Source organism: Microplitis mediator, chromosome 11 (genome assembly GCF_029852145.1).
Source record: "Microplitis mediator isolate UGA2020A chromosome 11, iyMicMedi2.1, whole genome shotgun sequence".
Lineage (NCBI taxonomy): Eukaryota > Metazoa > Arthropoda > Insecta > Hymenoptera > Braconidae > Microplitis > Microplitis mediator.
Window position 1 is genome coordinate 10,184,103 of NC_079979.1, and position 54,905 is coordinate 10,239,007.

Consider the following 54,905-nt stretch of genomic DNA (forward strand, 5'->3'; position numbering starts at 1 on the left):
CGTAATTGTCAACTTTCGGGGCCCTCAGGGGCACAAGTCGGAAGTTGGGTTCTTATCATATATTGCGATATTAACTTCCGTCGTATGATTGTGGGACTTTTGACTGTCTGACAACAATCTCAGGAACCGTCCAGACCCTAAAAAAAAATTTAATTTCTTAATTGTCAACCTTCGAGGCATTTAAAAGCGTCCGTTTAAAGTAGGGTCTTTATTGCTCGTTGTAATAATAATTTTTGTCCTATGAACGTGGGACTTTTGACTGTCTGACAAATATCTTAGGAACTGTCGGAACCAAAAGAATTGAATTTCTTAATTGTCAACCTTTAAGGCATTCAGGAGCGAAAGTTAAAAGAAGAACCCTCAAGATTTCTTGTAATAATAATTCCCGTCGTATGATTGTGGGACTTTTGACTGTCTGATAACAATCGTAGGAACTGTCTGGACCCTAAAAAGTTAAATTCCTTAATTGTCAACCTTTGAGGCATTCAGGAGCGAAAGTTAAAAAAAGAACCCTTAAGATTTCTTGTAACAATAATTCTCGTCGTATGATTGTGGGACTTTTGACTGTCTGATAACAATCTTAGGAACTGTCCGGACCCAAAAAAATTTAATTCCGTAATTGTCAACCTACGAGGCATTCAGGAGCGAACGTTAAAAGTAGGATCTTTATCACTCGTTGTAATAATGATTTCAATCGTATGATTCTAGGACTTTTGACTGTCTGACAACTATCTAAGGAACCGTCCGGACCCAGAAAAAAAATTTCTCAATTGTCAACCTCCGAGGCATTCAGGAGCGAAAGTTAAAAGAAGAACCCTCAATATTTCTTGTAATAATAATTTTCGTCGTACGATTGTGGGACTTTCGACTATCTGACAACAATCATCGGGACCGTCCAGACCTAGAAAAAAATAATTCCTTAATTGTCAACCTTCGAGGCATTCAAGAGCGAAAGTTAAAAGTAGGGTCTTCATGATTTATTGTAACGAAAATTTCCGTCGTATGATTGTGGGACTTTTAACTGTCTTTCAACAATCTTAGGAACTGTCCGGACCCAAAAAAAATAATTCCCGAATTGTCAACCTTCGAGGCTTTCAGGAAAGAACGTTAAAAGTAGGATCTTTATCACTCGTTGTAATAATAATTTCCGTCGTATGATTATAGGACTTTTGACTGACTAACAACAATCGAAGAAACTCTCCAAACCCAGAAAAAAATAATTTTGTAATTGTCAACCTTCGAGGCCCTCAGGAGCACGAGTCGAAAGTAGGGTCCTTATAATATATTGCAATATTAATTTCCGTCATATAAACGTGGGACTTTTGACTGTCTGACAACAATCTCAGAAACTGTCCGGGCCCAAAAAAAAATAATTTTTTAATTGTCAACCGTCGAGGCATTCAGGAGCGAAAGTTAAAAAAAGAACCCTCAAGATTTCTTGTAATAATAATTTTTGTCCTATGAACGTGGGACTTTTGACTGTCTGACAAATATCTTAGGAACTGTCGGAACCAAAAGAATTGAATTTCTTAATTGTCAACCTTTAAGGCATTCAGGAGCGAAAGTTAAAAGAAGAACCCTCAAGATTTCTTGTAATAATAATTCCCGCCGTATGATTGTGGGACTTTTGACTGTCTGACAACAATCTTAGAAACTGTCCGGACCCAGAAAAATTTAATTTCTTAATTGTCAACCTTCGAAGCATCCAGGGGCGAAAGTTAAAAAAAGAACCCTCCAGATTTCTTGTAATAATAATTCTCGTCGTATGATTGAGGGATATTTGACTGTCTGATAACAATGTTAGGAACTGTCCGGACCCAGAAAAATTTGATTCCTTAATTGTCAACCTTCGAGGCATTCAGGAGCGAACGTTAAATGTAGGATCTTTATCACTTCTTGTATTAATAATTTCCGTCGTATAAACGTGGGACTTCTAACTGTCTAACAACAATCTTAGGAACTGTCCGTACAAAAAAAAATTTAATTTCTTAATTGTCAACCTTCAAGGCATTCAAGAGCGTACGTCAAAAGTCCCGCAAAAGTACGCTGAAGTCCCAAGTGCTCTAGTTGTCATGGACGTCCAAGATGGACAGGCCAGGATTTTTTTGCTTGATAAAAAAAATTATTCTGTAGAAAAAAATTATTGCTGCTGTATCAGCCTCAGCTGAAGTCCCAAGTGCTCTAGCTGTCATGGACGTCCAAGATGGACAGGCCAGGATTTTTTCGCGTTATAAAAAAATTTTTTCGGTAACAAAAATTTTTGCTGCTGTCTTGTGAGTCTCAGCTGAAGTCTCAAGTGCTCTAGCTGTCATCGACGTCCAAGATGGACAGGCCAGGATTTTTTTTGCGTGATAAAAAAAATTATTCTGTAGAAAAAAATTATTGCTGCTGTCTTTTGAGCCTCAGCTGAAGTCCCAAGTGCTCTAGCTGTCATGGACGTCCAAGATGGACCGGACAGGAATTTTTTGCGTGATAAAAAAATTTATTTTGTAGAAAAAAATTATTGCTGTTGTCTTATGAGTCTCAGCTGAAGTCCCAAGTGCTCTAGCGATCATGGATGTTCAAGATGGACAGGCCAGGAATTTTTCGCGTGAGAAAAAAATTTATTTTGTACACAAAAAATTATTGCTTCTGTCTTATGAGTCTCAGCTGAAGTCCCAAGTGCTCTAGCTGTCATGGACGTCCAAGATGGACAGGTCTGGAATATTTCGCGTGATGGAATTTTCAAAAAATACTCCACGGTAGTTGACTGTCGATGATTTTTCTCTTTCTAATTTTTTATTACGCCAAAGTAACTTCGCGATGCCTTTCCTTGCGTTCGTCATATTCAATTCATTGAATGGACAGTAAGAACTCGTTACAATGCAGTACCCCCACGTAATGACATGTACTCCACAATTGTCCCACAATTACCCTGGATTTACATTTTGCAACGGAATATCTTTCTTCCATTTTACTGTCAGCAACTTCTTTTTTTAATTTTTCATTATCTTTTTCAACATCACAAGACAACCTCTTAAATTTTTTTTGCGTAAAATACGTCCCACCCTTATTGCGATCCCACCCTTCACTTTCAAAAAACTAATCATTTTCATAGTCATCACAATCATCTTCTGTCATCAGTCTTTTCTTTTTCTTCTCACTGTTCTGTCGTTGTCTTTCTGTCAGTAGTGTATGTTGTCTTTCAGTCAGTTTACCCTCGATCACCTCTCCCATTTTTTCAATAAATCTAGGTAACAAAATTTTTTTTTCTTTATTAAAAATATTATTTTTGATATCGTTAAAAAGAGTTTCTGACGTGGCATTACTGTATCTTACGAAATTTACATTTTTATGTGTCAGTAAGCTCAAGATTGCTCCTGACCAGAGAGAAAAAAATGGCAGCAAATGTTCCATGGCGTATTCAACCAGAAATTCGTTGGAATAGTGAGGATTTTTTAAAGATCCTTCAGACATAACATCTGATTTTTTAACTGTGCTCCAAATCGAATGAACTATCATGAAGAACGGCGATCCATGGCGTAATTTTGTTTCTGCTTCTTTACTTATCTCCTCTTCTATCGTTTCACCTTCTTCTTTATCTTTATCTTCGTTCTCTATAGTTTCATCTTCTCTATCTGATAATTCATTTTTTTCACTTTCTTCATTGTCATCATCAAAATCATCAAGTTTTTCCTCTTTTGCAGCTCCATAAACTGGTAAAATTTTCTGCACATACGTATCAAGATGTTCGTCAGACCACTCAGTTCCAAACACTACACAGCCATCGTTGAAAATCGTTTTCGCTTCTTCAATAGATGTGCAGTGTACTAATCGCGAGATCCAATGTAACGCAAGTTTTTTAGTGGTTTGTGTCATCGAACACTGTTTCAATTTTCTTTTTACAGTGTTAAGTAAATGTGTTGAGCATATGTGAACTACTGTAAAAGAGATATCTTCAACTTTACCATTTACTGCGATGTCGTGAGTAATTTGGAGATATCTTTTGAAACGAGGTCCACCCCCTTTAATAGTGGGTGAATCAACCGTCCGTTACCTATTTCTGACTTTCGTAAGAAATAGGCCCGTGTCTCTTTTAGCAAGCGGGCTAATTATTTGGTAACTGATCCTGGTGTTACCCGGTTCGTAAGGACCAGACGACCGGTTGGCCTTGAATTTATATACGCTAAATGCATATAAAGGATCGGAAGTCGTGGGGCAATATAAATTATATGAAAAGAAATTAGATAACAGGTATTTGCGTAGCAAGCCAAAGAGTGATAAGCACAAGAGGTTAAAAAAGTTATAATAATAATAGAATTGTTATACTTACCTATAAATAGCTGGTTCAATGATGCAGGTAGAGAAAAATAGCAGGTAATAATTAAAAGAGACAATTGTGACCTAAGCGTCACAATTGTTGATTAAAAACCACACAAAAAGGTGGATTACGGGGTTGCCGTCTTCTATAGGGAATGCTATAGGCTATGGTGTACGATCAAGGTCGTATTTTTAGAATATTATCGAAAGAATGAGTCCAACCCTTGTTCAAACGAATGGTACCATTCCAATACTCCTCCCAAAAAGATGCAGGAATTAAAACCGTCTCAAAACCCGGAGATTCATGACAAAAATCATCAGGCTTAAAAACTAACAATTTGTTAGAATGTTCCTCTTCATCGTCATCGTTATTGAGTATGGGTAAGTCATTGTTCTCGACAGGATCATTAGGAATCAAGACATCGCTTATAAATGTTGAAGTATGAGATTCGATAGCATCATCATCGGAATCATTAGGATCGATTAGAAAGTCATCATTCGGCGCAATATCATCAGAAAATGATAAATCAGTTATAGATGATAAATTATTAGTTTCGATAGTGTCAGTGAAAATAAACGAATTCGAATGAATATACCCATCATCAAATTGAATATCTAATTCACATATATTGATATCTTTCAAAATATCGAAATCCAAATTGTCCACGATGGTTTCCTCATTGCCTGAATCCCCATTAGATGAAGACAAATGTTCAATAGAATCACTAGTAGCACTAAAATGAGATTCTTGATTAGATTCGGGAATGACAGTTTGTTCGAATTCTGGTTCTACAGAAGGATAATCGAATTAGAAAGAATCAAGATCTTGAGAAATATCAGGGGTGACTGAAAATTGATAGATATGATAATGATATTTATAAAATATCAATGTCGGCCAAAAAAATTAATAAATTTTATAAAGTGTGTAACATGAGGAAAATTCGACATCGACCCGTGGTTTGAAAATTATTTGAATTAATAAATAATTATCCGGTGAGCAAATTTTAGTGACCTCTAGCATCGAAAATTCCGACTGTGACCGAGCAAACGATCCAACGCATTGATTGTCACGAGAGATCCGGGATAGACGTCGTACTAAACGGCCACGTTTGTTTTATTTTTGAACAATTCGACTCTGAACAATTTCCGATTTCGGCGTACGAACAATTTGAATTACGACTGAAGATCAATCCGAGTTTGATCAAGAAACAATAAATCGCGACAATTAATTTCGACCCTTAATAACCGAGTTCTTGAACAAGTGAACAAGCCGAAGCTCGGCCCGAATCTGAACAAAGTGTACGAGTGCAATAATTAATAAATAAGTGCCGTGCGTACGTAATAATAATTAATTAAATAATTAATTACGCGTAAAAATTATATGATCGTGCAATTAAACGTGTCACCGAAATAAAATATTATTTTATATTTTATTTTATTTCTATCGAGCAATTCTGAGAATTACGGATTATCCGTGTCTCAGTCGTACCGCAGTCGAGTCTTACGTGTACAATACTCTGACGTCATTCGTCAAGTATTTTGTGTGAAAAATAAAATAAGTTTTATTTTACTTTCGTCAACCGACTGTGTATTTTTTGAGCAATGAACTGATTTGTTTTCCGATCAACTACGATCAACTTGTTTTGTTTATATCGAGTCAAGCCGACAACGGCATTTATAATTTTTTTTTGTAACCGATAATTTTAATTGTGATACCGATCAATTTATTATTTTGTGTTTAATATACGACTAATTATTTTGTTTAATTCTGATCAATTATTTATCGTAATCTTAAGTGCCTGACCTTTCCCCGATCCGCCACCCTGACTTGACATTTTTGATAATTGTTTATTTGGTGATTATAAAATCACCTGGCGCCCAACTTTAATAATATTGAACAAGGTTGCCAAAAATCGTAAGTGTATTCGGATTTCACTCCGGTAGATCCCCGGTGGTGAAAAACCCGTTACATATTTTGGCGCCCAACGTGGGGCACAGAAGGTCAGAAGGCACGGATCTACGTAAGATTACGACCGCGATTTCGAATAAACCGTCTACGACTCGACCGACCGAATTATTTCGATCAACTTAGTGAAGATGTTCCGTTCACCGCCAGCGACTCGACCGACCAATATGAACACGACATCGATGAACAACCGATCTGTGGACCAAATACTGATACCGACCAATTTGGACACCACATGGCAGAACACTCGATTCATGGAACAAATATCCACACTGACCGACCAGGTCAACCGAACAATCGAACAACGACTGATACCGACCAATCAGAACAATCGAACAACCGAAGAACGACCGATATCGATCACACCACCGCTGATTTTCCGAACCGGAACGACGCCACTTGTTTCACCGACACCGTCTAATCGAGAAAGATCGATTAGTACTTGCTTTGAGGCTATGCAAGAACATGCTAGCCTATCCGCTGAGCGAAGACGCCTAGAAGCCATTGAACGAGAGATGGCCCGACAAATCGAAGCCCTCCGTTCCCAGGAGGAAGCTGTCGCTGCTGCACGGCGCAAGCTGACAGCTCAAACACCGAGTTCGGTAGGATACGAATCCGGTTACGAATGGATTAACGACTTAGAATCGAAGCAGATACGCGAATTCCTGCTTACACTAAATGCTAGCGTTTCAGGAACCGAAGAAGCCCGACGTGACCGACTATATCGTGCGCTACGAAGAAAGCGACACCCCGACATATCCTGGAGCAACGAAGATCAAAGAACAACCGCCGATTCATCGATCAATGATGAACAACGACCGCGAACTGACCAATATATAGAGAACAACGACCAAACAGCAGCGATTACGACCGTGAACAGTTGTGAACAACGTTCACTGAACAAATCGATAAAAGAAGACACTGATTCGAGCAGTGGTTACGCATCGGATGGTTCAACCCGATCAACGACCCCGACACCGAGTATATCCCCGAAATCGACGCCGACAATATCGCCGATAGCAACACCGATATCGTCAAACCCGACACCGATAAAAGTGCCGAAACCAATACCAATAACATCGCCGATAACGACACCGACATCGAGTATTTCGTCGACACCGAGTATATCGCCGAAATCGACACCGACAATATCGCCGATATCAACACCGATATCGTCAAGTCCGACACCGATCAAATTGCCGAAACCGAAATCAAGTATATTGCCGATACCGACACCGATGACATCGCCGAGGACGACACCGAAATCAGAAATACTACCGGAAACGACACCGATTACGACATTACCGCCGAAAGCGACACCGTTAAAACCGCTGAAAGAGACACCGATTACACCGCTGAAATCGACATCGAAAATGTCACCGAAAACGACACCGACATTAAAATTATCGCCGACGACGACACCGACATTGGAAATACCACCGAAATCGACACCGATAAATTCGCTGAAACCACCACCAACATCGAAATCGATTATATCGCCGAAACCGACCCCGAGAAGCCAACGAGCCGATTTGAGACCAACAATCGAATTGAAGCTGCGTGGTAAGTGCTTCAACTGTCGACAAGCAGGTCATGGCCATCATGACTGCCCGAAACCGCGCCGATCTGGATATTGCTGGTCCTGTGGTGCCGAAAACGGCCCAAACCCGACTTGCTGGACTTGCAACCGATACTGGTCAAGATCGAGGAATGACCAGGCCGAACAACGAACGTCGACCAACCGATTACCGCCGAACAATAGACCAAACAACGACCGCCGATCAATCGACAAACGCCAAACAACGAACCGAACCGATCAAACGACCAACCGAACAAGTAAATCAGGTTACGAGGTTCAACCTGACGATCAAACCGAAAAACGACCACGAAGAACAACCGCCGATCAACGCGAACAAATCGACCAAACACCTCGAAACCCCGTGTCAATGTCTGGGGGGAGGTTTTGTAACATGAGGAAAATTCGACATCGACCCGTGGTTTGAAAATTATTTGAATTAATAAATAATTATCCGGTGAGCAAATTTTAGTGACCTCTAGCATCGAAAATTCTGACTGTGACCGAGCAAACGATCCAACGCATTGATTGTCACGAGAGATCCGGGATAGACGTCGTACTGAACGGCCACGTTTGTTTTATTTTTGAACAATTCGACTCTGAACAATTTCCGATTTCGGCGTACGAACAATTTGAATTACGACTGAAGATCAATCCGAGTTTGATCAAGAAACAATAAATCGCGACAATTAATTTCGACCCTTAATAACCGAGTTCTTGAACAAGTGAACAAGCCGAAGCTCGGCCCGAATCTGAACAAAGTGTACGAGTGCAATAATTAATAAATAAGTGCCGTGCGTACGTAATAATAATTAATTAAATAATTAATTACGCGTAAAAATTATATGATCGTGCAATTAAACGTGTCACCGAAATAAAATATTATTTTATATTTTATTTTATTTCTATCGAGCAATTCTGAGAATTACGGATTATCCGTGTCTCAGTCGTACCGCAGTCGAGTCTTACGTGTACAATACTCTGACGTCATTCGTCAAGTATTTTGTGTGAAAAATAAAATAAGTTTTATTTTACTTTCGTCAACCGACTGTGTATTTTTTGAGCAATGAACTGATTTGTTTTCCGATCAACTACGATCAACTTGTTTTGTTTATATCGAGTCAAGCCGACAACGGCATTTATAATTTTTTTTTGTAACCGATAATTTTAATTGTGATACCGATCAATTTATTATTTTGTGTTTAATATACGACTAATTATTTTGTTTAATTCTGATCAATTATTTATCGTAATCTTAAGTGCCTGACCTTTCCCCGATCCGCCACCCTGACTTGACATTTTTGATAATTGTTTATTTGGTGATTATAAAATCACCTGGCGCCCAACTTTAATAATATTGAACAAGGTTGCCAAAAATCGTAAGTGTATTCGGATTTCACTCCGGTAGATCCCCGGTGGTGAAAAACCCGTTACAAGTGATATCGCGTTTTCAATATTGTATACTAACCAGAGACGAGATTTGAATCGTGAATTGATCGTACTAGTCTCCAAAATAAATTTTTGTAGACGATGAGAATTTTTAATTTTTGTCATAGTGCTGCTAAGTAGTCAGTCAGACCCAAGGGAACCCGAAAAAGTAGCTGTCAGTTCAGTTTTCTGGTCCAAGACTCCAAAATAAATTTTTGTAGACGATAAGAATTTTTATTTTTTGTCTCAGAGCTGCTAAGTAGTCAGTCAGACCCAAGAGAACCTGAGAAACTGGCTGGCAGTTCAGTTTTCTGGTCCAAGACTCCAAAATAAAATTTTGTAGACGATAAGAATTTTTAATTTTTGTCTCAGAGCTGCTAAGTAGTCAGTCAGACCCAAGGGAACCCGAGAGAGTAGCTGTCAGTTCAGTTTTCTGGTCCATGACTCCAAAATAAATTTTTGTAGACGCTGAGAATTTTTAATTTTTGTCATAGTGCTGCTAAGTAGTCAGTCAGACCCAAGAGAACCCGTAAAAGTGGCTGTCAGTTCAGTTTTCTGGTCCAAGTCTCCAAAATGTTCCTGAAGTAACCAGACAATTAACAATTTTTTGACTTTTTTTTTTAACAAATCAATTACAAAGAAATTCAAAATAAAAATATGCACATTTAGAAAATTTTAAAAATTACAAGTGAAATTATTTCAAATATTTTTTTTTTCATGGTTTATCGTTTAAAAAAAGATCTAAAAACTATTAGATGTCGGTTAACTTTAGTCTCATCACTCTGAGTGGTTGGAACTGATGAAATATGACAATCAAGTATTAGGCTAGACTATTATGAATTTTTTTTTCTACGGGGATGAAATTCGTTGACAATTTTTAGTCGCAACTTCACCTACATTTTTAGCAGATGCAAGTTATATATGCTAAAATACTAAAAAATGCTTTACACAATGGATATATAGCTAAATTTCGTAAATATTAATTATATTTTTCCAAAAAATTGGACTTTATGAACATTGAACTAAATTTTTAAGAATATTATTTTTTTTTAAGTATTATTGAAAGATTCTAATGTGAAGAATGAATAATAATAAGTTACTAACATTACACTGTAAAAAATCGTGATTGAATCCAGAGTGAATACGGATTTTTTTTCGCCAATTATGCAGAAATTTAATTGTGACAGTTCAAAATTAAATAATTTTTCACTAATATACTTGTCAGAAAAATTAAGAAATATTAAAAAACCACAAATTATTAAGTGATTTTCAACAAAAAAAAGCAAATTGTAGCTTCAAATGCTCCGAAGAATAGAAGAGCTCCATCGCAAAAAAAATTTTTTTAATTTTTGCTCGTCTTGAAAACTGTTTACTACCTTCAATAACTTATTTCAATAATTACGATTGATTTTTTATTACTCGAGAAGTGTGACAATCGATCAATTTTATTGGCCACAATAAATATATTAAAAATTAATTCCATACCTGCAATAGAATTTAAAACTAATTTTGTAATTATTTCTTTATTATTTCGCAATCGAGACCAGAATTTGTTAACATGCGCTTGGACTATTCGGTCATTTGAGGATGGAAGTAAAATTTTTTTGCAGGCCGTAAATAATGGTGAAGATTTAAACCATCGAGACGATTGAAAGTAGTTCGTCAATTTCACACCTAATATTACAGCCAAAATAAATTTAACTGATTGCATCTGCAATCATTTAATTTGTGAAAATCATCGTCGAAATTAAAAACATATTAATTAACTGATAAATAGACTGAGATATATTAATGGATTAACAGAGAGAAAAATTAACTCAATGAAAAAATTCTAATCTGTTTATTCATAACACCATAGAAACCGAACAGATGAGGACAGTAATATTTAATAAAAATAATAGTAAAAAGATTTAAATAGTAATTTAAAAAAACAAAAGACTTCCCGATGTCAATAAGTTGGTAGTTTACTTTTTTATTTATTTATGTCGATGTGAGGTGTAGACAATACACTCTCAAAATAATTTTTTTTTTTTTTTTGATTAAACGTATGTCAAAAGTTTCTTCAATATAAAAAAAAAAAAAAATCTCCTAAAGTTTGAGCTCAATATCTTAAAAAATGAGCTGTCGCAAAGGGGGTTCTCCTTTCCCATTTAAATAACATTGTAAAATTTTTTAATTTTTAAAATAACTACTCGAAGAAAATTTTTTTTTTTAGTTTAACACTCGACTATCTTATAGGAAATTTAATTCTCTACGAAATTGTGCATGTTCAATTTTATTTTAAACTCATCAGAACCGAAGTTATAAAGGGCCGAATGGGAGGAAAAAAATCATTAATTAATTAATAACAGAAAAAAATTTATTATTTTAACTTATCAATCAATTAACTCAATACACTTCATTGTTCATGAATAATTTTTGAATTCAACATTATTTCGAATTACTAACAAAACAGAATTTACAATAAAACAGAATTAATTATATTTATAATTAAAGCAAAAAATTATTTGTAATTAATTTCGGTTTCATTGTAAATTTTGTTTTGATATTAATTCGAAATAATGTTGAATTCAAAAATTATTTATGAACAATGAAGTGTATTGAGTAAATTGATTGATAAGTTAAAATCATAAACTTTTTTCTGTTATGAATTCATTAATTATTTTGTTCTTCTCATTCGGCCCTCTGTAACTTCGTTTCTGTTGAGTTGAGAATAAAAATGGACATGCACAATTTTTTAGAGAATTAAATTTCCGATAAGATAGCCGAGAGCAAAATTTAAAAAAAAGATTTCTTGGTGTATTTATTTTAAAAATTAAAAATTTTACAATGTTATTTAAATGGGAAAGGAGACCCCCTTTGCGACAGCTTAATTTTTAAGATATTCTCACTAAAAATGAGCTCTTAATTTTAATTCTAAGTACTCGCTAAATGAATTGAAAACTTTTGCTTTTCATTAACCCGTAAATTTCAATTTTTTGTTTTTCGATTATCTATAGCTTCGCGGCATTTCGAGATATTTAATCGGCCATAGGTGGAAATCACAGCGGAATCATTTCTCTGTGAAAGCGCTTGTAAATAATTTATGTTTTGTAACCGAACTAACCGATAAAAAATCTTGAGCCCATTTTTTCTCGAATTTCATGTTTTTTTTTTTAATTAATTCGCAATTTACTAACTTTACAATATAAGTGTACAAGACTTTTTTTGTAGGAAATTTTATTTTCTACGAAAAAAAAAACATGTGAGCCATTACCGCAGAGCTAGTAGTTTTCGAGATAATTCTAATATTATTTATAAAATTAAGGCCAGATAAATATACAATATATCCTAGTTAATATATCATCAAAAATATGTTATTCAATTTCGAACTGTCTCCTATTATACTTCCTTCGTCTTTTCTTAACTTAACCCAAATGCCTTTGTTTGACTATCGGACGCTTTTTTAAAGACTACCTCACTTAGTGAAACAATAATTGTTTCATTCTTTTTATACTTGCATATGAATGTGTAATATGTATTTTTATATTTTATTCTTATACATTATAGATGTTTTTAGCAACGATTTCATTGAACAAAACTAAAATCTTGGATAAAACATTGATTTTAAAAATTTTAAGATGTTTAATTGAATTTTTCTCGGAAACTACTAGTTCTGCGGTCATAGCTTACATGACTTTTTTTGTGGAAAATAGAATTCCCTACAAAAAAAAACATGTATAATATCATCGTAAAGTTAGTAAATTGTGAGTAAAATACGAAAAGCCATAAAATTCGAGAAAGAATTGGCTTCGAGAATTTTCAACGGTTAGGTCGGTTACGAAAGATGAATTAGCTACAAGCGCTTTGAGAGAGGAAATTTTCCTCTGTGATTTCCACCTATGTCCGATTGAATGTCTTAAAATGCCGTGAAACTATAGATGATTATAAAATAAAATTGAAGATTATCCCGACTAGAATTTCTTCCTGATTTGCCTGAAGTACCATAAGAACCTTATCAGGTTAATATAAGGTTTGCCTTATTAGGGCAAACCTGACAAGTTTCTTGTCAGGACCTCATCAGGACATCCCTATTCGAAAAAAAGTTATTTGCCATCGGGTCAACCTGACGAGTTCCTGATCAGGACCTCGTCAGGATATCCTTATTCAAAAAAAAGTTATCCCATCCCTTTAAATATTCTATTTACAGGCTACAAATTAAACAAAGTACGAAAGAATATTATATAAAAATCACGTCAATCATTGGAGCACAGATTTTTTACTTCTTCATCAGTTATTCTTTGACATCATAATGAATATTATATTAACACTTTCAAGATCACATGTGTATGTCAGCGCAGTGGATAGCATCGAAGACTTTGAATCTGAAGGACGCAGGTTCGAGCCCAGCGGTCATAGGGATTTTTTCATCAATAAAAAATATGTTTACTTCCTCTAATTAATGCTCTCAACACAATAGATAACATTCTTGATCGAATTAAAATTTTCTTATTTTTTTTTTTTGCAATTTAATATTTTCTTAAAAATAATTACTAATAAGGTAAACCTAATAAAGATTTGATGAGGATATCCTGATAAGGACCTCATGGGTCTTAAGCGTTACATCCATATCAGGATCCTCGTCAGGATATCCTGATCGGGACCTTATTTGAAATGAGGTTAACCCGATAAGAAATTCGTCAGGTCCTTCTGAAAAATTCTAGTCGAGTACGTGTTAATTAAATGGAAAAATTTGAAATTCATATGACAAGTACTTGAAATTAGAATTAAGAGATCATCTTTAGTAAGAATTATTTTTTCAATGTGTACAATGATGTTTTCACACAAGACAAAAAAAATAGTCATCTTAAACGAAGCGCCCTAATACATATACTTATGCTACATTTGCGTGCATCAACTAAAATCACGCTCTAAATTTATTTTATGTTGATTGATAATGGTGGAAAAACTAACATTTTAACAAATGTCAGCTTTCGAAGTCAGAACTAATTTTTAGCTCTAACAATTAAAATTTGTGGTTGAATTTTTAAAAAAGCATGAAATGGTCGTTTTTATGCCAGAAGTGAACTGTTAGAATTTGGACGCAATTCCTTCATTATTTTTCGCTCCTCAGGACCTCAAAAGCAAACAGAGAAAAAAAATTTTTTTTTTGGGTCCGGAAAGCTTCTAAGATTGTTGTAAGACAATGAAAAGTCCCACAATCGTGAAAGTAAAATTAATATTTTAATAAATCATACGAGTTCTACGTTTAACCTTCGCTCCTAAGGGCCTCGAAGGTTGACAATAAAGAAATTATTTTTTTTTTGGGTCCGGACCGTCCCTAAGATTGTTTTCCGACAGTCCAAACCCCCATAATCATACGACGGAAATTATTATTGCAATAAATCATAAAGACCCTACTTTTTGCTTTCGTTCCTGAATGCCTCGAAGGTTGACAACTAAAACATTTTTTTTTTCTGGGTCTGGACGGTCCCAAAGAGATTGTCAGACAGTCAAAAGTCTCACAATCTTACGACGAGAAGTAGTATTGTAAGAAATCCTAAGGGTTTTACTTTTAACTTTTGCTCCTGAATGCCTCGAAAGTTGACAATTGAGAAATTATTTTGTTCTCGGTCTGGACGGTCCCAAAGATTGTTGTCAGACAGTCAAAAGTCCCACAATCTTACGACAGAAATTATCATTTCACTATATCCTAAAGACCATACATTAAACGTTCGCTCTTAAATGCCTCGAAGGTTGACAATTAAAGAATTATTTTTTTCTGGGTCCAGACGGTTCCTAAGATTGGTGTCATACAGTCAAAAGTCCCACAATCATACGACGAGAATTATTATTACAAGAAATCCTAAGGGTTCTACTTTTAACTTTCGCTCCTGAATTCCTCGACGGTTGACAATTAAGAAATTTAATTTTTCTGGGTCCAGACGGTTCCTTAGATTGTAGTCAGACTGTCAAAAGTCCCACAATCATACGACGGGAATTATCGTTACAATAAATCATAGAGACCCTACTTCTACCGTACGCTCTTGAATGCCTCAAAGGTTGACAATTAAGAAATTAAATTTTTTTTTGTACGGACAGTTCCTAAGATTGGTGTTAGACAGTTCAGAGTCCCACGTTTGTACGACGGAAATTAATATTGCGATTTATTAAGAAGATCCTACTTTCAACGTTCGCTCCTGAATGCCTCGAAGGTTGACAATTAAGAAATTTTTTTTTTTTTTTTGGGTCCAGACGGTTTCTAAGATTGTTGTCAGACAGTCAAAAGTCCCACGTTTATACGACCGACATTAATATTGCAATACATTGTAAGGACCATACTTTCGACTCGTGCTCCTGAGGGCCTCGAAGGTTGACAATTACGAAATTATTTTTATCTAGGTTCGGACAGTTTCTAAGATTGTTGTCAGACAGTCAGAAGTCCTATAAACATACGACGGAAATTATCATTGCAATAAATCATAAAGACCCTACTTTTCACGTTCGCTTTTGAATGCCTCAAGGGTTGACAATTCGGGAATTATTTTTTTTTGGGTCCGGACAGTTCCTCAGATAGTTGTCAAACAGTTCCTCAGATAGTTGTCAAACAGTCAAAAGTCCCAAAATCATACGACGGAAGTTCATATCGCAATATATCATAAGAAACCTACTTCCGACTTGTGCTCCTGAGGGCCTCAAAGGTTGACAATTAAAAAATCAGTCTTTTCTGGGTCCAGACGGTTCCTAAAATTGTTGTCAGACAGTCAAAAGTCCCAGAATCATACGATGGAAATTATTATTACAACGAGTGATGAAGATTCTACTTTTAACGTTTACTCCTGAATGCCTCGAAGGTTGACAATAAAGAAATTATTTTTTTTTGGTCCGGACAGTCCCTGAGATTGTCGTCAGACAGTCAAATTTCCCAGAATCATACACAGAAACAACAGTTAACTTGGTTCAAGAAAATTATTGTCTTCCGAATTTTCTATCTTGATTTAATAAAAGTAGAACACTTGATTCAATAACTTTTTTTTAATTCAAGACAGTAAATTCTCTTGCTCCAAAAAAATTTATTTTTGAAGCGAAATTGAATATTTCTTGGTTTAAGAAAAAAAATTCTTGGCTACAGAAAATAATTCATCTCTTGCCAAAAAATCAACGTTTTGAACGAAAAAAAGTTTAACTTCGGCCAAAAAACTTTTTCTTGCCCCAAGAAAAAAAATTTCTTACTCCAAAAAATCAAAGTTTCAAACGAAAAAAAGTTAACTTGGGCTAAGAAAAAATTTCTTGGCCCAAGAAAAAAATTCTCTTGCTCCGAAAAAGAAATTGCTTGAGTGAAAATAAAAGTTGCTTGGGCCAAGAAAAAAAAATTTCTTGCTCCAAAAGTTTGCTTCTTCAATAAAGACTTAAATTTTTATTAGTCAAAAATGTATTCTCTCTCCGAAAGGTTGACATGTTAATTCTATTTTTTTTTTTAAATCTGAAACGTAATTTTTTTTTTTTTTTTTTTTCCGAGCAAAATTATTCAAGACTTGAATTTCAAGTAAACTTTAATATTAAATATTAAAGTCATGATGTATTAAAGGATATACTATAGCACAATTCAAAAGGATACTTGTAGTTTTGTCAAATGACAGAAAAGTACTCGAACAAAATCGTAATGAATTTTGGAATATAACACTTCTAAAATAAATGTCTTACCAGGGACACTACATGTCGTAGGCGCGATCTCGTGGCGAGCACCGAACTACTCCCGCTGCTGCTGTCTAGCACCAGTGACTTTCCCCTTCACCATATCGATCTTTTCTCCCAAGAAATTTTTTTTTTTGGCTTAAGCAACTTTTGTTTTCTTGGTCGGAGAATACAAAAATACTTGCGTAAAAAGAATAATACTTGTTCCGAGAAATTTTATTTTCTTTAACCAAAAAAATGCAATATTGCTACAAAAAAATAATGTATCTTGCTCCAAAAAAAATAGCTCTCCTTTTAAGAAATCTAAACTCTTGAAACAAGTGAAAATTTTTTGATTTAAACGTAAAAATATGTTGACGTGAGAAAAAAAATTTTGATTCAAGATAAAAATTTGAAGATAATTGTTTACTTGGGGCAAGTACATTTTTATTTTCCGAATAGATCAAAAAAAATTTCTTGAATCAAGAATATTTTCCTTGATTCAAGTTAACTGTTTTTTCTGTGTACGATGGAAATTATTATTACAATGAGTGATAAAGATCCTACTTTTAACGTTCGCTCCTGAATGCCTCGAAGGTTGACAATTCGGGAATTATTTTTTTTTTGGTTCCAGACAGTTCCTAAGATTGTTGTCAGGCAGTCAAAAGTCCCACAATCATACGACGGAAGTTAATATCGCAATATATCATAAGAACCCTACTTCCGACTTGTGCTCCTGAGGGCCTCAAAGGTTGACAATTAAAAAATCATTCTTTTCTGGGTCCGGACAGTTTCTAAGATTGTTGTCAGACAGTCAAAAGTCCCAGAATCATACGATGGAAGTAATTATTACAATAAATACCAAAGACCCTACTTTTTACTTTTGTTTCTGATTGTTTCGAAGGTTGACAATAAAGAAATTATTTTTTTTGGATCCGGACAGTCTCTAAGATTGGTGTAAGGCAGTAAAAAGTCTTACAATCATACGAGGGAAATTTTTATTCTAATAAATTATACGCTTCCTACGTTTAACTCGCGCTCTTGATTGCCTCGATGGATGCCAATTCATTAATTTTTTTTTGGTCTATGACAGATTCTACATTGGGATATCAAACCAATATGGGTCCTAATGTATGTCACTGGAATAATTTGTGTTGAAAACGTGGACATTTTTATCTTAAAAACATTTTTTTCCTTCCAACTACGTTGGCGATATTCTGAAATCTTTGTCGTGGAACCGTAAGACTCTCAAGTCCGGTAGGGCCCACAATTATCGGCTAATTAAGCATCTTCCGAATGTTTGCACATACTCTTTATTTTTTTCGAATCAGGGGTTCCAATCAGCTTCAAGTCAGCCATCATCTTTATATCCGCTGAAAATGCTGGCGGCTAGTTTCAGTTGCATTCACTGATAACCTCCCCGGGACTTGTTGGTATTCGCGACGCAAAATTCACGTGCGTGTATCACACACCCGTGAATAATTTGGTTAATTTCGTATTGCGTTTCCCCCTGAATGATTTATTCACACATATAAAAAGAATTGGGTATAATAAAATAATATAATAAAATCAAGTAAAATAAAATAGAAGAAAAATTCCTGAACAATAATAATAATTATAAAATAAAATTATTATTATTTATTTTATTATTCGTAATCGTTTTTATTATTATTTGGATAATTACCAAAAATATTATTATTTATTTTGCTTTTCAGTGTATTATTTACCCCACCGGTCAAGTAATTTATATTACATGTTTGTGACTATAAATGATTATTGAAAGAGTGACAATTATTTATTTTAAAATAATTTTGGAAATTTGGTGAATAAGAGTGAGGGTGAACGTATCTTTCTCCCCCTATACATTGTAAAGGGGCAATCCGGATAAGTATTGTGATTATTCTATTTTTATTTATTAATTTTGGTGACTTGTTTATCCTATTTAAAGGGAATTATTATAATATATTGAATATTATTATTGAAAATTAAATTTGAACTTTTGGGCTTATATAGATTCTGCCCTCAGGAGTTTTTAATAATTATAATTTAAATTTAGAACTAAACTATTGTATCAAAGATTTATTTGGTATTTATATTATTAATTTAATCCAACTGTTGCGTAATCACAACTACATTCAAATTTGAATGTAGTTGCACTTCCGGCAAATAGTGGCAGCACCTACTGGGGCCTAGTGTCTAGCAATTTAAACTTGACTAGCGCAGTGCGACGCATGTGCATCGATTTTTTCTGCCTCGTGTTGAGAAGACCGACGCCATTATTTATCTTCGTTTATATAATTTCAAGTGACACCACGTGTTTTTATATAATCTATTCTTTTTGCACTCATCACGAGTAATTAAATAAAAGTAATTAATCAAAAGCAATAAGTGATAAGTAAGCTTTATAAAAATATAATTATTTTTATAATTGCTAACATCAGAACTCAGTTATGAATTAATAAAGGACTCAACTAAATCAGTGATTATCGGACACAAGGTTATTTCATTGAGAAAGCAACAGGTGCATTTTTTATTAAATTTTTTACTTGCTATCAGTGCTCAAATAATTAAAAGACTCAGTTTTATCATTTATTTAATTATCAATATGCTCAATTTCTTAATTAATTTAAAAGTTATTTTTTCGCTCAGTAGCCTCTGCAATCATGCTACCACGTGTTCAACAAATAAATTAGAATCAGTGTAATTTATAATGAGCTCATTAAATTCAATTCAATTAAGTGATCATTATTATTAAAACTCAATAACTAAATTATTTATGTATTCAGTGCTATTAAAAATAGTAATTTACGTGTTCAATAATTTACTTCGCTCAGTAACCTCTGACATCATGTTACTTATTATCATGACATTTTTACAATCAAATAGGTGTTCAACCAAACTCAGATTAATTACTCCAATTATTTAAATTAATTACTCGCGGTCAATTTTACAATTTGCATTCATTTAATTACGTATTCATGGGCTCAGACAATTAACAGTATTGACAAATCAAATCAACGATTTAATTTTGTAACCCAGTGATATTTTGTGCTGTGACAAATGAAAATATTGTTATATTTTTAAATATGCGTATTTTTCCAACATCCTAACCACCAACCAGTCCTGGCATGCATTTATTTAATTATTATTACAACACCAACATATTTCGGGGAAATACTCAGTATTTATTTTCCTGGGTCTCTTTCCTGCTGTATTTAATTTGTTTCATTATTTCATATATATTTAACTGCGCTTATTATTTTCTGATTATTTCTTTTTCTAATTTAATTCGATTGTTATCCGCTTCGAACAAGCTACTCGCTCGAATCAATCCTCGCAAATTTCCTCTTGATAAATTATTTTTGTCCGTTTTGTATAAACGGTCTGGCGACTACGTGCACTAATCCAGACTGAGGAGCTGGTCCAGGCACACCCTTATTTTATTTATTTGTAATTTAATAACATTTTTATTGAATTTAAAATTTAATATTTTAATTGAGGTCATATTTATCATCATTTTTATTATCCGGACTTTAAATTTATGATTTTTCTTTTACACACGTGGGTGGCCGCAAACGGTACTGGGGTTGTTCGCGTCTCCGTCGCAGATTTTAAAACAGTATTCGTTATAGGGGATTCGTCAACTCCTTGTCATATGGACCTGGTACTTGAACTGGCCCAGGTTCGAAACCTACGGCGTCGTCAAAATCGATAAGAGATATTTCTAAGATCTAAAGTAATTGACTGAAAAATCCAAACGGGTTATAATTCCCTCCAGCCATGAGTATAAGCAATTGGCATCAGGAAAAAAAAATTTTTCCTGTGGAAAGCGTACTTCAATATCGGGAAACGCAAGGAATAATTAACAAACACACTTTCAGTAATGACAACGTTGGTATATCGCTTTTATCAAAACGAATTAATTTATTTTCAACAACAAACGCTTTCAAAATTTCTCCATGGTCCTCAAACCAAAATCTCTCTACACCATAACATAAATTGAAAATTTGTTTTACGACGAAAATTTTCTTAACTAATGATTTTGGAATAATACTAAAATTTAAGGTTTCACTTAATTATTACACTGATTAAAATTATTTAATAACGAGATTTAATTTGGTTGGAACCACTCATGTCTCTGTTCCAGCGCCATTAAAACGGTGCAACTTATTTCGCACGTGGAGATGATGAGAGACAAGGTGCACGTTCACAAATTTATTTCTTACATTAAATCTGCACAAAATTAACTCGGATAGTTTGAATAATAAATATTTACCAATAATGACAAACGACTCGTCACAATAGTGACCATCACAACCAATCATAGCGATCATCATAACCAGGATTATGGTGACCTTCATGACCATGATCACGCTGATCATCATGATTATGATCATGGTCACCATCATGACCATGATCATGGTGACCATCTTGACGATGATCATGGTGATCATCATGACCATCAGGACCATGTTCATGGGGACCATAATGACCATCATGACCCTGATCGTGGTGACCATCATGACCATGGTCATGGTGATCATCATGACCATGATGACCATGATCATGGTCACCATCATGACCATCATGACCACGATCATGGTTACCATCATGACCATGATTATAATGACCATCATGATCATGATCATGGTGACCATCATGACCACGATCATGGTGATGATAGTGACCATCACGACCATGATAAAGGTGACCACCATGACTATCATGACCATGATCATCGTGACCATCATGACCATCAAGACCATGATCATAGTGGCCATCATGACCATCATAACCATGATAATATTGACCATCATAACCATGATCATGGTGATAATCATGACCATTACCATCGTGACCATCAAGACCATGATCATGGTCTCCATAATGATCTCAATCATGTTGACCATCATAACCGTCATGACAATGATCACGGTGATCATTGTGACCATGATCATAGCGACTATCATGACCATCATGACCACGATCATGGTGATCATCATGACCATCATGACCATGATCATGAGGACCATCATGACCATTATCATGGTGATCATCATGACCATCATGACCATGATCATGGGGACCATCATGACCATGATCATGGTGATCATGGGGACCATCATGACCATGATGATGGTGATCATCATGACCATGATCATGCACTGTTAAAAAGTTTTGTAAAATTACAATAGTTTTACCAAGTAATTGTATGGTAAAAATACAAACCAATGTATGCCAATACAAAATTACAACACAATTTGAGTGATCTTGCATGATGTATTAGGAAAACTACTAATATAAGTTGTGATTTTACCATCTCTGTGTATAAATCGTACTCGAGTTGTAATTTTACAAAAGAGTACATTGATTTTGAATAACAAGCGATGAAAGTTTACAAAAAATTTTTGTGATTCAATTTGCAGTAATTCTTAGTAAAATTATAAATAAATATTGTAATTTATATTGCAGTGAAATCATTCAAATTTTACAAACCTTCATTATTTTTTTACAAATTCTATTGTAGAATTACAGAGTGTATTGTAATTTCGCTATGAATTTTTACTTATTACATATGAGCTGTAATTTTACAAAACAGTACGTTGATGTTAAATAGAAATCGTTCAAAATTTACCAGTCATGCTGGTAATTTAACTCACTAAAATCCTTAGTAAAATTAAAAAAAAGTATTGTAATTGATATTACAATGAAGTCATTGGAATTTTACAAGCCTCAATTTTTTTCTTACCAATTCTATTGTAGAATTACAGAGCGTATTGTAATTTTACCATACATTTTTATTTATTATACCCGATTTGTAATTTTACAAAACAATACGTTGATTTTAGATGACAATCGTTTAAAGTTTACACAAGATGTTTGTAAGTCTATTTGCTACAATTTCTAGTAAAATTAAAAAAAATGTATTGTAATTAATATTACAATGAAGTCATTAAAATTTCACAAACTTTAGTTTTTTTTTCACGAATTTGATCATAGAATTGCAAACTGTATTGTAATTTTACCATCAGTTTTTATGTATTATACATGAATTGTAATTTCACAAAGCAGTACGTTGATTTTAAATAAAAAGCGATAAAAGTTTACAAAATATGTTAATAATTCAATTTGCTATAATTCTTAGTAAAATAATAAAAAAATATTTTAAATAAAATTAAAAAGAATTACAGAGTGTATTATAATTTTACCCAAAAATTTTTAATTATTTTACAGGAGTCGTAGTTTTACAAAACAGTATGTTGACTTTAGAGAAAACGCGTTCAAAGCTTACAACTGATGTATGCACTGATAGAAAATTTATATTGACTCAAGAAATATTTTCTTCAGCCAATAACTTATTTCTGTAGATAGCCAATTATCTTGCTTCAAGAAATTTTGTCTTAATTTAGATTATCTTCGCTCTAAGGATTTTATATCTTCGATGTCCTGAGTTATTGACTGTCAAAGTCAAAATGGACTTATTCGCTTTGATCAATGATGAATTCGCGCCAAATCGTCGTAGGGACTTTTTAAGGGCGGCAAATTAAATTAACCAAACGAGTTTCAAGGAGAGATTATAAAAAACAATTTATTGAAGCTCATAGACCTTTTTTAAGACGAGCAAAAATTTAGAAATTTTTTTTTTGCCGTGGTTTTTTTTTATTACTCTTTTTTTATTACGATAAAAATTTTTCAAGACCAAGATACTCAATTTTTTAAAAATATATAATATATATTCAGCAGTAGTAATTTTTTTTTCCCTTCATCATCGTCAAAATGATTGGACAAGAAATTTAAAAAAAACCTTTTTTTTTTCAATGTTTGTAAAATTACAATACTATATTGTAAAATTACTTCAAAGAAAGCCATTATATGTGTTGTAAAACTCAAGTGAGATATTGTAACTTTCCAAAACCTACTGATTGAAAATTGTTTGTAAAATTACTAAACTGTGTGATAATATAACTAATCTAACAGAGCTTCATATGTTTTGAAAATTACAAAACTTACGGTGTAAAATAATTGACTAACTCTCAAAAATGTTTTGTATTATTACTATAACTACTTTTTAATATTCCAAGGAAAATACAGTGGAAAATGTTTTGTAAAATTACGATAGAAATTTTTAACAGTAGGTATTGCAATTTTAAAACACGTATGATCTCTTGAAAGTATCGTATTAGAACAGTTTCACATTGTGATTTAACAAATAATTTCCAATTGAAATGTTTTCGAAAATTGCAACATTCGTTGTGTAAAATTTACAAACCTTTTTTTATTATCTGTTTAGTTAGATTAGTACTTTTGTATTGCAATTTTCCAAAACAGAAATTGTAAAAAATGTGTGGTAAAATTACAACACTGGTTTTATTAAATCACAAAACTGCATTGGCAATTGACTTCCAACACATTTCTTGTAAAATTACCATAGAAATTTTTAACTGTGTAGGGTTCCTCATAACCGAGATCATGGTGATCATCATGTCCATCATAACCATGATCATGGGGTTCATCATAAACAAGATCATAGTGACCATCATGACCATTATGACCATGATCATAGTGAATATCATGACAATGATCATGATGATTATCATGACCATGAACATAGTGACTATCATGACCATCATGACCATGTTTATAATATCCATCATGACCATTATGACCATGATCATGGTGATTATCATGACAATGATCATGGTAATCATCATGACCGTGATCATGGTGACCATCAAGACCATTACGACCATAATCATGGTGAATATCATGACAACGATCATGGTAATTAGCATAACCATGATCAAAGTGACTATCATGACCATCATAAACACGATCACGGTGATCATCGTGACCATCATGACCATGATCATGGTGATCATCATGACCGTGATCATGGTAATCATCATGACCATAATCATAGTAATCAGCATGACCATTACGACCATGTTCATGGTGATAATCATAACAAATATCATAATGATTATCATAACCATGATCGTAGTGACTATCATGACCATTATGACCACGATCATGGTCATGATGATCACCATGATCATGAGGACCATCATGACCATAATCATAGTGATCATCATGACGATGATCATGGTAATCATCATGACCATCATGACCATGATCATGGTGACCATAATAACCATGATCATGTTGAGCATCATGACTACGCCGACCAAGATCATGGTGAGCATCATGACCATGACGACCATAATCATGGTGATTATCATAACAAAGATAATGGTGATTATCGCGACCATGATCATAGTGACCATCATGACCATCATGACGAAGATCATGGGGACCATCATGACCATGATCATGGAGACCATCAGGACCATTATGACTATGATTATGGAGAATATCATGACAATGATCATGGTGATTATCATGACCATGATCATAGTGACTATCATGACCATCATGACCATGATCATGGTGATTATCATGACAATGATCATGGTGATTATTATGACCATGATCATAGTGACTATCATAAACGTCATGACCACGATCATTGTGATGATCGTGACCATGATCATGATGTCGATCATGACCATGATCATGGTGAACATCATGAGAGTGATCATGGTCATCATCACAACCATGATCATGGTGACCATCGATACCATTACGACCATGATCATGGTGATTATCATGACAATGATCATGGTGATTATCATGACAATAATCATGGTGATTATCATGGCCATGATCATAGTGACTATCATGACCATCATGACCATGATCACGGTGATCATCATGACAATCATGACCATGATCATGGTGTATATCATAACAAAGATCATGGTGATTATTATGACCATGATCATAGCGACTATCATAACCATTATGACCAAGATCATGGTAATCATCATGACCATCATGACCATGGTCATAGGGACCATCGAGACCACGATCATGGGGACCATCGAGACTATGATCATAGGGACCATCATGACCATGATCATAAGGACCATCATGACCATGATCATAAGGACCATTATGACCATGATCATAGTAATCCTACCAAAAACAGATTCTCTGTATAAAATCGCGCCAAGTACATGTTTAAAATTTTTTATAATTAAGAAAAGATTCTTTTTACAAAAAAATGAATCAAATCGAAAAAATACCAAGTACTTAATATAATTCGAAATCATGGAAAACATTTTCATAGAATTGAACAAAAAATTGAAAAAAAAAATTTCAATGTACTTGGTGTGCGTTACTAAATTTATTCAAGCAAAATTAATTTCTAGAATTTATTTCGCATATAAATTATTTTCTAATAAAATTGAATGATATTTTTTTTTTCCAGTTTATAAGCACACCAAGTACATTGAAATTTTTTTTTTCAATTTTTTGTTCAATTCTATGAAAATGTTTTCCATGATTTCGAATTATATTAGGTACTTGGTATTTTTTCGATTTGATTCATTTTTTCGTAAAAAGAATCTTTTCTTAATTATAAAAAATTTTAAACATGTACTTGGCGCGATTTTATACAGAGAATCTGTTTTTGGTAGGATTTGTCTTTTTTTTGTTGTGTTGATTGAGATTGATTTTAATCTACACTATTAGAAATCGAGTTATAATTTGAGACACGTGAGCATATATTGATTATAGTATTATTTTCTAGAAACAATAAAATTGTTTGTTAACAATTATAGAAATAATTTTGTACTGCTAAATATTATAATCTGATTAATCAATTTTTATAAAACAAAGAGCTGCAGTTATTTAAGGACAGTTCCCTTTAAAGTTAACTTCAAATATATACGTCAACGTCGGACTTTTTCCCTAGTAGCACAGTAAGCTTGAGCAAAAGCTTACTGTACAAAAGTTTCGTTGAATTTTTCGTAAATTTTCAGGCAAATTTTTGCATCAATTTATTGTTAATTTTACTTAAAAAATTGTAAAGTAATTTATTACCGTAAAATTGTAGACAATTTTATGTATAAATTTGCTTACCTTCTGAAGTGGTATGAATGAACATTACCGACTTTTTCGTGTAGTCAAAATTTACCTCTAAATTGAGGAAAAATTAACCGCAAATTTTTCTTTCCAACTTTTGCTGTCAAATTGTCGGCAAATTTGGACAGCAAATTTCAGGCAATTTCAATGTCAAATTACAGTCAATTTCAAGCTAAAGTGGCTATTAGAGTTACTGTCAGGGGGTGGACATCAATAACCCATAATCCAATTGCCCAGATCTAACATTGGACATAATCCTTTTACCCAGAATTCGTTTACCCAGATTTTTAAAATACAGCATGTCTTTTACTCAGACATCCACTCATACAGAGTTTCTTTGACCTAGACATCCGTTAGCGCAGAGTATCTTTTGCACATGCATCCATTCACACACGATTCTTTTGCCCAGATTCTTTATTTTTGTCTTGGTAGTTCAATATAAATATAATAGGTGGCAGCAATATAAGGAACTATTGATGTATTCGAAAAAAAGTTAATTACCAATAAAAAAAAGTGTATAAATTATCAAGTGTGATTAATTAATTAATAAGTATTGACTAATGATAGTGGGAGGACGACTTTTTCGCCGGGATTCCTACAATGAAATATAATATTGAGCCGTTAAATGAATAATTCTCATTAATTGCTACTGTTATTCACCTAACCTGAATCAGCATCTCCTCCCATGTGTGATGGTTAATTTCATATTCTAAATACTTTTTATCTCTTTGTATTGTGATGTAGTGATAATAAATAAATATAAACAATAAAAAATACAAAATAAATTAGTTATTATAAAACGTCGATAGTAGCAGCGTGTAATATTAAAGCTGCTGGCTGTTGTGTAGAGTGCTGGGTGCTAGCTAGCATATGGAGCCATCATTGTCAGGCTGTTTGTTTGAAGTAAGTTACGACAGTGTCAATGAGTCTTTTCACTCAAAAAATAGTAGACAAAATTTATAATTTTTATTTTTATATTTAATAAATCAAGAACATTTTTAATTTAACGATAAAATCAAATTTTCAAATAATGATGCTGAAAAGTAAAATATATTTGAACCATTTTTAAAAAATATTTTGTAACAATAACACCAGAAACATTATTTTTTATAAATTTTTAACCAGGAATAATTAGTATAACAATAGTAGTTAAGTATATAATGTAAAGAATTTAATCATATTTTTTTACGTTAATTTTTGTATGTGAATGTCATTATTCTCAAGTTCTACATGGTACCCTGTTGTGTCCATTGGAACATCTGTATTAATTTCAAAATTTAATTTTACTTTTTCAGTAACCGGTGTTTGCTCTTCCTTCTCCCTTCTTTTTTTATGGTCACTGAGTGACTTATAGAAATTGAAGCAGTAACTGAAAGGCCACTCAGACGCCAATTGATCTTGAACCGACATTTCTGTGTAGTACTGTAAATAATTAACAAATAATTATTACTTTAAACTAAAATTACTATACAAGATATAAAAATTGATGATCTCCGTCACACTGTACCTCATAATCAGCTAAAAGCTTCAAGAAACGTCGGAAGGTTGATGCGATCGTTTTACGGCGTCTTTTCAACATGGGCTGTGAGGCGATTCGCCTGTAAGAAGATAATTATTAATAAATATTTGACATTGTTGAATAGGAGTGCGCTAGTCCATGAAGAAAGTTTTAAGGAATGAGGCATAATATTGAAACAAAAACTTTTGGAGTAAGTCTTTAATATATATAAAAATAATACTTACTTCCACATTTGATGATCGTAATTTTTCAAACTGTCCCAATTGAAATCTCGGTCATAGGTCATAAGTCGCAAATTCACAATTTTTTCATCTTCGGCAAATGTCCCTTCAAGAAAAAAAAATTTTGAAAATCTAAAAGTGCACCCGTCATAACGCTCATTTCATTTTCAAGAAAAAAATAAAAAAAAAATTTAATAAACAACTCGCCAGTAAATAATCCTAAATATGCTTGCTAGTAAATAATAATTATGAAAAAATATTTAAATTAATGAAATAATTTAAATTAATTAACTAATTTAAAATTATTCAAAGAAATTTTTTTTCATCATAAATAAAATAATTGTCTTTTTTTGAATCATTAAATACATAAAAATTAGTTTCTGTTTTGATGTATGTTTATTATTATTGGATTATAAGTGCAATGTAAAAGTAATAGATGCATTTTAAATTTGGTAAATTACTTGACTGGCATATTGGGAGTAAATCACTACCTTCGCGTTATGAGTCGTGCAATAAGTATTCATATAAAACGAAAAAAAATTATAAATTAATTCAAATGAACTTACATCGGCGTTTTATCCTGTACCACATGTATTCTTCTGGGTAGTACATTTTAATAATTTGTTTTTTTAGACTTATTTACTTATTATTTTAATTAAATAAATATTTTTTATAAACTCAAAATAAAAATAAATGAGAGTTCTTTATACGTTTTATTTTTTAATGTTGCTAAGGTAACATATTTTTTTTTTTTTTTATATAAAACAAAAAAATTTCACTATAATTCAATTTTTGTTTAATTTCAAATATACCGCGTAGTATCAGCTGTTTCTATTGATAGTCGTAACTGTTGCACTTCACACCACATGTAAATAAAACTTATCTAGTTTCAAACATGGCTACCTGTCATTACGTTCTTTCTTAAATTTTTCCGATAAATATGAAAAAATTTCCTCCAGTTTTCCTTTTTATTTAACAGCGGAGTAATAAGTAACGAGCAAGAATGCTATTGAGATATATATAATTCTATTTATCCATGTTAAATGTATTGTTAAATTATTTAATAGATAAATTAACTTAAATATTTATTTTTTAATGATGACTTTTACACAGGCAGTTAATACTTGTTGATTTTAAATATGTTTTTCATCGTTTATTTATTTTATTTTATTTTTTTTTTTTTTTTTTAAATTTAATACTATTTTTTGTCTTTTATTTTGATATTTTTGCAAAAATTTATTTATTATAGTTGTTGTAATCGTTGTCTAGCAACGAGATGAAAATAATTTTTATTTAAACTTGGAGTCATGTCTAAGCTTGTTAATAATTAAAAAAGAAATTATAATTTAAAATAATGAGAATTGTACCAGGTAAAAAAGAAAATTCATTTTTATTGTATCATGATGGCTACAGGTACGCTCGAGATTATCAGAGTGACTCCATATTCCGCTGCTCAAAAAGAAAAAGTTGTGCTTGTTCTGGACGAATTAAATTTTATATTGATGTCTCTTCGATTGATGACATCGAGAGCTCAACGGATGATGATTTTGAAATTCTGGGATCACATGAAGATATGCCGGACTATACAATAGGTGAATGGTTGGCTATGGTTGACATAATGAAAGAGCGGTGTCGTACAAGTAATGATCGATTGATCGATATTTTTAATGATGTTGGTCGGAGGTAATGAAAATGCAAACTTCATCATATATTTACATATATATATATTATAGACAATAATAATAATCAAATATTACTTTCTGAATTTCAGTAATCCTGCAGTTAGTGCTAATTACAGCTACCAATCTGTTTCTGCAATTTTATCTAGAGAGAGAGCAAAGTATCGTCCAAGAATTCCAGAAACTCTTTCAGAGTTGTCACAAGTATTACATGAAAATACTATCGTCAAGGTTCACTTACAAGCTGAAGGAAGTTCTATTTTGATATTTACATCAGAGAAATTATGAAGTGGATTCGCTGAAAGCAACGAGTTGTTAATGGATGGAACATTTTCGGTAATTTATAATTATAGATTCAATTTTATACTTTCTTATATGTATAATCTAAAAATTTTATCTTTATTTCAGAATACGTGTCGAAAACCTCGTATAAATCAAATCTACACTATTCACTTCAAGTATAAAAAAGAGGTAATTTATTTTTTTTTTTATAAGAGAAAAAAGTTTTTGGATGAAAAATGAATTTTTTGGGATTACAAAGATAAGAATAAAATAATGAAATTTTCTCGAAAAAAGTGAAATTTTATTGCTTCAAGAAACTTTTTCCTTTGTCCCAGACATTTATAATTTCTCTGACATGTTTGTTATTTGAGTTGAATTTGTACAGTGTACAAATTATGTTATATCTATTTTAATGACTTTCATTTAATCATATTTTTTAGTATCATGCTGGTGCTATTATATTGACAGAAAATCGGCTTACCAAGACATACCAGACAATATTTAATTGGTTAACTAAAGAAGTTGAAGTTCTAAAAAAAAAAGAAATTACTATCATGACCGATTTTGAGAAAAGTACAATTAAAGCACTCAGAAAATGTTTTCCATGTGCGAAAATTCACGGCTGTTTTTTTCATTTTGCCCAGGTGAGTGTAACAGTTTCAAAATCATCATACTTGAAATTTGTAGTTTTTTTAATTATAATAATTATTATTAATAATGATCATAATATAGGCGGTGATAAAGAGATGGCAGAAGTTGAAAATCAAAGTTCCAGACAGTGTATTATCGATGTATCTCAGCGTCCCATTATTACCTCCTGAATGCTTTAAAGAAGCTGCAAGATGCTTGGAAGAGGAAATACATAAAGTAGCAGCAATTGATGATAATATTTTACGATTTAACAAGTACTTCATCGACGTCTGGTTAAAACATCCTGAGCATGTTAGTGTTTTTAATGTATCGACTAAAAGTACTGGAGGGCCAGAAAGTTTTCATAGACACAATAAAACTAAGCTGGGAGGAGTACATCCTATTGTCTGGAAACTTATTGGTAAGCATTACAGTTCAATATTATTGTTGAATATATTTATAAATTTATTTATGTATAATTATTAAAAAGGAACTTGTTTTTTTATTAGATGGAATTGAAAAAGTTGTAATAGACGAAGAAATAAATTATTGTCGATTAAATAATGGGAAACCGACAAAGAAACACACACCTCAATATCTTATTGATCGGTCTAATTACATTCGCAAGATTCAAGGAGACTTAGGAAATGGTTTAACAGTTAAAGAGTTTTTAAAAATGTTTCCGAAATCTTTTGAAGAGATGCAGTACACCATTAAAAAATTAATTGCGGACTGCGAACTTCATTTAATTGAAGACGAACCTGATCCTTCAATTCTTGACATCACATTTGATGAAAAAAGAAAAGGCGAAGAAATAGCTTGTATCCATAAATCATTGAAACATTTACAAAACATTACAAACAAAATTAATTCATCTTTACGTACTGGAAAAGTTACCATCAACACCTGGCTGCAGAGAAAAAAGAAGCGGAGCATAAAAACGAACCGAGCGGCTTCATCTAAAGAATGTGGCAAGGTAAAAGGTGTCTGCAAGTACGTATTTAAACCAATCAGCCGCTCAACGCCAAAAATTAAGAAAAAACCGGTATCTATGGCATCAATTTTAATGGGATCAGTAGATACGCGTAAAACTTCACCAAGCCCATTAATTCGTATTGATGATAAAAGTCATCCAGCATCTTCTCAAAACGGGACACAGAAAAATTACAGTACCACGTTGGAAACTTCTGTTGCTAAAACTATTCCTGAAAGTTTGCCTAAGCTTTCTGAAACTGATTCTCTAGGAAAATGTAAATCTAACAATCACTTAGATATATCAGTTATAAAAAACAATCAGACATCTACCTTCATTGGAAAACCGGAAGTAAGTGTAACTTCCTCAAAGTCACCAATTTATACTGACAATAAAACTCATGCAGCTTATCAAAACGGGACACATAAAAATAACAGTACTGCGTTGGAAACTTCTGTTGCTAAAAATATTCCTGAGAGTTTGCCCAAGCTTTCTGAAACTGATTCTCTAGGAAAATGTAAATCTAACAATCACTTAGATCTATCAGTTATAAAAAAAAATCAGACATCTACCTTCATTGGAAAACCGGAAGTAAATGTAACTTCCTCAAAATCACCAATTTATACCGACAATAAAACTCATGCAGCATATCAAAACGGGACACATAAAAATAACAGTACTGCGTTGGAAACTTCTGTTGTTAAAACCATTCCTGACAGATCACCTCATTTTTCTGGAGTTGTTTCTCTAAAAAGATGTAATTCTAAAAACCAATTAGATTTATCAAAACTGAAGAGAATTCCGATATCTGCTTCACAGATTCCAATGAAACTGAGTAGGACTCGTTTAAATTCATTGATTCGTGTAACCAGTAAGACTCTTCCAGCACCTACTCGAGATGGGCCAGAAAAATTCATTAGTAATAAATTACAAACTTCTACAACTGAAAAATTTCCTGAGAGCTTGCCCGGATTTTCAGCAGTTCATTTCGAAGAAAAAAATTTGCCTAACTACTATTCAAATACATCAGTAATAAGATAATTCCTCACAAAAGCAGCATTGAGTTGTTGGAAACGCCAATCGCTGTTTTACTACTCAAAAAAATCAAAATAGATTATGCAAAGAGGCAGTCTCTTTCATCCCAAAAATTATTATACTAGTGACATTTAATATTTTACTCGATGATTTTATAATTTCAGTTATTGTTTATGATATTACGTTTATGATATTATGTTTATGATATTATGTTTATGACATTATGTTTATGATATTATGTTTATGATATTATGTTTATGACATTATGTTTATGATATTATGTTTATGACATTATGTTTATGATATTATGTTTATGATATAATAATTTGAAGCATTTTTAGTTTAAATTAAACAATTTATGAATATTTCTATTGTTTAAATGTCGATATCAATGATAAATAAAATAATTATAAGTTTCGTTTGATGATTTTGAAAAAAACATCGATTTTTTTGTGTAGTTTCTGTTTCCACATTTACAGCATGCATTTCTCGTGAGGGCGGATGGGATTCTTGATAATTTTCAGTCTGGCTAGTTCCGGTAATTATCGGAGTTAACTAAGTTGATTTGCAAGTAATTTATTGTAATAGGACGAATTTGAGCTTGGGAAACCTCATTAATTCTATGAAAGAAATTCTTTCAGAATAATATCTGCTGGATTCTGCCTAAAATTTAAGATCTTGAAGTCTTACGCCATTAACAGCAGCGTAACTACTACTTAAAGCAAATTTTAAAATTTTTTAATTTTAAATCAGAATTGGTCATGTTGCTGCCACCTATTATATTTATATTGAACTACCAAGACAAAAATAAAGAATCTGGGCAAAAGAATCGTGTGTGAATGGATGCATGTGCAGAAGATACTCTGCGCTAATGGATGTCTAGGTCAAAGAAACTCTGTATGAGTGGATGTCTGAGTAAAAGACATGCTGTATTTTAAAAATCTGGGTAAACGAATTCTGGGTAAAAGGATTATGTCCAATGTTAGATCTGGGCAATTGGATTATGGGTTATTGATGTCCACCCCTGTCAGGCAATGACGTTAAGTTGATTAAAAATTTAATTTTAACCCTGAAAGCCACCTGAACCGCAAGTTAATTTCAAGCTACTGCCGTATTCTGAAGCCAACTTAAAAAAGAAAGTATTATCCAGCCAAGCTTGCCAGAAACTTTTTCGTTAAGGTAGCCGAAAATGTTTCACTGCAGAACTTACTGAGTAAGGTGTGGCTATCAGGGTAATTGTTGTCAAAAATGGAAAAGCCTCAAGTTGACGGATATTTCACAAAAAATTCAAGGAAGTGGTTACGTCCTCAGTGGCCTCAAGTGCCTCCACCTGTCAATCAATTAGTGAACTTGAAAAACATAAATAGCTTGTATACAAGCTGACGTCAGTAACGAAAATGCCCGAAATTGACAGATATTTGACGAAAAATTTAAGAAAACTTTTATTCTAGTTTTGCTGTCAAATTGTCGGCAAATTCGGACAGCAAACTTTAGTAATTTTAATTGTTAAATTTCCTGAAATTCGCTGCTCAAATTTGTCGACAATTTGACAGCAAAAGTTGAAAATATAAATTTGCGGTTAATTTTTCTTCAATTTAAAGGTACCCTGATAGCCAAGTTGGCCGCAACTTGTCGACAACCTACTGTCGCAACCTGTCGCCAGATTGGCCGCAAGAATTCGCATTTCCATAAGTTGTCGGCAACTTTCCGAGGAACTTGTCGACAACTCTCAGCTCGTGTAACTGTTGCCGACAACTTGTCTACAAGTTGCTCAGAAACTTGGTGACAGGTTGCGGCAGTAGATTGTCGCCAAGTTTTTGAACAACTTGTAGCCAACATGTAGTCAACAGTTACACGAGCTGAAAGTTGTCGACAACTTGTCGTCAAGTTGGTTGCAACTCAGGTGCACCAACTTTCTGATTAGGAACTCTGGCTATCAGGGTAACTTTTTACGAAAAAAAAAGTCGGTAATGGTCATTCTTACCAATTCAGAAGGTAAGCAAATTTATTCATGAAATTGTCTACAATTTCACGGTAAAAACATACTTAACAATTTTTCCACTCAAATTAACATTAAATTGACAAAATTCCCCTGAAAATTGACGACAACTTTTTTCTAGTTAACTTTTGAAGTGAATTGGCATTTTTGTTCGGGCAGGAAATTTACGTCAAATTCAATAGCAAGTTGCCCACGAATTGACGTAAAAAATGGAAAAATCCAAAGTTGACGAAAAATTCGAGGAAACTTTTGCAAAGTAAACTGTTGCTAAAGCAAACTGCCCTAATAGCACAGTTTTTATAGGGTATATTTCTATACTAAATCTTACTAACCCTAATAGCACACCCTAATAGCCACTTTAGCTTGAAATTGAAGTACTTCGACATTGAAATTGCCTGAAATTTAGTGCCCGAATTTGCAGACAATTTGACAGCAAAAGTTGGAAAAAAAATTTGCGGTTAATTTTTTACTAGAAAAAAAAATCGGTTTGTCAGTTGACCCTGCGGGCCAGCCCCAAAACTTCCCACTGTTTTCGAGCTCAAAAACCTCGAAAACATTATTGTGAATACATTTTCGAGCTCGAAAATACGTTTGTATGCTGTTGATTTAGAAAAAAATAGTTTTTTACTATTTTTTCTCCAACGATATCTCTCAAACGAATAAACCGATTAAGACGGTTGAGGTGGCAAACGAGTCGTTTTATCAAGTTCTAGAGCTGATCAAATTTTGAATTCGATTTATCGAGTCGTTTTTGAGATATTTCATAAAAAATAAAAAAATTTTTTTTTTTAATTCTTTCGACAACGGTTTCTCTTTAACGAATGAACCGATTTTAATGGTTGAGGTGGCATTCGACGCGGCTTATAAAGCTCTAGAGCCCAGTCCATTTTGGAATCAATCCATCGAGCACATTAAAAGTTATCCAAAAAAAACATTTTTGAAAAAATTTTATTTTTGGAATATCTCTGAACGAGCCCTACCGATCAAGCTCAATTTTCTTACAGCTTCAAGATATTGACGAGCCGCGTCGAATGACACCTTAAAGTTCATCCGTTCAAAAGATACAGGTATCTACATACTTCCCGAATAACTTCCCGAATTTTTGAAAACTTACAATTTTCTTAGCGGTAAGTTAAAAAGTCGGTAACGTTCATTCTTACTATTTCAGAAAGTAAGCAAATTTATACATAAAAATATCTACAATTTGAGGGTAAAAAAATACTTTATAAGTCAAATTAACAATAAATTGATGTAAAACTGCCTGAAAAATTTTGTTTAGTCAGCTTTTGAAGTGAATTTGCATTCTAATTCGGGTAGTAAATTTACGTCAAATTGTATTGCGAGTTGTATAGAAATTGAAGTCAAAAACGGAAATGTCCGAAGCTGACGGAAATTCGAGGAAAAATTCAAGGAAACTTTTGTAAGTAATCTTTTGCTAGAGCAAACTGTGCTATTAGGACAAAGGAAAGTGTTGGAGAGCAAGCAGGTTACCTTAAAATTGACAGTAAATAGTCTGTTAAGTTGAATTCACTTTGACTACAAGTATTACTGTCAGACATTGACGCTAAGTTAATTGAAAGTTTTATTTCAAGTTGACGACAAGTTGTTTGTCAAATTACATTGAAGCTACTGCCGTATTTTGAAGCCAACTCAAAGGAAAGTATTATATCCAGCTAAGGTTTGCCAGAAACTTTCTCGTTGAGTTAGCCGAAAGTGTTGCTCTGTAGACCTTACTGAGTAATGTGTGGCTATCAGGGTAGGGTTGATGCAAGCTTGATGTAAACTTACCGTTAATTTCAAGTGAAACTTTCAATAAGCTTAACCCTAATAGCCACTTTAGCAGTTCGGCAAAAATGTGCCACGGCTTGTCTAGGGCAAATATGTACGTTTCCCTAGACAAGCCGTGGCACATTTTCACCGAGCCACTTTAGCTTGAAATTACCTGAAATTTGCTTCCCGAATTCATCGACAATTTAACAGTAAAAGTTGGAAAGAAAAATTTGCGGTTAACTTTTGCTAAATTTAGAGGTAATTTTTTACTAGAAAAAAAAGTCGCTAATGTTCATTCTTATCATTTCAGAAGGAAAGCAAATTTATACATGAATATGTCTACAATTTGGGGGAAAAAAAAATCTTAACAATTTTTAAGTCAAATTAACAATAAATTGATGTAAAACTTTGACTCAAAATTGACGAAAAATTTTTTCTAGTCAGCTTTGGAAGTGAATTTGCATTCGAATTCGAATAATAAATTTACGTCATATTGTACAGCAAGTTGTATGGACATTTTATGTATCATTTGCTTATGATCTGAAATGCAAAGAACGAACGTTACCAACAATTATTTTCTATAAAAGATTACCTCTGAATCGAGCAAAAATTAACCGCAAATTTTTCTTTTCAACTTTTACTGTTAAATTATTGGCAAATTCGGGCAGGAAATTTCAATGATGTCAAATTACAGTCAATTTCAAGCTAAAGTAGCTATTAGAGGAGTTAATTTGCAGTTGAGGTGACTATCAGGGTAAATTTCATATCAAACTATAGTAAAAAATATAGACTGGAGCTCCACTGGAGGCGAAAAAATTAATTATTGCTGTAGATAAATATATATCATTTACTGAATCATAGCATTTCTTATAAGTTTTTATTCTCTGGCAGTGCCCTTTTCGCATGAAAAAAAATTGTAAAACTATTAAAAATGGGGGTGCTATAGTATATGCTGGCCTAATTTCAATATTCAAATTAGTTCTCATTACTGAAATGGGGAAAGTTTCTTAATTTTATGACGAACAATCAATCATCTTTCGACTGAAAAAGGAATTTTTTAAAAATTTTAATTTTTAAAAGAGTTTTTAAAAATTGGAGCTAAATACCGTTCGGTCTACGGTATAGAGACACGGCAGGCTCGCGCCATGACACTTCACACATATACATGTGTGTTTGAACGTGTACGTGGCGTGAGACACTACCGTGTCTTCTGATCATCATGACCATGATCATGGTAATCATCATAAATATCATCATGGTGACCATCATGACCATTAGGACAATGATCATAGTGACTATCATGACCATCATTACCATGATCATGGTAAACATTATGACCATGATCATAGTGACCATCATGAGCATCAAGACCATGATCATGGTAATCATCACACCATAATCATGGTAATCATCATGACCATGATCATGATAATCATCATGCCCATGATCATGGGAATTATCATGACTACGATCACGGTGGCCATCATAACCATGATCATAATGACCATCATGACCATGATCATGGAGACCATCATGACCACCATAACCATGATCATAGTGACCATCAAGACCAGGAAGACCATGATCATGGTAATCATCATGACCATAATCATGGTAACCATCATGACCATGATCATAGTAATCATCATGACCATGATCATGGGAATTATCATGACTACGATCACGGTGACCATCATAACCATGATCACGATGACCATCATGACCATGATCATGGAGAACATCATGAACACCATAACCATGATCATAGTGACCATCGTGACAATGATCATGTTGATCATTATGACATGATCGTGGTGACCATCATGACCATGAGCATTTGGACCATCACGACCATGATCATGGTGACTATCATGACCATCATGACCACGACCATTGTGACCATCATGACTATCATGATCATGATCATGAGGACCATCATGACCATGAGCATAGTGATCATCATGACCATGATCATGGTAATCATCATGACCATAATCATGGTAATCATCATGACCATGATCATGGTAATCATCATGACCATGATCATGGGAATTATCATGACTACGATCACGGTGACCATCATAACCATGATCATGATGACCATCATGACCATGGCGACCATAATCATAGTAACCATCATGACCATATTGACCATGATTATAGCGACAATCATGACCATCATCATAGAGACTATCTTGACCACCATAAGCATGATCATCGTGACCATCATGATCATGTTCACGGAAACCATCGTGACCACCATGACCATGATCATGGTGACCATCATGACCATCGTGACCATGATCATAATGACCATCATTACCATATAGACCATGATTATGGCAACCATCATGACCATGATAATGGTGACCATCGTGATCATTATGACCATCATGATCATGATCATAGTAACCATCATGTCCATGTTTACGGAGATCATCATGACCATCACGACCATGATCATGGTGACTATAATGACCATCATGACCACGACGATGGTGGCCGTCAGTAATATCATGATCATAGTCATGGGGACCATCATGACCATGATCATAGTGACCATCATGACCATCGTGACAATGATCATATTGATCATTATGACTATGATCGTGGTGACCATCATGACCATGAACATTTGGACCATCACGACCATGAACATGGTGACTATCATGACCATCATGACCACGACCATTGTGACCATCATGACTATCATGATCATGATCATGAGGACCATCATGACCATGATCATGAAGACCATCAGGACCATGATCATGAAGACCATCAGGACCATGACATGGTAATCATCATAACCCTTATGATCGTGACCATCATGACCATGATCAGGGTGATTATCATGACCACGGTCATGACCACAATCATGGTGACAATCATTACCACAATCATGGTGACTATCTTGACCACCACGACTATGATCATTTTGACGATCATGACCATTATGACCATGACCATAATGACCATCACGACCTTGATTATGCCGACCATAATAACGTTCATGATCATGTTCATGGTGACCATCATGAACATAGTAGCCATAATCTTGGTGACCATTGTGACAATGATGATGCTGCTCATCATGACCATTAGACCACGATCATAATGCACATCATGAACATTATGACCGTCATGACCATGATCATAGTGACCATCATGACCCCGATCTTGGTGCCCATCATGACCATGATGGCTATGATCATGGTGACCATCATGACCATCATGACTATCATGACCATGATCATGATGACCATCATGACCATGATCATGAAGACTATCATGACCACCATAACCATAATCATGGTAACCATCATGACTATGATCATAGTGACTGTCATGATTATCATGACTACAAACATGGTGACCATCATAACCATGATCATAGTGACCATCATGATCATGTTCACGGAGACCATTATGACCACCATGACCATGATCATGGCGACCATCATGACCATGGCGACCATAATCATAGTAACCATCATGACCATATTGACCATGATTATAGCGACGATCATGACCATCATCATAGAGACTATCTTGACCACCATAAGCATGATCATCGTGAACATCATGATCATGTTCACGGAAACCATCATGACCACCATGACCATGATCATGGTGACCATCATGACCATCCTGATCATAATCATAATGACCATCATTACCATATAGACCATGATTATGGCGACCATCATGACCATGATAATGGTGACCATCGTGATCATTATGACCATCATGACCATGATAATGGTGACCATCGTGATCATTATGACCATCATGACCATGATCAGGGAGTTTATCATGACCACGGTCATGACCACATTCATGGTGACCATCATGACCACAATCATGGTAATCATCATGACCATGGTCATGGTAATCATCATGACCATGGTCATGGTAATCATCATGACCATGATCATGGGAATTATCATGACTACGATCACGGTGACCATCATAACCATGATCATGATGACCATCATGACCATGATCATGGAGACCATCATGACCACCATAACCATGATCATAGTGACCATCATGACCATCGTGACAATGATCATATTGATCATTATGACCATGATCATGGTGACTATCATGACCATCATGACCACGACCATTGTGACCATCATGACTATCATGATCATGATCATGAGGACCATCATGACCATGATCATAGTGATTATCATGACCATGATCATAGTGATTATCATGACCATGATCATGAAGACCATCAGGACCATGATCATGGTAATCATCATAACCCTTATGATCGTGACCATCATGACCATGATCAGGGTGATTATCATGACCACGGTCATGACCACAATCATGGTGACAATCATTACCACAATCATGGTGACTATCATGACCACTACGACTATGATCATTTTGACCATCATGACCATTATGACCATGACCATAATGACCATCACGACCTTGATTATGCCGACCATAATAACGTTCATGATCATGTTCATGGTGACCATCATGAACATAGTGGCCATAATCTTGGTGACCATTGTGACAATGATGATGCTGCTCATCATGACCATTAGACCACGATCATAATGCTCATCATGTCCATTATGACCGTCATGACCATAATCATAGTGACCATCATGACCCCAATCTTGGTGCCCATCATGACCATCATGGCTATGATCATGGTGACAATCATGACCATCATGACTATCATGAACATGATCATGATGACCATCATGACCATGATCATGAAGACTATCATGACCACCATAACCATGATAATGGTAACCATCATGACTACGATCACGGTGACCATCATAACCATGATCATGATGACCATCATGACCATGATCATGGAGACCATCATGACCACCATAACCATGATAATAGTGACCATCATGACCATCGTGACAATGATGATATTGATCATTATGACCATGATCGTGGTGACCATCATGACCATGACCATTTGGACCATCACGACCATGATCATGGTGACTATCATGACCATGATGACCACGACCATTGTGACCATCATGACTATCATGATCATGATCATGAGGACCATCATGACCATTATGACCATGACCATAATGACTATCACGACCTTGATTATGCCGACCATAATAACGTTCATGATCATGTTCATGGTGACCATTGTGACAATGATGATGCTGCTCATCATGACCATTAGACCACGATCATAATGCTCATCATGACCATTATGACCGTCATGACCATGATCAAAGTGACCATCATGACCCCAATCTTGGTGCCCATCATGACCATCATGGCTATGATCATGGTGACCATCATGACCATGATCATGAAGACTATCATGACCACCATAACCATGATCATGGTAACCATCATGACCAAGATCATGGTGCCTATTATAACTATGATCATGGAAATCATCATTACCATGATCATAGTGACTATCATGACCATCCTGACCATGATCATAAGAGTTTATCATGACACTGATAATGGTGATTATCATGACCATGATCATAGTGACTGTCATGATTATCATGACTACAAACATAGTGACCATCATAACCATGATCATAGTGACCATCAAGATCATGTTCACGGAGACCATTATGACCACCATGACCATGATCATGGCGACCATCATGACCATGGTGACCATAATCATAGTAACCATCATGACCATATTGACCATGATTATAGCGACAATCATGACCATCATCATAGAGACTATCTTGACCACCATAAGCATGATCATCGTGACCATCATGATCATGTTCACGGAAACCATCATGACCACCATGACCATGATAATGGTGACCATCGTGATCATTATGACCATCATGATCATGATCATAATGATCATCATGACCATGATCATAGGGATCATCATGACCATGATCATAGTGATCATCATGACCATGATCATAGTGATCATCATGATCATGATCATGAAGACCATCATGACCATGATCATAGTGATCATCATGACCATGATCATGGTAATCATCATGACCATAATCATGGTCATCATCATGACCATGATCATGGTAATCATCATGACCATGATCATGGGAATTATCATGACTACGATCACGGTGACCATCATAACCATGATCATGATGACCATCATAACCATGATCATGATGACCATCTTGACCATGATCATGGAGACCATCATGACCACCATAACCATGATCATAGTGACCATCATGACCATCGTGACAATAATCATATTGATCATTATGACCATGATCGTGGTGACCATCATGACCATGACCATTTGGACCATCACGACCATGATCATGGTGACTATCATGACCATCATGACCACGAACATTGTGACCATCATGACCATGATCATAGTGATCATCATGACCATGATCATGAAGACCGTCAGGACCATGATCATGGTAATCATCATAACCCTTATGATCGTGACCATCATGACCATGATCATAGTGACTGTCATGATTATCATGACTACAAACATGGTGACCATCATAACCATGATCATAGTGACCATCATGATCATGTTCACGGAGACCATTATGACCACCATGACCATGATCGTGGCGACCATCATGACCATGGCAACCATAATCATAGTAACCATCATGACCATATTGACCATGATTATAGCGACGATCATGACCATCATCATAGAGACTATCTTGACCACCATAAGCATGATCATCGTGAACATCATGATCATGTTCACAGAAACCATCATGACCACCATGACCATGGTCATGGTGACCATCATGACCATCGTGACCATAATCATAATGACCATCATTACCATATAGACCATGATTATGGCGACCATCATGACCGTGATAATGGTGACCATCGTGATCATTATGACCATCATGATCATGATCATAGTGACCATCATGTCCATGTTTACGGAGACCATCATGACCATCACGACCATGATCATGGTGACTATAATGACCATCATGACCACGACGATGGTGGCCGTCAGTAATATCATGATCATAGTCATGGGGAACATCATGACCATGATCATGGTGATCATCATGACCATCGAAACCATGATAATAAGGATCATCAGGACTACGATCATGGTGATCATCATGACCCTTATGATCGTGACCATTATGACCATGATCAGGGTGTTTATCATGACCACTGTCATGACCACATTCATGGTGACCATCATGACCACAATCATGGTAATCATCATGACCATGATCATGGGAATTATCATGACTACGATAACGGTGACCATCATAACTATGATCATGATGACCATCATGACCATGATCATGGAGACCATCATGACCACCAGAACCATGATCATAGTGACCATCATGACTACCATGATCATGATCATAAGGACCATCATGAATTTTATGATCATAATCATAAGGACCATCATGACCATGATCATAGTGATCATCATGACCATGATCATAGTGATCATCATGACCATGATCATAGTGATCATCATGACCATGATCATAGTGATCATCATGACCATGATCATGATGACCATCAGGACCATGATCATGGTAATCATCATAACCCTTATGATCGTGACCATCATGACCATGATCAGGGTGATTATCATGGCCACGGTCATGACCCAAATCATGGTGACCATCATGACCACAATCATGGTGACCATCATAACCACAATCATGGTGACTATTATGACCACCACGACTATGATCATGTTGACCATCATGACCATTATGACCATGACCATAATGACCATCACGATCATGATTATGCCGACCAAAATAACGGTCACGACCTTGATCATGGTGACCATCATGAACATCATGGCTATGATCTTGGTGACCATCATGAATATCATGGCCATGATCTTGGTGACCATCATGACCATGATCATGCTGCTCATCATGACCATAAGACCACGATTATGGTGCTCATCATGACCATGGTCATGCCGATCATCATGACCATTATGACCATCATAACCATGATCATAGTGACTATCATGACCATCATGACTACGATCATGGTGACCATCATAACCATGATCATAGTAACCATCATGACCATGTTCACGGAGACCATCATGACCACCATGACCATGATCATAGTTACCATCACTACCATCGTGACAATGATCACGGTGATCATTATGATCATGATCATGGTGACCATCATGACCATGATCATTTGAACCATCACGACCATGATCATGATGACTATTATGAACATCATGAACACGACGATGGTGACCATCATGACTATCATGATCATGGTCATGGGGACCATCATGACCATGATCATGGTGACCATCATGACCATCATAACCATAATAATAAGGACCATCAGGACTACACTCATGGTGATCATCATGACCCTTATGATCATGACCATCATGACCATGATCAGGGTGTTTATCATGACCACGGTCATGATCACAATAATGGTGACCATCATGACCACAATCATGGTGACTATCATGACCACCACGACTATGATCATGTTGACCAGCATGACCATTATGACCATGACGATAATGACCATCACGACCATGATTACGCCGACCATAATAACAATCATGACCATGATCATGGTGACCATCGTGAACATCATGGCCATGATCTTGGTGACCATCATGACCGTGATCATGCTGCTCATCATGACCATAAGACCACGATCATGGTGCTCAACATGACCATGGTCATGGTGATCATCATGACCATAATGACCATCATGACTATGATCATAGTGATTATCATGACCATGTTTACGGAGACCATCATGACCACCATGACCATGATCATGGTGACCATCATGACCATCATAACCATAATAATTAGGACCATCAGGACTACACTCATGGTGATCATCATGACCCTTATGATCGTGACCATCATGACCATGATCGGGGTGTTTATCATGACCACGGTCATGACCACAATAATGGTGACCATCATGACCACAATCATGGTGACTATCATGACCACCACGACTATGATCATGTTGACCAGCATGACCATTATGACCATGACGATAATGACCATCACGACCATGATTATGCCGACCATAATAACAATCATGACCATGATCATGATGACCATCGTGAACATCATGGCCATGATCTTGGTAACCATCATGACCGTGATCATGCTAATCATCATGACCATAAGACCACGATCATGGTGCTCAACATGACCATGGTCATGGTGATCATCATGACCATAATGACCATCATGACTATGATCATAGTGATTATCATGACCATGTTTACGGAGACCATCATGACCACCATGACCATGATCATGGTGACCATCATGACCATCATAACCATAATAATAAGGACCATCAGGACTACACTCATGGTGATCATCATGACCCTTATGATCGTGACCATCATGACCATGATCAGGGTGTTTATCATGACCACGGTCATGACCACAATAATGGTGACCATCATGACCACAATCATGGTGACTATCATGACCACCACGACTATGATCATGTTGACCAGCATGACCATTATGACCATGACGATAATGACCATCACGACCATGATTATGCCGACCATAATAACGACCATGACCATGATCATGGTGACCATCGTGAACATCATGGCCATGATCTTGGTGACCATAATGACCGTGATCATGCTGCTCATCATGACTATAAGACCACGATCATGGTGCTCAACATGATCATGGTCACGGTGATCATCATGACCATAATGACCATCATGACCATGATCATAGTGATTATCATGACCATGTTTACGGAGACCATCATGACCACCATGACCATGATCATGGTGACCATCATGACCATCATAACCATAATAATAAGGACCATTAGGACTACACTCATGGTGATCATCATGACCCTTATGATCGTGACCATCATGACCATGATCAGGGTGTTTATCGTGACCACGGTCATGACCACAATAATGGTGACCATCATGACCACAATCATGGTGACTATAATGACCACCACGACTATGATCATGTTGACCAGCATGACCATTATGACCATGACAATAATGACCATCACGACTATGATTATGCCGACCATGATTATGCCGACCATAATAACAATCATGACCATGATCATGGTGACTATCGTGAACATCATGGCCATGATCTTGGTGACCATCATGACCGTGATCATGCTGCTCATCATGACCATAAGACCACGATCATGGTGCTCAACATGACCATGGTCGTGGTGATCATCATGACCATAATGACCATCATGACCATGATCATAGTGATTATCATGACCATGTTTACGGAGACTATCATGACCACCATGACCATGATCATGGTGACCATCATGACCATGATCATTTGAAAAATCACGACCACGATCATGGTGACTATGAGGATCATCGTGACCATGACGATGGTGATCATCATGACCATCATAACCATGATAATAAAGACCATCAGGACTCCGATCATGGTGATCATCATGGTGACCCATATGATCGTGACCATCATGACCATGATCAGTGTGTTTATCATAGCCTCGGTCATGACCACAATAATGGTGACTATCTTGACCACAATCATAGTGACCATCATAACCACAATCATGGTGACTATCATGACCACCACGACTATGATGATGTTGACCAGCATGACCATTATGACCATGACGATAATGATTATCACGACCATGATTATGCCGACCATAATAACGATCATGACCATGATCATGGTGACCATCATGACCATCATGACTATGATCATGGTGACAATCATGACCATCATGACTATCATGACCATGATCATGATGACCATCATGACCATTACGACCATGACGATAATGACCATTACGACCATGATTATGCCGACCATAATAACGATCATGACCATGATTATGGTGACCATCATAAACATCATGGCCATGATCTTAGTGACCATCATAACCATGATCATGCTGCTCATCATGACCATTATGACCATCATGACCATGATCATAGTGATTATCATGACCATGTTCAGGGGAACCATCATGACCAACATGACCATTATTATGGTGACCATCATGACTATCATGACCATGATCATGATGACTATCATGACCATGATCATGGAGACCATCATGGCCACCATAACCATAATCATGTTGACCATCATGACCATGATCATGGTGATTATCATGACTATGATCATGGCAATCGTCATGACCATGATCATAAAGATCATCATGGCCAGCATAACCATGATTGGTGACTATCATGACCATTATGACCATGATTATAGGGATGATCATGACACTGATAATGGTGACCATCACGACTATCATGACCATGATTATGATGACCATTAGGAACATAATCATGTTAATCATCATGACCCTTATCATCGTAACCATCTTGATCATGATCAGGGTAATTATCATGACGACGGACATGACCACAATCATGCTGACGATCATTACCACAATCATGGTGACTATCATGACCACCACGACTATGATCATGTTGACCATGACCATTATGACCTCGACCATAATGACCATCACGACCATGATTATGCTGATCATTATAACGTTCATGACCATAGTCATGGTGACCATTATAAACATTATGGCCATAATCTTGGTGACCATCGTGACAATGATGATGCTGCTCATCATGACCATAAGAACACAATCATAATGCTAATCATGACCATGGTCATAGTGACCATCATGACCATTATGACAATCATGACCGTGCTCATAGTGACCATCATGACCAAGTTTACGAAGTCTATCATGACCAACATGACCAATATCATGGTGTCCATCATGACCGTCATGACCATGATCATGGAGACCATCATGACCATGATCATGGAGACTATCACGACCACTATAAACATGATCATGGTGACCATCATGACTATGATCATGGTGATTATTATAACTATGATCATGGGAATGATCATAAGCATTATCATGGTGACCATCATGACCATTACGACAATGATCATAGGGACTATCATGACCATCATTACCATGATCATGGTAAACATTATGACCATGATCATAGTGACCATCATGACCATCACGACCATGATCATGGTGATTATCATAACAAAGTTCATGGTGATTATCATGACCATTATGACCATGATCATGGTGATTATCATGACTACGATCATGTCGACTATCATATCCATGACCATAGTGACTATCATGATCATGTTCACGGAAACCATCATGACCACCATGCCCATGATCATGGTGACCATCATGACCATATTGACCATGATTATGGCGACCATCATGACCATGATAATAGTGACCATCGTGATCATTATGACCATCATGATCATGATCATAGTGACCATCATGTCCATGTTTACGGAGACCATCATGACCACCATGATAATGATCATGGTGACTATCATGACCATCGCGACTATGATCATAGTGACCATCATGACTATAATGACCATGACTATGGCAACCGTCATGATCATGATCATGGTGATCATTATGGCCTTGATCGTGGGCACCATTATGAGCATGATCATGGTGACCTATATAACCATGATTATAGTGACCATCATGACCACAATCATGGTGACTATCATGACCACCACGACTATGATCATGTCGACCATCATGACTATTATGACCATGACGATAATGACCATCACGACCATGATTATGCCGAACATAATAACGATCATGACCATGATCATAGTGACGATCATGAACATCATGGCCATGATCTTGGTGGCTATCATGAACATGATCATGCTGCTTATCATGACCATAAGACCACGATCATGGTGCTTATCATGACCATGGTCATAGTGATCATCATGACCATTATGACCATGATCATAGTGATTATCATGACCATGTTCACGGCGACAATCATGACCAACATGACCATTATCATGGTGACCATCATGACCCCGATCTTGGTTCCCGTCATGACCATTATGAACATGACCATGGTGACCATCATGACCATAATCATAGAGACAATCATGACCGCCACAACCATGATCATAATGACCATCATGAGCATGATCATGGTGATTATCATGACTATAATATTGGCAATTATCATAACCATGATCATGAGGATTATCATGACTACGATTACGGTGACCATCATAACCATGATCATGATGACCATCATAACCATGATCAGGATGACCATCATGACCATGATCATGGAGACCGTCATGACCACCACAACTATGATCATAGTGACCATTATGAGCATCGTGACAATGATCACGGTGATCATTATGACCATGATGATGGTGACCATCATGACCATGACCATTTGGACCATCACGACCATGATCATCGTGACCATCATGACCATCATACCCACGACCATGCTGACCATCATGACGATGATCATAAGGACGATCAGGACCACTACGACTATGATGATGTTGACCATCATGACCATTATGACCATGACGATAATGACCATCACGACCATGATTATGCCGACCATAATAACGATCATGAACATGTCGACCATTATGAACATAATGGCCATGATCTTGGTGACCATCATAACCATGATCTTGCTGCTCATCATGACCATGGGACCACGATCATGGTGCTCATCATGACCATGATCATAGTGATTATCATGACCATGCTCACGGAGACTATCATGACCAACATGACCATTAATATGGTGACCATCAGGACCATGATCATGGTAATCATCATGACCCTTATCATCGTAACCATCATGACCATGGTCAGGGTGATTATCATGACCACGGTCATGACCACAATCATGGTGACGATCATTACCACAATCATGGTGACAATTATGACTATCGTGACCATGATCATGATGACCATCATGACCATGATCATGGTGACCATCATGAGCATCATATTCATGATCATGCTGATCGTCATCATCATGAATATGCTGACCATCAAATCATTATCATGTTGACCATCATGACCATGATCGAGGTGGCCAACATGACCATGATCAGGGTGATCATCATGAGCATGATCATGGTGACAATCTCAACTATAATAATGGTGACTATCATAATCACGGTTATGACCACAATCATGGTGAACATCATGACCACAATCATGGTGACCATAGCAACCATAATAATGGTGACAATCATGAACGTCATGGCCATAATCCTGGTAACTATCATGACCATAATCATGCTGCCCATCATGACGATCATGAGCACGATCATGGTGCTCATTTTGACCATGATCATAGTGACCGTCATGACCATTATGACTATCATGACCACGATCATAGTAACCATCATGACCATGTTCACGGTGACCATCATGACCATTGTGACAATGATCACGGTGATCATTATGACCATGACCATGGTGACCATCATGAACATGACCATTTGAACCATCACGACCATGATCATGTCGATCATCATGACAATCATGACCATGATCATCATGACAATCATGACCATGATCATAAGGATCATCAGGACGATGATCATGGTGATCATCATGACCCTTATCATCGTGACTATCATGACCACGGTCATGACCACACTCATGGTCACCATTATGACCACAATCACGGTGACCATCATAACCACAATGATGGTGACTATCATGGCCATCACGACTATGATGATGTTGACCAGCATGACCATTATGACCATGACGATAATGACCATCACGACCATGATTATGCCGACCATCAAAACGATCATGACCATGATCATGGTGACCATCATGAACATCGTGGCCATGATCGTGGTGACTATCATGACCTTGATCATGCTGCTCATTATGACCAGAAGACCACGATCATGGTGATCATCATGACCATTATGACCATCATGACCATGATCATAGTGATTATCATGACCTCGTTAACGGAGACCATGATGACCAACATGACCATTATTATAGTGACCATCATGACTATCATGATCATGATCATGATGACCATCGTGACCTTGATCATGGAGACCATCATGGCCACCATAGCCATGATCATGGTGACCATCATGACCATGATCATGGTAATTATCATGACTATGATCATAGTGACTATCATGACCACCACGACTATGACGATGTTGACCATCATGACCATTATGACAATGACGAAAATGACCATCACGACTATGATTATGCCGACCATGATAACAATCATGACCATGTTCATGGTGACCATCATGAACATCATGGCCATAATCTTGGTGACGATTATGACAATGATGATGCTGCTCATCATGACCATAAGACCACGATCATGGTCCTCATTATGACCATGGTCATGGTGACCATCATGATCATCATGACTATCATAACCATGATCATAGTGGCCATCATGACCATGTTCACGGAGACCATCATGACCATGATCATGGTTGCCATCATGACCGTCATGACCTAATCAAAGTGACCATCATAACCCGGATCATAGTGCCCATCATGACCATCACGACCACGATAATGGTGACCATCATGACCATCATGATTATCATGACTATAAACACGGTGACCATAATGACCATGATCATGGAAACCATCATGACTATGCTTATAGTGATCATCATGACTAAAATCAAGGTGACTACCATGACTATCATGACCATAATCATGGTGATCATTATGACCATAATCATCTGGACTATCATGACAATCATGACCATGATCATAATGTCCATCAAGACCATGAGCATGGTAATCATCGTGACCATGATCATGATGTTGATCATGACCATGATAATGGTGACCATCATGACGATAATTATAGTGACCATAAGGACTATTATGACTATGACCATAATGACCATCATCACCATGATAATGGTGACCGTCATAACCATGATGATGATGTTCATAGTAACCATCATGAACATCATGGCTATGTTTATGGTGACCACCACGACCATCATGACCATGATCTCGGTGACCAACATGACCATGATCATGCTAACCATCATGACCATGATCATGCTGCCTATCATGACCATCATGACAATGATCATGGTGATTATCATGACATTGATCATGGTGATTTTATGACCATGATCGTAGTGATTATCATGACCATCATGACCCTCATCATCGTGACTATCATGACCATGATCAGGGTGATCATCATGCGCATGATCATGTTCACGATCATGACGATGATTATGATGACCATCATGACCACGGTTATGGTTACAATCATGGTGATCATCATGACCACAATCATGGTGACCATCACAACCATGATAATGGTAATCATCACAACCATCATGACCATGTTTATAGTGACCATCATGAACATTATGGCCATCTTCTTGGTAACCATCATGAGCATGATCATGGTGACCTTCATAACCATGATTATAGTGACCATCATAACCGTAATTTGATGACCATCATAACCATGATTATGGTGATCATCATGACCATCATGACCTTGTTCATAGTGATCTTCATGACCATGATCATAGTGACTATCATGACCATGATCATGATGACCATAATGACAATGATCATGGTGACTGTAAAATATTAACTTAAGAACTACATTAAATATTTATTTTGCTGGATCGGGATGGTGAAAGAAATAAGAAGTCACTGATTTGGTGTATTGTCCATATTTAATAAAAATAAATCACAGATAATAGCGTAGAGTACAAGAGTCAATCACGAGTTTAAATTAGAGCACTTATTGAACATTATTCGATTGCATTTGAGTTTAATTGAGTTTTATATAAATTGCATGGCACCGTACACATGAAATATTATAATTATATACATAGAGCGCCGTTGAATTAAAGATTGAGTTTTTGAGTTTAATTGATTATGAGTTTTCTATAATTTACACGGCACCGTACACGTGAAATAATTTATAGTATCGAGCGCAGTAATGAATAAATTATAAACAATTAATAATTCACAACGATCGCAAATATTTCGAGTATAAGTTTTCGTCACAATTAGTTTTGATACGCGACATTGAGAACGAGTAAGAGCCGAGTATGAACTTAATAGATGCTTAGCGAGCCGAGTCTGAACGTATAATAATTACTTTGCAGTCACAAATAGAATTTGATATTGATTTTTGGGATTAAGATTACCGGATGACTGAATGATGACATCAGTCACACCAGTTGACATCATGTCCAAGTAAATAATTAATCGATGAGTAATGAAAGTAAATATAATTAAGAATAATTATTTGTGGCTGCAAAGTCACGTGATTGCGAGCATATGTATATATATATATATATATATATAACCGGCATGTTAATTTGACACGTGGTCAACACAAAAATGATCACAGATTTTATTAATTAAACTGAGAATGTAAATAAAAAATATAGATGAATAATAATACCTGATGAGTTTGCGAGTGGTAGTCAAATAAGATTAATTAACGAAGCACGATAATTAACACGATGTAATTAGAATAATAATACTGACAGCACGTGGTGTTCTATGCCATGTGTTGTGGAATAATGCCAGTTGCCACGTAGCTGGCTATCGAGTTGAAATTCCGAGTATCAGAGGGCGCGTCGATAGCAGCACCTCTGGTATAGTAGAGCGTAGAGTTGTCAAGTGTTTTGGCGCGAACATTTGAAATTTACGCAACAGTGACCATCATGATGATGATTCTGGTGATCATAATGACCATGATCATGTCAAACATCACGACTATCATGACCACGGTAATGATTACAATCATGGTGATCATCATGACCACAATCATGGTGACCATCACAACCATAATAATGGTAACCATCACAACCATCATGACCATGTTCATAGTGACCATCATGAACATTATGGCCATGATCTTGGTAACCATCATGACCATGATCATAGTGACCATAATGGCCTTGATCTTGGTCACCATCATGAGCATGATCATGGTGACCTTCATAACCGTGATTATAGTGACCATCATAACCAATCAT

The 54,905-nt window shown here is 35.4% G+C and overlaps 6 protein-coding genes across 6 annotated transcripts; 5 read left to right on the top strand and 1 right to left on the bottom strand.

The window, feature by feature from the left end:
• Window positions 1–6,396: 6,396 nt before the first annotated feature.
• On the top strand, window positions 6,397–23,220 carry LOC130676969 (mucin-2-like). Its single transcript, XM_057483480.1, has 2 exons — window positions 6,397–8,225; window positions 23,157–23,220. Exons 1-2 carry the CDS (start codon window positions 6,397–6,399, stop codon window positions 23,218–23,220), a joined length of 1,893 nt encoding a protein of 630 aa, XP_057339463.1.
• Window positions 23,221–29,998: 6,778 nt separating this feature from the next.
• On the top strand, window positions 29,999–33,391 carry LOC130677345 (uncharacterized). The gene is made up of 6 exons (XM_057484081.1): window positions 29,999–30,332; window positions 30,421–30,664; window positions 30,737–30,799; window positions 31,051–31,254; window positions 31,343–31,661; window positions 31,750–33,391. The coding sequence occupies exons 2-6, from the start codon at window positions 30,647–30,649 to the stop codon at window positions 33,252–33,254; spliced, it is 2,109 nt and encodes a 702-aa protein (XP_057340064.1). The 5' UTR covers window positions 29,999–30,332; window positions 30,421–30,646; the 3' UTR covers window positions 33,255–33,391.
• Window positions 33,392–40,800: 7,409 nt separating this feature from the next.
• Window positions 40,801–41,588, top strand: LOC130676970 (histidine-rich glycoprotein-like). The gene is made up of 2 exons (XM_057483481.1): window positions 40,801–40,860; window positions 41,268–41,588. Exons 1-2 carry the CDS (start codon window positions 40,801–40,803, stop codon window positions 41,586–41,588), a joined length of 381 nt encoding a protein of 126 aa, XP_057339464.1.
• Window positions 41,589–42,457: 869 nt separating this feature from the next.
• LOC130676971 (histidine-rich glycoprotein-like) lies at window positions 42,458–48,332 on the top strand. Its single transcript, XM_057483483.1, has 4 exons — window positions 42,458–42,604; window positions 46,843–47,149; window positions 47,431–47,709; window positions 48,325–48,332. The coding sequence occupies exons 1-4, from the start codon at window positions 42,458–42,460 to the stop codon at window positions 48,330–48,332; spliced, it is 741 nt and encodes a 246-aa protein (XP_057339466.1).
• A 249-nt stretch (window positions 48,333–48,581) lies between these two features.
• LOC130676972 (protein catecholamines up-like) lies at window positions 48,582–50,536 on the bottom strand. Its single transcript, XM_057483484.1, has 5 exons — window positions 50,484–50,536; window positions 50,156–50,391; window positions 49,850–50,043; window positions 49,437–49,749; window positions 48,582–48,622 (listed from the first exon to the last, which is right to left on the bottom strand). The coding sequence occupies exons 1-5, from the start codon at window positions 50,534–50,536 to the stop codon at window positions 48,582–48,584; spliced, it is 837 nt and encodes a 278-aa protein (XP_057339467.1).
• Window positions 50,537–50,608: 72 nt separating this feature from the next.
• Window positions 50,609–53,643, top strand: LOC130676973 (histidine-rich glycoprotein-like). The gene is made up of 5 exons (XM_057483485.1): window positions 50,609–50,680; window positions 51,450–51,702; window positions 52,030–52,144; window positions 53,029–53,345; window positions 53,606–53,643. The coding sequence occupies exons 1-5, from the start codon at window positions 50,609–50,611 to the stop codon at window positions 53,641–53,643; spliced, it is 795 nt and encodes a 264-aa protein (XP_057339468.1).
• Window positions 53,644–54,905: the final 1,262 nt, after the last annotated feature.

Bases quoted from the DNA above. Each gene is read 5' to 3' on its own strand.
- LOC130676973 (XM_057483485.1), top strand. From the start codon at position 50,609: ATGACCATGCTCACGGAGACTATCATGACCAACATGACCATTAATATG. The intron at 51,703-52,029 runs GTGACCATCATG...CTATGATCATAG, and splicing joins CGATCATGACCATGATCATG to TGACTATCATGACCACCACG. The intron at 53,346-53,605 runs GTAATTTGATGA...AATAAATCACAG, and splicing joins TTATAGTGACCATCATAACC to ATAATAGCGTAGAGTACAAG.
- LOC130677345 (XM_057484081.1), top strand. The intron at 30,800-31,050 runs GTAATTTATTTT...CATATTTTTTAG, and splicing joins ACTTCAAGTATAAAAAAGAG to TATCATGCTGGTGCTATTAT. The intron at 31,662-31,749 runs GTAAGCATTACA...TTTTTTTATTAG, and splicing joins TATTGTCTGGAAACTTATTG to ATGGAATTGAAAAAGTTGTA.
- LOC130676972 (XM_057483484.1), bottom strand. From the start codon at position 50,536: ATGGTTATGATGGTCACCAAGATCATGGCCATTATGTTCATAATGGTC. The intron at 50,044-50,155 runs GTCATCCTGATC...CCAATATTATAG, and splicing joins CCATGATCATGGTCATGATG to TCATGATAATCACCATGATC. The intron at 48,623-49,436 runs GTCATTATAGTC...CATGATGAGCAG, and splicing joins TGACGGTTGCCATAGTCATG to CATCATCATTGTCACGATGG.
- LOC130676970 (XM_057483481.1), top strand. From the start codon at position 40,801: ATGACCATCATGACCATGATCAGGGAGTTTATCATGACCACGGTCATG. The intron at 40,861-41,267 runs GTGACCATCATG...GAAGACCATCAG, and splicing joins CGGTCATGACCACATTCATG to GACCATGATCATGGTAATCA.
- LOC130676969 (XM_057483480.1), top strand. From the start codon at position 6,397: ATGTTCCGTTCACCGCCAGCGACTCGACCGACCAATATGAACACGACA. The intron at 8,226-23,156 runs GTTTTGTAACAT...ATTATTTTACAG, and splicing joins GTGTCAATGTCTGGGGGGAG to GAGTCGTAGTTTTACAAAAC.
- LOC130676971 (XM_057483483.1), top strand. From the start codon at position 42,458: ATGACCATCCTGACCATGATCATAAGAGTTTATCATGACACTGATAAT. The intron at 42,605-46,842 runs GTTCACGGAGAC...AAGGACCATTAG, and splicing joins ATAGTGACCATCAAGATCAT to GACTACACTCATGGTGATCA. The intron at 47,150-47,430 runs GTGATCATGCTG...ATGATAATAAAG, and splicing joins TCTTGGTGACCATCATGACC to ACCATCAGGACTCCGATCAT.